The sequence below is a fragment of the Salvelinus sp. IW2-2015 genome, linkage group LG25, assembly GCF_002910315.2.
Source record: "Salvelinus sp. IW2-2015 linkage group LG25, ASM291031v2, whole genome shotgun sequence".
In the NCBI taxonomy this organism is placed as follows: Eukaryota; Metazoa; Chordata; class Actinopteri; order Salmoniformes; family Salmonidae; genus Salvelinus; species Salvelinus sp. IW2-2015.
Genome location: NC_036865.1, coordinates 17,664,047 through 17,736,135, shown reverse-complemented (window position 1 = coordinate 17,736,135; position 72,089 = coordinate 17,664,047). Strand labels below are relative to the sequence as shown.

General features: G+C 43.1%; 1 protein-coding gene across 7 annotated transcripts; it reads right to left on the bottom strand.

Moving 5' to 3' along the window:
• Positions 1-18,664: 18,664 nt before the first annotated feature.
• LOC111952052 (carbohydrate sulfotransferase 15) lies at positions 18,665-58,054 on the bottom strand. 7 transcript variants are annotated; one of them, XM_023970497.2, is made up of 10 exons: positions 57,816-58,054; positions 29,077-29,221; positions 27,160-28,146; positions 26,650-26,992; positions 25,622-25,765; positions 24,892-25,048; positions 24,361-24,517; positions 22,509-22,556; positions 20,771-20,914; positions 18,665-20,601 (listed from the first exon to the last, which is right to left on the bottom strand). In XM_023970497.2, the coding sequence occupies exons 3-10, from the start codon at positions 27,538-27,540 to the stop codon at positions 20,449-20,451; spliced, it is 1,527 nt and encodes a 508-aa protein (XP_023826265.1). In that variant the 5' UTR covers positions 27,541-28,146; positions 29,077-29,221; positions 57,816-58,054; the 3' UTR covers positions 18,665-20,448. The 7 variants fall into 7 exon arrangements, with proteins under 7 accessions (XP_023826265.1, XP_023826260.1, XP_023826262.1 ...); XM_023970492.2 differs by having other exon boundaries at positions 20,767-20,914; positions 57,816-58,052; XM_023970494.2 differs by having other exon boundaries at positions 20,767-20,914; positions 27,160-28,143; positions 57,816-58,052.
• Between the last annotated feature and the right edge of the window lie 14,035 nt (positions 58,055-72,089).

Sequence of the window (72,089 nt, the reverse complement as noted above, 5' to 3'; positions counted from 1 at the left end):
TCCTATCGCTTCCACTGGATGTCAACAGTCTTTAGAAATTGGTTGAGGGTTTTTCCTTTGTGTAATGAAGAAGTACGGCCATCTTGAACTAGGGTCACTGGAAGTGTCTTCTTTGTTAGAGGCGCATTACCAGAAGGCTAGCTACAGTTTGTTTTAATCCTGTATTGAAAACAGATCATCCCGTCTTCAATTTTATCGATTATTTACGTAAAAAAATACCTAAAGTTGTATTACAAAAGTAGTTTGAAATGTTTTGGCAAAGTTTACAGGTAACTTTTGAGATATTTTGTAGTCACGTTTCGCAATTTGGAACCGGTGTTTTTCTGGATCAAACGCGCCAAATAAATTGACATTTTGGATATATATCGACGGAATGAATCGAACAAAAAGACCATTTGTGATATTTATGGGACATATTGGAGTGCCAACAACAGAAGCTTGTCAAAGGTAAGGCATGAATTATATTGTTATTTCCACGTTTTGTGTCGTGCCTGCAGGGTTGAAATATGCCTCTCTCTTTGTTTACTCTGTTGCTATCCTCAGAAAAAGCCTATTTGAATTCTGACATGTTGGCTGGATTCACAACTAGTGTAGCTTTAATTTGGTATCTTTCATGTGTGATTTAATGAAAGTTTGATTTTTATAGTAATTTATTTGAATATGGCGCTCTGCATTTTCTCTGGCTTTTGGCCAAGTGAGACAGTAGCGTCCCGCCTAAACTCAGATTTCCGGATATAAATATGAACTTTACCGAACAAAACATACATGTATTGTGTAACATGAAGTCCTATGAGTGTCAACTGATGAAGATCATCAAAGGTTAGTGATTCATTTTATCTCTATTTCTGCTTTTTGTTACTCCTCTCTTTGGCTGGAAAAATGGCTGTGTTTTTCTGTGGCTATGTACTGACCTAACATAATCGTTTGGTGTGCTTTCGCCGTAAATCCTTTTTGAAATCAGACATGTTGGCTGGATTCACACCAAGTGTAGCTTTAATTTGGTGTCTTTCATGTGTGATTTCGTGAAAGTCTTCATTTTCCACTAACATTGTCAACTCTCTCGACATAAACTGAAGCCACGTCTCATGTGCCCGCTCATCCACTGGCACATGGAATGTTTCCTTTCCAAGCACTGTGAGTACCCCTATCAATTTTCTCTCATTACTTTATGTAGAATCAATCATATACACAAACACAATCACATTATTACACATCAATGATTTTACTCCTTGCTTGGACAAACTCATTCTTAGTTCTTTTGTCTAACTGTGTAGTGTGTTGTGTTATTTTTTTGTTGTCTTCCCAGTTAAATCCTGTCCTGCACTGAAGTCAATCATCTGAGCACCTCAACTCATGCCTCATACCCTCATTCAATCACTGCTGTGGTCCCTTCCCAAAATGGTGGAAGTAGCCCTCTCACTCCCATTCCCCATAATATTGTACTATAAATGTCTTTATTAAATGCTTTAGGTAAAAATAATTACTCTTTGATGATTTTTGAAACACACTTACAGTAGACATCTCCGTGTGTTCCACGCCTATACCGTGGGTCTCCCATCCTCCTACATTTTTGAAGTCACCAGCCTCCACTTGTGTGGACAGTCAGGAAAAAAAGGATTGATATAGAAAGAAAATTAAATTTTGGTTCTTAGGGTGGCTGTCTCAACACCGCCTCAGCCTTCTGGGGACGGGCCATGAAATGTAATTAATATGGCTGACTGCTATCTGAATCACTAAAGAAGATAGAAACATTGGGTTGTTCACAGCATGCATGACCTCAAAATGTTGATGTTAACAAAGAATTGTCTCAAATTAAATTAGAATTTGGTTGATGAATAACATAGTATGCCTCCTAACCTTATAAAAAGCCTTTTTGGCACACTGTAGTCATATTCTCTGTCTATAATTTGAAAATTGTCCATTTGTTGCTGATAATTATCATTGTCATAATGTTAGTAGCAGTACTGTTGTCATCATCATCATCATCGCCATAATCATCATCCCCGTCACCATCATCATCATTATACAGTATGTGTTAGGTGCATTTGTCATCCTAAACTTAACTAGATAGAAAGTCACTTTCATGCACTTTTTCATGTGCAATGAAGTTAAATCACTACTGTTGTTGTTGTATCCTCCTGATTCCTTCTTACAAGCAAAAATTAAAGCAGGAAGCACCGGTGACTCGGTCTATAAAAAAGTGGTCAGATGAAGCAGATGCTAAACTACAGGACTGTTTTGCTATCACAGACTGGAAAATTTTCCGAGATTCTTCCGATGGCATTGAGGAGTACACCACATCAGTCACTGGCTTTACCAATAAGTGCATCGAGGACGTCGTCCCCACAGTGACTGTACGTACATACCCCAACCAGAAGCCATGGATTACAGGCAATATTCGCACTGAGCTAAAGGGTAGAGCTGCCGCTTTCAAGGTGCGGAACTCTAACCCGGAAGCTTACAAGAAATCCTGCTATGCCCTGCGACGAACCATCAAACAGACAAAGCGTCAATACAGGGCTAAGATTGAATCATACAAAACCGCCACCGACGCTCGTCTTATGTGTCAGTGCTTGCAAACTATTACGTAATACATACTACAGCCGCGAGCTGCCCAGTGACACGAGCCTACCAGACAAGCTAAATCACTTCTATGCTCGCTTCGAGGCAAGCAACACTGAGGCATGCATGAGAGCATCAGCTGTTCCGGACGACTGTGTGATCACGCTCTCCGTAGCCGACGTGAGTAAGACCTTTAAACAGGTCAACAAACACAAGGTTGCGGGGCCAGACGGATTACCAGGACGTGTGCTCCGGGCATGTGCTGACCAACTGGAAGGTGTCTTCACTGACATTTTCAACGTGTCCCTGATTAAGTCTGTAATACCAACATGTTTCAAGCAGACCACCATAGTCCCTGGGCCAAAGAACACAAAGGAAACCTTCCTAAATGACTACAGACCCGTAGCACTCACGTCCGTAGCCATGAAGTGCTTTGAAAGGTTGGTAATGGCTCACATCAACACCATCATCCCAGAAACCCTAGACCCACTCCAATTTGCACTACAGGAAAAGGAGGACCAAGCACGCCCCCATTCTCATCGACGGGGCTGTAGTGGAGCAGGTTGAGAGCTTCAAGTTCCTTGGTGTCCACATCAACAACAAACTAGAATGGTCCAAACACACCAAGACAGTTGTGAAGAGGGCACGACAAAGCCTATTCCCCTTCAGGAAACTAAAAAGATTTGGCATGGGTCCTGAGATCCTAAAAAGGTTCTACAGCTGCAACATCGAGAGCATCCTGACTGGTTGCATCATTGCCTGGTACGGCAATTGCTTGGCCTCTGACCGCAAGGCACTACAGAGGGTAGTGCGTACGGCCCAGTACATCACTGGGGCAAAGCTGCTTGCCATCCAGGTCCTCTACACCAGGCGGTGTCAGAGGAAGGCCCTAAAAATTGTCAAAGACCCCAGCCACCCCAGTCATAGACTGTTCTCTCTACTACCGCATGGCAAGTGGACAAAAAGGACAAAAAGGCTTCTCAACAGTTTTTACCCCCAAGCCATAAGGTAATCAAATGGCTACCCCGACTATTTGCATTGCGTGCCCCCCCCCAGCCCCTCTTTTTACGCTGCTGCTACTCTCTGTTTATCATATATGCATAGTCACTTTAACTATACATTCATGTACATACTACCACAATTGGGCTGACCAACCAGTGCTCCCGCACATTGGCTAACCGGGCTATCTGCATTGTGTCCCGCCTCCCGCCTCCCACCACCCGCCAACCCCTCTTTTACGCTACTGCTACTCTCTGTTCATCATATATGCATAGTCACTTTAACCATATCTGCATGTACATACTACCTCAATCAGCCTGACTAACCGGTGTCTGTATGTAGCCTCGCTACTTTTATAGCTTCGCTGCTGTATATAGCCTATCTTTTTACTGTTGTTTTATTTTTCCACCTACCTATTGTTCACCTAATACCTTTTTTGCACTATTGGTTAGAGCCTGTAAGTAAGCATTTCCCTGTAAGATCTACAGCAGTTGTATTCAGCGCATGTAAAAAATAAACTTCGATTTGATTTGATTTGTTTGTTGAGGTGGAAACAACTGTAAAACAAAAGAAAGCCTGATGTGTGATTAGCTGGAGTAACTATGCTGGCTTTTCTCCCTCATTGTGTGGGTCACTATCCCCATGGCAACACCTCGAGCCTGCTCTGTGCTACACCACATTGCTGGTAGAGTACAGTGATAACAAGTGGAACATCCACATGATAACAGCTAAAGAAGACATGCTAAGCTGCTGCTTGGACATGGATGAGCTAAATGGATGCACTGATTTAACATGAAGCCCAGACCAGGGCCTTACACAGATCTTTTAGGTGACGTGCTCAATTTTCTTTTCTTTTTTTTGCATCATGTCCTAATCATCCAAATGTATCTCAAATGGATTGTGAAGCTCAACAAAGTCACTTATAGATGATTTGAACATGATGCACAAAACATTTTAATGTCAGTCCCATGAATGGTATGTGTGCCACAAATGGGGAAACAGTGCCAGGGAAACTAAACCAACGCATGGATTGCTGTCATACCTTGTCCATAGACTGATTACAGGGTAAGGAAACCAAAGTGTAATTTAGAAATGTGGATTAAATATCCCTTTAATTAAGAAGAAGTCCCGTTTAGACTTTTCTAGACTCATGGCTGTTGTCATGCCCTGGCCATAGAGAGGTTTTTATTCTCTATTTTGGTTAGGCCAGGGTGTGACTAGGGTGGGCATTCTAGTTTCTTTATTTCTATGTTTTCGATTTCTTTGTTTTTGGCCGAGTGTGGTTCCCAATCAGAGGCAGCCGTCTATCGTTGTCTCTGATTGGGAATCATACTTAGGCAGTCCATTTTCCCTCTTTCATTTGTGAGTTCTTATTTTTGCTTTGGTTGTTATTTTGCCCTGCAAAACGTCACGTTCTTATTTTGTTTTGTTGTTGTCGGTGTTCATTAAAGAAAGAAATAGAATGAACACGTAACACGCTGCGCTTTGGTCCACTTCTTCCCATGACGATCGTGACAGAAGAACCCACCACAAAAGGACCAAGCAGCGTGGCCAGGAGGAGAAGGGATCCTGGGCACCGGAGAGAAGGGAGTTTAGGACATCGTGGACATGGGAGGAGATCATGGCAGGCGACAAAAGCATGCCATGGAAACAGGCGGAGGCAGATAGAGAGGAGCGGAGAGATCAGGAGTTACGGCAGAGACGGGACCACGAGAGGCAACCCCCCCAAAAAAAATTGGGCACACGGGTTAGCGAGCGTAGTTGGTCACGGTTCCAGTGCCATGTTTTCCGGTTTTACGCACCGTGCCTTCAGTGCAAAGTCACAGCCCGGTGCGTGCAGTACATGCTCTCCGTACCTGCCGCGTAAAGAGGGGTATCCAGCCAGGAAGGGTGGTGCCGGCTCAGCGCTCCTGGTCTCCAGTGCGGGATATCCTGCGCCGGCTCTGCGCAAGGTGTCTCCAGTGCACCTGCACAGCCCAGTGCGTCCTGTGTCAGCGCCTCAAACGTGCTCCCCAGCCTGGTGAGTCCGGAGCCTCCAGCGACGGTCCCCAGTCCGGGGCCTCCAGCGACGGCCCCCTATCCGAGGCCTCCAGCGACGGTCCCCAGTCCGGGGCCTGGAGCGACGGCCCCCAGTCCGGGGCCTGCAGCGACGGCCCCCAGTCCGGAGCCTGCAGCGACGGTCCCCAGTCCGGAGCCTCCGGCGATGATCTGCGGCCCGGTTCCTCCAGTGAAGGTCCATGCACCAGGGCCGCCACCAAAGCGGAGGGATCTGCGGGCGGAGGGGGGTCTACGTCCCGCACCGGAGCCGCCGCCGTAAGGGGTGCATCCTGTTTCCGTTGATCATCCTTGAGATGTTTCTACAAGTTGATTGGAGTCCACCTGTGGTAAATTCAATTGATTGGACATGATTTGAAAGGCACACACCTGTCTATATAAGGTCCCAAAGTTGACAGTGCATGTCAGAGCAAAAACCAAGCCATTGAGCGTTCAAAAGAATTGTCCGTAGATGTCATGTTTTGTCTTTGATCTTCATGTCTTGTCCCTGTGCTTCCCTCTGCTGGTCTTATTAGGTTCTTTCCCTCTTTCTCTCTCTCTCTCTCCTCCTCTCTCTCCCTCTCCCGCTCTCTCTCTCTATCGTTCCGTTCCTGCTCCCAGCTGTTTCTCATTCTCCTAACGACCTCATTTACTCTTTCACACCTGTCCCCTATTTTGCCCTCTGATTAGAGTCCCTATTTCTCCCTCTGTTTTCCGCCTCTGTCCTTGTCGGATTCTTGTTTGATGTTTGCTGTCCTGTGTCCTTGTTCCGCCCTGTCGTGTTCTTTGCCTTCTTCAGATGCTGCGTGTGAGCAGGTGTCTATGTCAGCTACGGCCAGTGCCTTCCTGAAGCGACCTGCAGTCTGTGGTCGCGTCTCCAGTCGTTCCTCTCTATTGACGAGAGGATTTCAGTTTCCTGTTTTGGATTTACCATTGATAATATCCAGGAGAATCATTATTTGTTTAATACTGGAATAAAGACTCTGTTACTATTACGTCGCTTTTGGGTCCTCATTCACCAGCATAACAGAAGAATCCGACCAAGATGGACCCAGCGACTATGGATTCTCTCAACACTGCCGTCGAGTTCCAGGGAGCAATGCTCGGCAGACACGAGCAGGAATTGTTTGCTGCTCGTCATGCCGTTGAGACCCTGGCCGCTCAGGTCTCCGATCTCTCTGGACAGTTTCAGAGTCTTCGTCTCGTGCCACCAGCTACTTCCTGGTCTTCCGAGTCTCCGGAACCTAGGGTTAATAACCCACCATGTTACTCTGGGCAGCCCACTGAGTGTCGCTCTTTTCTCACCCAGTGTGATATTGTGTTCTCTCTCCAGCCCAACACGTACTCAAGTGAGAGAGCTCGGATCGCTTACGTTTTATCACTCCTACTGGTCGGGCTCGGGAGTGGGGCACAGCTATCTGGGAGGCAAGGGCTGAGTGTTCTAACGATTATCAGAACTTTAAAGAGGAGATGATACGGGTTTTTGATCGTTCAGTTTTTGGAAGGAGGCTTCCAGGGCCCTGGCTTCCCTATGTCAAGGTGATCGATCCATAACGGATTACTCTATAGAGTTTCGCACTCTTGCTGCATCCAGTGACTGGAACGAGCCGGCGTTGCTCGCTCGTTTTCTGGAGGGACTCCACGCTGAGGTTAAGGATGAGATTCTCTCCCGGGAGGTTCCTTCCAGCGTGGACTCTTTGATTGCACTCGCCATCCGCATAGAACGACGGGTAGATCTTCGTCACCAAGCTCGTGGAAGAGAGCTCGCGTTAACGGTGTTTCCCCTCTCCGCATCTCAACCATCTCCTCCCACCGGCTCAGAGACTGAGCCCATGCAGCTGGAGGTATTCGCATCTCGACTAAGGAGAGGGACGGAGAATCACCAACCGCCTTTGCCTCTATTGCGGTTCTGCTTGGACATTTTGTCATGTCATGTCCAGTAAAAGCCAGAGCTCATCAGTAAGGCGAGGGCTACTGGTGAGCGCTACTACTCAGGTCTCTCCATCAAGATCCTGTACTACCTTGTCGGTCCATCTACGCTGGACCGGTTCGGCTGCTTCCTGCAGTGCCTTGATAGACTCTGGGGCTGAGGGTTGTTTTATGGACGAAGCATGGGCTCGGAAACATGACATTCCTCTCAGACAGTTAGGGAAGCCCACGCCCATGTTCGCCTTAGATGGTAGTCTTCTCCCCAGTATCAGATGTGAGACACTACCTTTAACCCTCACAGTATCTGGTAACCACAGTGAGACCATTTCCTTTTTGATTTTTCGTTCACCTTTTACACCTGTTGTTTTGGGTCATCCCTGGCTAGTATGTCATAATCCTTCTATTAATTGGTCTAGTAATTCTATCCTATCCTGGAACGTTTCTTGTCATGTGAAGTGTTTAATGTCTGCTATTCTCCTGTGTCTTCTGTCCCCTCTACTCAGGAGGAACTGGTGATTTGACAGGAGTGCCGGAGGAATATCATGATCTGCGCACGGTCTTCAGTCGGTCCAGAGCCAGCTCCCTTCCTCCTCACCGGTCGTTGATTGTTGTATTGATCTCCTTCCGGGGACCACTCCCCCTCGGGGTAGACTATACTCTCTGTCGGCTCCCGAACGTAAGGCTCTGCAGGATTATCTGTTTTTTCTCTTCGACGCCGGTACCGTGGTGCCTTCTTCCTCTCCCGCCGGAGCGGGATTTTTCTTTGTTAAGAAGAAGGACGGTACTCTGCGCCCCTGCGTGGATTATCGAGGGCTGAATGACATAACGGTTAAGAATCGTTATCCGCTTCCCCTTATGTCGTCAGCCTTCGAGATTTTGCAGGGAGCCAGGTGCTTTACTAAGTTGGACCTTCGTAACGCTTACCATCTCGTACGCATCAGAGAGGGGACGAGTGGAAAACGGCGTTTAACACTCCGTTAGGGCATTTTGAATACCGGGTTCTGCCGTTCGGTCTCGCTAATGCTCCAGCTGTCTTTCAGGCATTAGTTAATGATGTACTGAGAGACATGCTGAACATTTTTGTTTTCGTTTACCTTGACGATATCCTGATTTTTTCACCGTCACTCGAGATTCATGTTCAGCACGTTCGACGTGTACTCCAGCGCCTTTTAGAGAATTGTCTCTACGTGAAGGCTGAGAAGTGCGCCTTTCATGTCTCCTCTGTCACATTTCTCGGTTCTGTTATTTCCGCTGAAGGCATTCAGATGGATCCCGCTAAGGTCCAGGCTGTCAGCGATTGGCCGTCCCTAAGTCACGTGTCGAGTTGCAGCGCTTTCTCGGTTTCGCTAATTTCTATCGGCGTTTCATTCGTAATTTCGGTCAAGTGGGCTGCCCTCTCACAGCTCTGACTTCTGTCAAGACTTGCTTTAAGTGGTCCGGTTCCGCCCAGGGAGCTTTTGATCTCCTCAAGAAGCGTTTTACATCCGCCCCTATCCTTGTTACTCCTGACGTCACTAAACAATTCATTGTCGAGGTTGACGCTTCAGAGGTGGGCGTGGGAGCCATTCTGTCTCAGCGCTTCCTTTCTGACGATAAGGTCCATCCTTGCGCTTACTTTTCTCATCGCCTGTCGCCATCGGAGCGCAACTATTATGTGGGTAACCGCGAACTGCTCGCCATCCGCTTAGCCATAGGCGAATGGCGACAGTGGTTGGAGGGGGCGACCGTCCCTTTTGTCGTTTGGACTGACCATAAGAACCTTGAGTACATCCGTTCTGCCAAACGACTTAATGCACGTCAGGCTCGTTGGGCGTTGTTTTTCGCTCGTTTCGAGTTCGTGATTTCCTATCGCCCGGGAAATAAGAACACCAAGCCTGATGCCTTATCCCGTCTCTTTAGTTCTTCTGTGGCTTCTACCGACCCCGAGGGGATTCTCCTGAAGGGCTGTTGTCGGTTGACTGTCTGGGGAATTGAGAGACAGGTAAAGCAAGCACTCTCTCACACTGCGTCGCCGCGCGCTTGTCCTAGTAACCTTCTGTTCGTTCCTGTCTCTACTCGTCTGGCTGTTCTTCAGTGGGCTCACTCTGCCAAGTTAGCTGGCCACCCGGCGTTCGGGGTACGCTTGCTTCTATTCGCCAGCGGTTTTGGTGGCCTACTCAGGAGCGGGACACGCGTCGTTTCGTGGCTGCTTGTTCGGACTGCGCGCAGACTAAGTCAGGTAAATCTTCCTCCTGCCGGTCGTCTCAGACCGCTTCCCATTCCTTCTCGACCATGGTCTCACATCGCCTTAGACTTTATTACCGGTCTGCCTTCGTCTGCGGGGAAGACTGTGATTCTTACGGTTATCGATAGGTTCTCTAAGGCGGCACATTTCATTCCCCTCGCTAAGCTTCCTTCCGCTAAGGAGACGCACAAATCATCATTGAGAATGTGTTCAGAATTCATGGCCTCCCGTTAGACGCCGTTTCTGACAGAGGTCCGCAATTCACGTCACAGTTTTGGAGGGAGTTCTGTCGTTTGATTGGTGCTTCCGTCAGTCTCTCTTCCGGGTTTCATCCCCAGTCTAACGGTCAAGCAGAAAGGGCCAATCAGTCGATTGGTCGCATATTACGCAGCCTTTCGTTTCGAAACCCTGCGTCTTGGGCAGAACAGCTCCCCTGGGCTGAGTACGCTCACAACTCGCTTCCTTCGTCTGCTACCGGTCTATCTCCGTTTCAGAGTAGTCTTGGGTACCAGCCTCCTCTGTTCTCGTCCCAGCTCGCCGAGTCCAGCGTTCCCTCCGCTCAGGCTTTTGTCCAACGTTGTGAGCGCACCTGGAGGAGGGTCAGGTCTGCACTTTGCCGTTACAGGGCGCAGACTGTGAGAGCCGCCAATAAACGTAGGATTAAGAGTCCTAGGTATTGTCGCGGTCAGAGAGTGTGGCTTTCCACTCGTAACCTTCCCCTTACGACAGCTTTTCGCAAGTTGACTCCGCGGTTCATTGGTCCGTTCCGTGTCTCTCAGGTCGTCAATCCTGTCGCTGTGCGACTGCTTCTTCCGCAACATCTTCGTCGCGTCCACCCTGTCTTCCATGTCTCTTGTGTCAAGCCTTTTCTTCGCGCCCCCGTTCTTTCCCCCCCCCCCCGTCCTTGTCGAGGGCGCTCCTATTTACAAGGTACGGAAGATCATGGACATGCGTCCTCGGGACGTGGTCACCAGTACTTAGTGGATTGGGAGGGTTACGGTCCTGAGGAGAGGAGTTGGGTTCCATCTCGGGACGTGCTGGACCGTTCGTTGATTGATGATTTCCTTCGTTGCCGCCAGGGTTCCTCCTCGAGTGCGCCAGGAGGCGCTCGGTGAGTGGGGGGGTACTGTCATGTTTTGTCTTTGATCTTCATGTCTTGTCCCTGTGCTTCCCTCTGCTGGTCTTATTAGGTTCTTTCCCTCTTTCTCTCTCTCTCTCTCCTCCTCCCTCTCTCCCTCTCCCGCTCTCTCTCTCTATCGTTCCGTTCCTGCTCCCAGCTGTTTCTCATTCTCCTAACGACCTCATTTACTCTTTCACACCTGTCCCCTATTTTGCCCTCTGATTAGAGTCCCTATTTCTCCCTCTGTTTTCCGCCTCTGTCCTTGTCGGATTCTTGTTTGATGTTTGCTGTCCTGTGTCCTTGTTCCGCCCTGTCGTGTTCTTTGCCTTCTTCAGATGCTGCGTGTGAGCAGGTGTCTATGTCAGCTACGGCCAGTGCCTTCCTGAAGCGACCTGCAGTCTGTGGTCGCGTCTCCAGTCTTCCTCTCTATTGACGAGAGGATTTCAGTTTCCTGTTTTGGATTTACCATTGATAATATCCAGGAGAATCATTATTTGTTTAATACTGGAATAAAGACTCTGTTACTATTACGTCGCTTTTGGGTCCTCATTCACCAGCATAACAGTAGAGCGCCGAGACAGGATTGTGTTGAGGCACAGATCTGGGGAAGGGTACCAGAACATTTCTGCAGCATTGAAGGTCCCCAGGAACACAGTGGCCTCCACCATTCTTAAATGGAAGAACTTTGGAACCACCAAGACTCTTCCTAGAGCTGGCCGCCCAGCCAAACTGAGCAATCGGGGGAGAATGTCCTTGGTCAGGGAGGTGACCAAGAACCCGATGGTCACTCTGACAGAGCTCTAGAGTTCCTCTGTGGAGATGAGAGAACCTTCCAGAAGGACAACCATCTCTGCAGCACTCCACCAATGAGGTTTTTATGATAGAGTGGGCAGACTGAAGCCAATCCTCAGTAAAAGGCACGACAGCCCGATTTGAGTTTGCCAAAAAGCACCTAAAGACTCTCAGACCATGAGAAACAGGATTTTCTGGTCTGATGAAACCAAGATTGATCTCTTTTGCCTGAATGCCAAGAGTCACATCTGGTGGAAACCTGTCACCATCGCTATGGTGAAGTATGGTGGTGGCAACACAATGCTGTGGGGATGTTTTCAGCGGCAGGGACTGGGAGGCTTGTTAGGGTTGATGCAAAGATTAACGGAGCAAAGTACAGAGAGATCCTTGATGGAAAACCTGCTCCAGAGCCCGCAGGACCTCAGACTGGGGCGAACGTTCACCTTCCAAAAGGACAACGAAACTTAAGTGGCCCAGCCAGAGCCCGGACTTGAACCCAATCGAATATCTCTGGAGAGACTTGAAAATAGCTGTGCAGCAACGCTCCCCATCCAACCTGACAGACCTTGAGAGGATCTGCAGAGAGCAATGGGAGAAATTCCCCAAACACAGGTGTGCCAAGCTTGTAGCGTCATACCCAAGAAGACTCAAGGCTGTAATCACTGCCAACGGTCTGAATACTTAGGTAAATGTGATATTTCTTTTTTTTAATATAAATTAGCAAACATTTCTAAAAAGCTGTTTTTGCTTTGTCACAATGAAGTAATGTGTGTAGATTAATGAGAACAAAAAAAAAAATTATTCAATTTTAGAATAAGGCTGTAACCTAATAAAATGTGGAAAAAGTCAAGGGGTCTGAATACTTTCCGAATGCACTGTATTTTCCTGATCACAGCAGATTATTTTTTAAAGGCATACTGTACTCTATACCATCTACTGCATCTTGCCATCTTTATGTCATTCATGTATAACTAGCCACTTTAAACAATGCCACTTTTATATGTTTACATACCCTACATTACTCATCTCATATGTATATACTGTACTCTATACCATCTACTGCATCTTGCTCATGCCATTCTGTACCATCACTCATTCATATATCTTTATGTACATATTATTTATCCCTCTACACTTGTGTGTATAAGGTAGTTGTTGTGGAATTGTTAGGTTAGATTACTCGTTGGTTATTACTGCATTGTCGGAACTAGAAGCACAAGCATTTCGCTACACTCGCATTAACATCTGCTAACCATGTGTATGTGACAAATAAAATTTGATTTGATTTGATTTTGTGTTGGTAATTTAAATGACTTCTGGGGAGGAATGGAACACGATTGAGGTTCAGCTCATTCTTTTGGAATGACCATGGAATGACCAGTTTATTGATGAGCAGTAATTGTGACTACCCACCCTTGATAGGAGACTGTCTTGTTTGATGACCTAATGACAACCTAATGTTTGACAACCTACTGGTTGGATCACTCTTGCATTACAGTATATTTTTTGTCACATACATTTTGCACTGATCATGTGATATGAAACATGTGCATTAAGAGATTGTTAAAGCAGGATAAAGCTGTCCTAGCCCATCACACATCGGGCATGTCGTCTAAGTCCTTGACAAAATGAGAGAATGTCAAAAGAGACCCTATCAGTTTCCTTCCGCCTGTCAAAATCCAGGGGAGGATTACTGTTGATAGCACAAGGAGGGGGCAATCAACCACGCTTCACTGCTGCTTCTTCACTCACCACGCACTCACTCGCCACTGTAGGAAGACAGTCTACATTACCAGTTCTACCCAATCACACTATACGACCATAACCACCCTACAACTCCCTAATCAGAAAGCAAAACATGTTGCTATTCATCCTCTGCACTAATCACTTTTCATCAAAAGAGAGAGTTGGTTGCAAAAAATAATCTCATCTAACACCTGTGGTTATAATTGCAATCAAGGTAAACAATGCTCTTGCCAAAGAGGCATTTTCAAGCACTGCTATTTTTGAAATATGTGACTGATCTTACAAAACAGAGCACTTAACCACTTTATGTTGAGAGTCAAGCTGATCCATTGCTCGAAAAATACTACCGCATGCAACAGGGACAGTTTTTCCATAACGGTATAACACTGTTCCAGGGTATTTCTCTGTGTTTGTCTCTGTTTGGATCTATGGCATACGCTTACCTATGTGATAATGTTTTTCCCATCTACGACCTAGCAACCAGTCCCTAGAGACAAAAAGAGTGATTCCAGGGGCCAGTGATTTAACTCTGGCTCAGTGAACACTCTCCCTTTACTGGAAGCCAGAGTTGTTTTCTGTCAAACAATTCTCTCTCGATTCTATTTTAATGTTAACAATATCTATTGCCGCTAGTGGCAAACAATTTACCAGAAGTCGTTTCTGGTGAACACAGGAGTTTGAAGACCAGTAACTGTTGACGACCAGTCAGGGGGAGAAGACAAATCAGTTGGAAATGGAAACCAAGCGATCTACCTACCAAAGTTGTCTGCTGAGTGTCTAACAAGTTATTAATTAAACTACCTAATAAACTTTCAAATTGTGTTAGCCTGGTTAGCAATGTCATGTTTTATGGGATAGAATGACACATTGTGTTGGTATATCAGTTTCAACCTGTCAGCTCCACTGGCTGGCTAGCTAGCTATCTAGGGCTAGCGCTTAGCTAACTATGATATTTTTGCACAATGAGTGTGATAGCTACTAGCTAGCTAGCAAACGAATGATTTTTAGATATTTTAAAACATCTATTTTTAGGTGAAGAAGTTGCTGTCTTTTAATACCAATACCCATGTCAATATGCTATTGTCACTGTTCAGTAGCATGTTAGCTAGCACAACAGCTAGCAACAATATGAGCTGACCTGATATTAAGGCAAAACTTCATTTTACAGATGGATATCCTTCTCCTACCCATGGTGTTGGAAGAAGCTGTATTGAGAAGAGGATGCATCAACACCCTGGAAATATGTTTGTGGTGCATTCACACATAACACTTTTTGTGAGTGATAAACTAGTGTATCAACTTCAAGCTTGATATGGTAAGCAAATGCATGATTTATTCTCATAAAAGTAGCCAATACATTAATTATTTCAATAAATGTTTCATTGCTTTAAGAGAGAAAGGGAAAATGGGGAGCCCCTCTCTCGCGCGCAGGAAACATTCAGAGGACACCTGACTACTTATGAAACATCTCGCTCATTTTTCAAAATAAAAGCCTGAAACTATGTCTAAAGCCTGTTCACAGCCTGAGGAAGCCATTGGAAAAGGAATCTGGTTGATACCCCTTTAAATGGAGGATAGACGGGCCAGGGAACACAGTTTTTATTTTATATATCACTTCCGGGTTACATTTTCTCAGGTGTTCGCCTGCAGAATAAGTATTGTTAAGTCGCTCTGGATAAGAGCGTCTGCTAAATGACTTAAATGTAAATGTAAATGTTATACTCACAGACAATATTTCGACAGTTTTGGAAACTTTGGAGTGTTTTCTATCCTAATCTGTAAATGATATGCATATTCTACGATCTGGGCCAGAGAAAATGTCCGTTTACGTTGGGCACGTTATTTAAAAAAAAAAAAAAAAGAATTCTGACCCCTAGCGCTAAGAAGTTAAACTAGCAGCTAGCTCATCTTGATCACGTGTTCCCATATGAATAATTATTATAGTATACTGTAGTATTATTATATTTACAGTGCATTCGGAAAGTATTCAGACCTCTTCCCTTTTTCCACATGTTATGTTATAGCCTTATTCTAAAATGGATTAAATGAAAATAACAATCCTCATTAATCTACACCCAATACCTCATAATGACAAAGTGAAATCAGGTTGTTTTTTTCAAATATATTAAAAATAAAAAACAAAAATACCTTACTTACCTTATTTATACCTTTGCTGGGGAAGGGTACTAAACATTTCTACAGCATTGATGGTCCCAGAACACAGTGTCCTCCATCATTCTTAAATGGAAGAAGTCTGGAACCACCAAGACTCTTCCTAGAGTTGGCCGCCCGACCACACTGACCAATCGGGGACAAGGGCCTTGGTCAGGGAGGTACCTAAAGGACTCTAAGACCATGAGAAACAAGATTCTCTGGTCTGGAGGAAACCTGGCACCATCCCTATGGTGAAGCATTGTGGTGGCAGCATCATGCTGTGGGGATGTTTTTCAGCGGCAGGGACTGGGAGACTTGTCAGGATCGAGGGAAAGATGAACTGAGCCAAGTACAGAGATTTCCTTGATGAAAACCTGCTCCAGAGCGCTCAGGATGGTCAGACTGGTGCAAAGGTTCACCTTCCAAAAGGACAACGATCCTAAGCACACAGCCAACCCAACGCAGGAGTGGCTTCGAGACAAGTCTCTGAATGTCCTTGAGTGGTCCAGCCAGAGCCCAGACTTGAACCCGATCAAACCTCTCTGGAGAGACCTGAAAATAGCTGTTCAGCGACGCTCCCCATCCAACCTGACAGAGCTTGAGAGGATCTGCAGAGAAGAATGGGAGAAACTGCCCAAAAACAGGTGTGCCAAGCTTGTAGCGTCATACCCAAGAAGACGAGACTGTAATCGATGCCAAAGGTGCTTCAACAACGTACTGTGTAAAGAGTCTGAATACTTATGTAAATGTGATATTTCCGTTTTTTATTAGTACATTCATAAAAAAATTACAAAAAACTGTTTTTGCTTTGTCATTATGGGGTATTGTGTGTTGATTAATGAGGGAGGAAAACGATTTAATCAATTTTAGAATAAGGCTGTAGCGTAACAAAATGTGGAAAAAGTCAAGGGGTCTGAATACTTTCCAAATGCACTGTATATACTACAGTATTCACTGTAGTGTTTTTGAGGACTGTAGTATAGTGTATTATTTACTGTGATATTTTCTAAATTATCTTTTGTTTATTACCTTTTTAATTAAATACATTTTATATCTCTTTTTGGGGCTTTCTCCTTGAGGAAACTTACTGGACAGAGACTAAACAAGCAAATTGTCCATAACCTGTAGGTCGATAGGTAGGACGGTGGTCTGACCAGTTAGGTTCAGCGCTTCTGCTCTTTTCTATAACCTGTAGAGAACACAATAGCTGGTATATACTTGGCATGTAGGTTTTTCAGTCATAGGTGGCACAAATTGGGATATGGAGGAGGGGAATGGGCATGGCATATGCAAATGTAACATTAGCATATCAATACAGTGTGTAGTATAGTATTCTACAGATTACTATGAAATTATATAGTAAGCACTTCACGGCCAAAGGATACTACAGCGTGTAGTATAGTATACTACAGTTAACTACAGTTTACTACAGAATACTATAGAATTATATAGTAAGTACAATAGTATTCTATAGTAAACTGTAGTATTTGTTATGTGGGTTGTTCCTTCTTTGTTTCTTTCTAGAAGGAACCAAGCAAAAAGACAGATTGCCAAGCCTGCCCATTAGCTACTGAGTCTACCTTTTAAGATGGCAAAATATAAAATGTTCTCAGTATCTTAATGTTGCTTTTGTTTTGTGTTTTCTGATTGTTTAAGTGCATGTATTCAACAAGCTCTGGACGAAGGACTTCCACAGGTCCGCAATCTCCAATGTTCACTCAGAAAGTCAAAAGCTCTGAACTGGGTTTGAAAGCTCATTGCTCAGTTATCACTTAGCTCACATAATTTCTGTAGTTGCCCCTTTAAACATCCTAAGGTCAACATCCCCATAGTGTTCACATTTCTCACATGTAAATGTTATAGCTACTATACATAAAAATATGAAACAATTTATTGGAGAAATATTCAGTCTTTGCTCTTTTCTTCATTAGCATGCTGATGATTTCAAAGTTAATATTGTAGCACTTGGCATAATATTTTCAATGTGAGATAAGATGTATTGGATTTATTTGCATCTGTTAATACATTGAATACATGTTGTTTAGTATTTTGTATATTAAGTAGGTTTTCTCTGTGAGAAGGAAGTTCATTTAAAGTTATATTTTATTTGGTTTATGTAGATAAGGCATTTTATTTTGGTTAATATACAAAGTAACCAATATACTTTCTCATTCTCATCAACTCATTTTCATAATGAGTTTGCAGCAAACAGTAGAATGTTCACCACAAGTTTCCCAGAATTGTTTGCCAGAAGTTCACAAGTCACCACAACAGTTTGCCACAAAACTAATTTGCATGTGAAAATATGAGCTTGCTGCTTTTTTACCGGTTCATTAGGGTAGTTAATACTGCTCGTGTGAACAGTTCCTCTGGATTTGTCTCAAATAATACAATGTAGCCCATTTAGTGCAATTTGTAGTCACCAAGCTAACAGTAGTGCACTATAAGGTATATACGCTGAGTGTACAAAACACAAGGAACACCTTCCTAATATTTAGCTGTAACCCTTTTTCCATCAGAGCATTCTCAATTTGTCAGGGCATGGACTCCACAAGGTGTCAAAAGCCTTCCACAGGAAAGCTGGCCCATGTTGACTCCAATGCTTTCCACAGTTGTGTCAGCTGGATGTCCTTTGGGTGGTGGACAATTCTTGGTGCACACGTGAAACTGTTGTTTGAAAAACCCAGCAACGTTGCAGTTCTTGATACACTCAAACCGGTTCGCTTGGCACCTACTACCATACACCATTCAAAGGCACTTAAATCTTTTGTCTTGCCCATTCACTCTCTGAGTTGCACACCTACACAATCCATGTCTCAATTGTCTCAAGGCTTAAAAATCCTTCTTTAACTTGTCTCCTCCCCTTCATCTACACTGATTGAAGTAGATTTAACAGGTGACATCAGTAAGGGATCATAGCTTTCCCCTAGATCCACCTGGTCAGTTTATGTCATGGAAAGAGCAGGTGTTCCTAATGCTTTGTATACTCAGTGTAGGGTGTGATTTGAGTCAAGGACTCTATTATGACAGTAAAACACTTGAAAAACACGTCAACCTGTGCTGAGACACATAAAAAAATAACTAGAGATTCAAGTCGGTGGCTGTTAAGTTATCAAATCAAATACATTTTATTTGTCACATGCGCTCGAATACAACAGGTGTAGACTTCACCGTGAAATGCTTACTTACAAGCCCTTTCCCAACAATGCAGAGTTAAAAAGTAAGTAAAATTTGCAAAATAAAAAGGAAATAGTAACACAATACAATAACAATGCTGTATATAATAAGTACCAGTACCGAATGTGCAGGGGTACAAGATATTTGAGGTGAGGTAATATGTATACGCAGTTTGGGCTAAAAGTGACTCGGCAATCAGGATAGATAATAAACAGAGTAGCAGCAGCGTATGTGAAGAGTGTGAAAGTGTTTCTATGTGTTAGTTTGTGTGTGTGTGTGCGTGTGGCGTCAATATGCATGTGTGAGCGTGTGTGTGAGCGTGTGTGTTGGAGGGAGTGTCAGTGTAGTATGTGTGAGTCCAGTGACTGTGCATAGAGCCAGTGCAAGAGAGTCAGTGCAAAAAAAAGGGGGTCAACGCAAATAGTCCTGCTAGGCATTTGACTAACTGTTCAGGAGTCTTATGGCTTGGGGGTAGAAGCTGTTCAGGAGCCTTTAGCTCCCAGACTTGGTGCTCCAAGATGAGAGGTTGTTGTTCTGGCACCACACTGCCAGGTCTCTGACCTCCTCCCTATAGGCTCTCTCATCATCGTTGATGATCAGTCCTACCACCGTCGTGTCATCAGCAAACTTAACGCTGGTGTTGGAGTCGTGTGCGGCCACACAGTCGTGGGTGAACAGGGAGTACAGGAGGGGACTAAGCATGCACCTCTAAGGGTCCCCCATGTTGAGGGTCAGCGTGGCGGATGTGTTGACGCCTACCCTCACCACCTCGGGGCAGCCCGTCAGGCAAGTTAGGCTTGATGCTTGAGTTTACGTAAAATGTGTCCATGTGCAGAGCGTGTACAAACAAGAAAACTACTGGAAAATATAAGTTAGAAACAAATATGCCAGTCTTTGGTGAGAAGATAGACTTGCATTGGCGGGAAATGAGATTCCATAGTGTGTCTCTGTGGTTCTGTTGCCCTCTGGTGTGAGGATGTGTCGATTGTGTGTCTAGGCCAGTGTAGAACAGCATCGAAATATTTCACATTAAAAAAAGCAGGTTATGACCACGTGGTCACTTCCTTGCCGTTTACTTAATAGAATGTAGTTAAAAAGAACAGTGTATGGCATTGAAGACAGGGTGTTTCATGTTTGTTTTTAAAGAAAATTGAAGGCAACATCATGATAAAATCCATTGTGCTGTTTGCTCCCATATTGTTTTTTACATAATGGTTTCACAATGATTGAGAGTGAAATACCCAGTGGCAAACAGTATTTTAAAATGATCAATCATTAGCATGTGAAGGCTCTCTTTTTACTCTCAATATTTGTCGTGTCAAAGCTTTCCCACTAGAGGGAGTAGTCCACCAGGCTCTACCCCAGTCATTTTCCAGGAGTCTCTCCTACAAAAAGCAAACTATTCTCCAACATACAGTATAAGGGCACCGCCGTCAATGCATCATCACGAAAGGCAAACAAAAGGAAAAACTTCAAGCACTAGACAGATGCATTGTTCAGGTCTTCAGAGCACCTCAGACATTTTACTGACTAAATGTTCTCCCATTGTGACTTAATTCATGTCCATGGCTTATCCCACTTGATAGTTCATCTCATAGGACTCAAATGACCATGGGGGATTTAGTACAGTACTTATTCCTCAGGTCTGTATCCATCTGAGATGAAGCCATTCCTTATGTCTCTGTCCAGTGGAAGGCCTTGTTGTTCAGGATTATGGCCAGTTTGTGGTTGAATGGCTGGTGGAACTCCCTGAGGAGGTCCCTGGTGCTGGGCAGCATGGGGCCCAGGCTCCTGTCTGCTGCTCTCCGTGTGTTGGACATGGGTCTCTTGGTGAGAGCTGCCTCCGTCTGCTCAGATAAAGGCCCTGAGGGACATGCAGTACAGACAGGCACATACAGGATCAGGAAATGTTGAAATTCACACAGAGGAAGAAGCAGACATCCATCACCAACATTGTGTCCTAGCTCTGGACACACCTAGGATGTTGATGTAGAATCAGTGGAATTACTGTTTTTATCCCGGTACGTACCCACATTTAGGAAGTCAAAGACTTTATGTATGGTGAGTCTCAGATTGGCAGCGTAATCTTCTAACTGCAGAACTAGGATCTGATCTCTTTGGAAGACAGTCAACCAGTCCAGCAGGAAGACAATATACAGTCCTAGGTTCAGTCTGACCTGGAGAGGATCACAACAAACACTGCAGGTAAGACTTCTATATGATTTCCATAACTCTTCTACCAAGGCTTCATTGTGAAGGTGGAGAACAAGCTACATGCTATGACTCCTGTTAACAGTACACAAGCTAACCTGCAGTGAGTGCTAGAGACCACAGCATGACTCCTGTTAACAGTACACAAGCTAACCTGCAGGGAGTGCTGGAGACCACAGCATGACTCCTGTTAACAGTACACAAGCTAACCTGCAGGGAGTGCTGGAGACCAACCGACAAAAGTAATTATGTCTCTGCAGATGCAGCAAAGAGAGAAGAGGCACCTTCTGAGCTGATGAACTTTACACATTTTTTAAATGATCATAAGCTCAACCGCATGGATTCAGAAGTCAAATGTAAAATGGGGAGCTACTGTAGGTTAACATCCATGTTGGTTGACAATGACATCCACGTTGCTGAACGTCAAATACATTTTACTTAGAAAATATGTGCCTCAATAGGTACACACGGAACTCTGAGCACCATGTTGGCACCAATACAATAACATTACTACCACAAATCAGGCTGAGATGTATGTAGAACAGTGTGAACAGTGTGAACAGTAGTGTACATCTCTGGCAGTAGGTATCTAGATTTGTGCTTTTCCTATGTAAACGAGCTGTGCCCCAGGCTATGACAGCTGCACCCAAGTAAGGAAATGTTTACAGCATTAAAACTTGTGGACCCCAGGAAGAGTAGCTGCTGAAAGTGTAACAGCTATGAGGATCCAAATAAACTAAACAAAGCATACATACTGTGCCTGTATAAAACTGAGCCAATATCAATTTCAAGGTAGTAAAATAGTTAAAACAGTAATAAGAATTTCTGTAAATAAATGCCAATATTTCCAGAGACAACTACTTCCTAAATGACTTTCAGTACGTGCATCTCCGTCGAATCTGTTCTGAAAGGAAACTTCACGGTTCTTGATTAGTTAATCAGTTATCAAGTCAGTAGATCTACTGAGGCATATGTCACAGCACATTTTCACCACCTTCCAGGAAGTGGCCGTGATTTGAATAACAAATCCTATTAGACATGGAAAATAAAGGCCTGAGTTATGGATCACAATTTGGCATGGAATCAATTTAGTTAAGTATTACAATTTGGCATAGACAAAGCCATCTCTGTTTAACTTTGTATGCACTTTGTTTACATAATCAGATCTCTTAATAAATGCAGTCAAACTAAGTGTTTCTTCTTGCTTTTGCTCAATTTTCTTATGTTTCCATCTAGACAATACACTATCCACCAAGAACAGTGATACAACAGGATATGCATTCCAATGCATTTACCCTGAATACCTACGGTAGTGCTGAGCGGGGGGTGGGGTGGGGGGGGGGTTCTGTTATTAAACAACCGATTGACCAACGTCGGTTCAATCATTTTTTTGTGAGCTCAACGCTCTGTTTCTCTAGAGAGAAATCAAATCACTCAAGAGAGAAATTAAGTCAAGAACTATGTGGGACGCTGGATTATAGGCACATTTTAGTTGTAGTTTTCATTAGGCAAATATTCAACCTAGTTCAGAAAAGAAACATGGTAATTAACTACAATTACCATTATCCATTGTGCCTGTTCTTCTCGACTCTGACAGAGACGGATAGCCTACACACAGACCGCATGAGAGAGGAATGTACACAACACAATGATGAGAGGGATGGAGGAAGTTTGTGAGGTAGCTCTACTGCATTGATAGTTGTAGTAGTTGGTAATAAGCAGTCTTGAAAGTATTGGGACAGTGACCATTTTTGTTGTTTTGGCTCTGTACTCCAGTACTGATATAATACAATGACTATGAGGTTAAGTACAGACTGTCAGTTTCAATTTGAGGGTATTTTCATCCATATCAGGTGAACAGTTTAGAAATTACAACACTTGTACAACACTTTGTACATAGTCCCCTCATTTTAGGGGACCAAACGTATTGTGCCAAATTCACTTATATGTGTATTAAATTAGTTAAGTTAGATATTTGGTCCCATATTCATAGCACACAATGACAACATCAAGCTTGTGACTCTACACATTTGTTGACTGCATTTTGTCACACCCTGATCTGTTACACCTGTCTTTGTGCTTGTCTCCGCCTACCTTCCTGTTTTCTAGTTTTCCCGGGTTTTGACCATTCTGCCTGCCCTGAGCCTGCCTGCCATTCTGTACCTTGTCACACCGCCCTGGATTATTGACCTCTGCCTGCCCTGACCCTGAGACTGCCTGCCGTTCTGTACCTTTTGACTCTGATCTGGATTACTGACCTCTGCCTGACCTTGACCTGTCGTTTTGCCCGCCCATGTTCTAGTAATAAACTTTTGTTACTTCGACACTGTCTGCATCTGGGTCTTCCCTAAAACGTGATACATTTGCTGTTTGTTTTGGTCGTGTTTCAGATTATTTTGTGCCCAATAGAAATGAATGGTAAATAATGTACTGTGTCATTTTTGAGTCCCTTTTATTGTAAATAAGAATACGTTTCTAAACACTTCTACATTAATGTGGATGCTGCAGTACCAGGATTACGTATAAATCATGAATAATGAGTGAGAAAGTTACAGACACACAAATATCATACCCCAAGACATGCTAATATCTCACCATTACAATAACAGGGGAGGATGTTAGCATGTCTTGGGGGTATGATATTTGTGCATCTGTAACTCTCTCATTCATCATTATTCACAATTCATTCAGGATTATTCATAATCAAGGTTGCATCCACATAAATGTAAAAGGGTTTAGAAACATATTCTGTTCTTGATGTAGTCATTGCGTGCTATGAATATGGGACCAAATACTTAACTTTTTACTACTTTAATACACATGTAAGTGAATTTGTACCAATACTTTTGGTCCCCTAAAATGGGGGACCAAATATGTACAAAAAGTGCTGTAGTTTCTAAATGGAAAATACCCTCAAATTAAAGCTGCACTTTAACTTCATAGTCTTTGTATAATTCCCTCCAAATTGCTGGAGTACAGAGCCAAAACAACAAAACAATTGTCACTGGCCCAATACTTTGAGCTCACTGTACTTGAACTGGTAAAATGATTTTGTCAGACAGCTCTCCAATGTGGACCTGACAGAAACAATGGAATGTTTTCAATGTTTTGGAAATTCAATGTTCACTATTTTTGGCTTTGTGATATTCATTAAAAAGCTCTAAAATCATTTTAATGTCATTATTTCATAATGCATTTACTGTTAAAAAAAAAGATCTATACCAAAATCAAAAATAGTGATTATTTTTTAATAATCGAACCGAAATCGAACCGACCTCAAAAAGCACTCATCACTAATCGTTCAGCACGAACATACAGTTGAGAGTGTTGTACATTTTCAATGCCAGCAGTAAGAGTAAAGTATGTCTGCTAAATGGCATATTTATTATTTATTCATAAGAGTCCCACTCACCGTCATGGCATTGGAGAGGCTAGTGTTGTAGACACAGGAACGCACAGAGTTTTCTGCTAAACAAGCCTCAAACAGCTGTAGGGATTCTGAGACCCTCAGGTCAAAGTCCTCCACAGACTTGTTAGCCATGTTGAAGTACAGGTAGTCTGAATATAACCTAAACCAGAGGGAGACACACACACACCAACCAGAAAACATACTTTCTTCAGCTACATTGACCAAATGCACAGACATGCCTATAGTGAAAACTATGTGACAGCATGTCAAAACATTACTGAGTCCTACAGGTATAGGACTTCATTTGATCACCCTGTTGTGTGAGAATGGTGTACTCAAGGTTTAAAAAGGCTTCTAAAATTTGTAATTTCCACTTAAAAACATCAGACATTATTTGCGCTAACAAAACATTTATCAACCCCCTACAAAAATGTCCATTCATTATAATTCACATAATCATTTACATTTCCTGCTGCTGCATGATTATTTTCCTGCTGTGAGAAACTGGTCAAATTAAAATTCCCACATATTTACCTCTCTACTGGGTCTCTGAGCATGACAATGATTTTAGCATTGGGCTGAACTGCGTGGATGAAGTCCTGGGCCAGGAAAGGAGGCTCCCCATCTGCCCGGTAGTTATAGAGATAGCTCCAGGCTTGGTTGTCCCACATTGTGGATGCGCTTGCTTCACCTGTCAATCAAACATATTTGTGATACCCATTATGTGATTACACTTGACACTGCATATAACACAACAGTGGTAGCCTCTCATAATTCCTAAATAACACTGGACCGTATGGTGGCTTTAGCAACAACATTCTACTTCAAAACCTTGTCCTTAAATGTCAATTTTGAGTGTTGGCATTATCATGCTGGTTAGTGCAGAGCCAATTAAGAGGGAATGGAGTGAATAATGGAGTGAGAGAACTGATAATGGAGGAAGGAGAAACAAACAGTCTTCTGGTGTTAATCAGTGTCGAAGGTCCTAGACTGTCTGTGAATACTGAATGAGGTTTGTAATCACACAACATCTCTTTCTCACACACACACACACACCACACACACACACACACACACACCACACACCACACACACACAACACACACACAACACACACACACACACACACACACACACACACACACACACACACACACTTTGTTGAAAGCAGTACATCCCAAGAGTTTATAAAGATTTTAAAAAGTTACCTAATTTCATTATAATTCAATATGTATCAGGTAGATATAGATGACCTGTAGGTTACCTGTAATAATGTGTCGCTGGCTGTGGTCTCCAGAGGTATTCCCCAGTATTCCCTCCTGGATGTGGTAGGCAGCCAGTTCAAACAGGTCCAGGTAATCCTCCACAGGGAAGCGTTCTAGGAGGCCATCTTTAAGATGGATGATACCTGCAAGGGAGCGCAACACCATGGTCAATGATGTCATCATTCAATCAAATGTCACTACCGTCTACTTCCATCTATGATCTATCATAGACCTTCTCAAAAGCAAATGAAAAAGTGTTGTACCAAACCTTCTGTGTCATTCAAAAGGTGATCAAAGTCAGAGGAAGTTCTGTCCATATTTTCACACTTGTCAGAGCTCAAAGAAGATCAAGACTTCTTACTAGATGTCCCCAGGAGACCTGATGTAGATGCCCTTCTCATTCAATTGTCAGCACAAAGATCAACATCCCAAACCATTTCCCCATGCTGCTTTGAACGCCCACAAACCCACTTGGCGATGGAGCCTGAAATCAATGCGCTCTGCATGATTAACAGTATAGCTCTCCTTAGAGTGTGATCTGACACCTACGCTGCCTCTCAGACTCTGAAACATCTCATTCAATTAGATGAATTACAACAGACACTAGTTTGGATGGCTGGACCTGGTCTCATCCATCACCCACACACTACAGTAGAGGTTCAGAGCAACACTTACTCACTCTGTACAAATCTTTGGAAAATAACTGTAAGGAAAATTATAAGCAGATGATTATCATAAGAGACAATGCTTTGGGTTTTCATTCAGTTATATTGTTACTAGTGTGCAAAGTATAGAATGTAGGTACAATAATTAGGAAAAGAAGCACACAGTATTACCTCAAAATAGATATAATATGAATATAAATGTAAAGAAGTTATTCCACACATCACTGATGGTTCCCCGTAGAAATGTATTTTGACAGGGTGAAAAGGCTGTTGAAGCCAATGTAAAAGTTTTCCATCCAAATCAATGGAAGCCAAGTTCTCTGGGCAGCTCTACCAAAGTAAATACAGGGACTAGTGCTTACCAAACCTTTTCCTTGTCCACCAGTGGGGCTCTTTCATGGTGGTGAACTTGACCTCCGGGTGTAGCAGCAATCGGTGAAACAGGTCTGTTGTACCACATTTGGGCTGGCCAATGATGTAGAAATATGGCAGACAGCGCAGGCGGTATTGCTTGTTGTCGTCACTGTGGTACAAGTGTTCCTGGAAATGTTTCCTTAGGTAGTCACAGACAGTCCGGAAACTCTTAGAGCGAACTGCATACAAGTTTTTACTGTAAGGATCCACTTTGGTTTTCCCAGAGAGCTCCTCATACCAGCATGGACTCTTGATATTGGGTAGGAACTGACGAGGAATAACGGAAAACAACTGGGAAGAACAAAACAGAAAAATCGTCAAAATACCTTTCAAACACTTCTAGACAATTGTAATGATGGTATTATCTTATTTGCTATTATAAATGCTTGAAAGGATTTTTGTCCTGAGACAAAACGGCACACATGAAACAACAGGCCAGATACTTTGCTCATACTCACATGAGAGTCCGTCTTGATAACGTCCTTCAGAAGAGGCAGCTTCCTTGGGCTGAACTCGAGCTTAGATGTAATGCACTTCACCAGGAGCTTAATGTTGGCGTAGTCCTTGGTAGAAGACAGGTTATGGGAGAGGGTGCTGCTTGGGTTGACTACAGTCCTGAGGTGGAACGGTGACAGGGTCAGCATCAGACCCTTTTTATCCCAGGTTAAGATGTAAGAAGCCATGATGAGGAAGGTCAACGTCAATCCTAGCAGGAAGCTGATAACCTTGACCTTTCTGACACTCCTCAGGGGCCCCAATGACCATAGAGGAACCCGCCTCAACTCTAGGACACTGGGCAGGCCTCTGCGGCTGTTATCCCCATCGTCCAAACAGGGCATTGTGCGTCTCTTCCTGTAGTTCTCAACTTACATAGGGCAGGGTGGGCCATATGTGTAGTCCATTTGAGGAATGGCACCATGTTTGTAGTCTGTGAGAGACATGCTGTAGACCGGATGGAACAGGGCTGTGTGGAGGGGGATAGGGATGTCAGAGGGGAGGGACTTCGAGGCACATCTGCCGTCAAGGCACATCTATTGTGGGATGGAGGTGTGTGGAGGAGCAGTGGAGGGTTCATCCATCATGACTGCTCCAAATGTTGCTGTAGGCACACCAGGTACTGTTACACCACATATGGTGCTTAAAACAGAGGAAACTTTTGGACACGACAATTCTCAATTAATCTGTGATTCGTTTTTCCCCTTCAATGATGTAGTGTTTTGAGGGGCCCTGGACTTTGTTATAGACAGCTCACAGCTGTTTCCTGACCAGGTGCTAAGTATTATTCCAGGATGAGGGTTCAGTTAGGGGCGATCGAACATGAGACATCTCAGATGAATTCTTCTTCCTCCACTAGCAAGGGTGACTTCAGCCCAATTACTCATGACAACCTCACAGGCAGCTCATAGCAGAGAGAGTGTGAGTTCTTGTCGGATAACGCTCCCCTGCTTTAGGGAGAAGGATAATACAGTGGGTACAAAAGCTTAAAATGTGAGAGCATAATGGTAAGTCTGCACCTTCATCCTCTGCATTTAGGGCTTATCAAAGTCCTTAGAAGACAGTTTCATCACTATAGGCTAAAATAAACATCAACATTTTAGAACACGCCAGATCTCTATCCTACAAGGAAATACAAGGTTATCCATAAAAATGTTATGTTTTGGAGATTAAAGGTTTTCTCGTGACACCAAAAGTGTACTGTATTGATACAGGTGGATGAGCAGTGCTGCAAAGTCTTTCCCTCAAGTTAGAGAGAGAAAGTGAGTATTATTTCTGGACCTGTGTGTTGAAGAATTCCAGACACAGGACCGACCAAATGTTTCAAAAACTCTTCCATCACACTTCCTGGAGCCATAATTCATTCTGCTTTCTTTTCTTCCAGAGTTTATACACGTTAACAATTACTCTGGACGTTGAAATTTACCCCCTGCCCAGATACAGTGAATTACACTTGGTACATTCAATGAATTCACAGTGTTATTTCTCATTGCATAAATGTTGTTCTATTCACTCTTGGGCCTTATTAAACAGAGACCACTAAACACGTCAGTGATTTTAAATAATCACATATTATGTTTCTATCACTAGCTGTCAAAAACTGTGGGTTACACTTTACTTGAGCAATGTGTCATACAACCTTTAGCGTACAGCAATTAAAAACACATTTAGTTAAAAGACACATTCAATGTATAATATGATACAGTATATGCCATTTAGAATATGCTTTTATCCAAAGCGACTTACAGCCATGCACGCATAAATTGTTTACATATGAGTGGTCACAGGAATCAAACCCACTATCCTGGCACTGCAAGCGCCATGCTCTACCAACTGAGCTATGCATCATTATGTAGTATAAAGGTTTGTATCCTACTTACAAGGTCTCAGCTGAATGTGTTCTTCTCCTGGTCTTGATCTTGGTGTTGCTGATGGAGAGGGTCTCCTGTCCTCTCTCTGTAAAACCCATGGAAAGTTATTGTCTGCCAGAGCCAGCATCAAATATCCGAATTGTAGGCTTGATTTCTGTAGAGAGAGAAGGGGATGGGGGGTGGGGATGTGCAGGACAGAGAGATGAGGATAGACAATATGAAGGAAAGAGTAAAGACAAGGTACGAAGGAGAGAGGGCAAGGCAACCATTAAAGCCCATATAGAAGCATCTGTGACGGAACTTGCGTGGGAAACTGACAGGGCTGAGAAGGAGGACGGGGCTGAGTAGGTTGTGAGGGGAGGTGGGAGTGTGGGAGCCAGAACTGAAAAAATATATATTTTAGATTTTTCTTTTTATATTGCAGGCTTTAAAGACATTTTAAATACATTCCAACATATATTACGGAATGTAGTTCAAATCTATAAAAAAAAAATGTTAAAATGTATAACAAAATATATGTTAAATGCATCGGAAAATGTATTTAAAGTATTTCAAAAAATATATACAGTATCAGTCAAACATTTGGACACACCTACTCATTCAAGAGGTTCTTTATTTTTACTATTTTCTACATTGTAGAATAATAGTGAAGACATCAAAACTATGAAATAACACATATGGAATCATGTAGTAACCACAAAAGTGCTAAACAAATCAAAATATATTTTATATTTGACATTCTTCAAATAGCCACCCTTTGCCTTGATGACAGTTTTGCACACTCTTGGAGCATTGTACGATGTATAGTTTTTGTTTAAATCAATAAAAACAAAAATACAACAATATATTTTTTTATTATAAAACATTCATGCATGTATTTGTATTGCCATATTATCAGTAGCCTATTGCAATTCTACATATTGAGTGTTGCTAATGACCTTTATATTAGAAGTGTTGATCACATGCTACCGTAGTGACTGTAGAGTTTTTTAAACTTTCCAGTTTGCTCTCTGCTCTAGCGCATGCACAGTAGCTATGCCATTAGATAAGATATGTATCCAGGAACTAGAGAAAGCTATGCCTTAATCCCCTTAGGCCTTACATGTCTCTTTCTTTCACATGGTTATTTCTTATGGCATGTAAATATCCCTGTGTTTCATACTATATTATTTTATTTTTTTCACCTTTATTTTACCAGGTAGGCTAGTTGAGAACAAGTTCTCATTTACAACTGCGACCTGGCCAAGACAAAGCAAAGCAGTGTGACACAGACAACAACACAGAGTTACACATGGAATAAACAATAAACAAGCCAATAACACAATAAACAAGTCAATGACACAGTAGGAAAAAAAGAAAGTCTATATACAGTGTGTGCAAAAGGCATGAGGAAGTAAGCAATAAATAGGCCATAGGAGCGAATAATTACAATTTAGCAGATTAACACTGGAGTGATAAATGAGCAGATGATGATGTGCAAGTAGAGATACTGGTGTGCAAAAGAGCAGAAAAGTAAATAAAAACAGTATGGGGATGAGGTAGGTAAATTGGGTGGGCTATTTACAGATGGACTATGTACAGCTGCAGCGATCGGTTAGCTGCTCAGATTGCTGATGTTTAAAGTTGGTGAGGGAAATAAAAGTCTCCAACTTCAGCGATTTTTGCAATTCGTTCCAGTCACTGGCAGCAGAGAACTGGAAGGAAAGGCGGCCAATAGAAAGCCGATTCTAGATTTGATTTTGGATTGGAGATGTTTAATATGAGTCTGGAAGGAGAGTTTAAAGTCTAACCAGACACCTAGGTATTTGTAGAGTTCCACATATTCTAGGTCGGAACCGTCCAGGGTGGTGATGCTAGTCGGGCGGGCGGGTGCGGGCAGCGAACGGTTGAAAAGCATGCATTTGGTTTTACAAGCGTTTAAGAGCAGTTGGAGGCCACAGGAGGCATTGAAGCTCGTTTGAAGCTCGTTTGGAGGTTAGTTAGCACAGTGTCCAAGGAAGGGCCAGATGTATACAGAATGGTGTCGTCTGCATAGAGGTGGATCAGGGAATCGCCCGCAACAAGAGCGACATCATTGATATATACAGAGAAAAGCGTCGGACCGAGAATTGAACCCTGTGGTACCCCCATAGAGACTGCCAGAGGTCCGGACAACATGCCCTCCGATTTGACACACAGAACTCTATCTGAGAAGTAGTTGGTGAACCAGGCGATGCAGTCATTAGAAAAATCAAGGCTATTGAGTGTGCCGATAAGAATACGGTGATTGACAGAGTCGAAAGCCTTGGCCAGGTCGATGAAGACGGCTGCACAGTACTGTCTTTTATCGATGGCGGTTATGATATCGTTTAGTACCTTAATCGTGGCTGAGGTGCACCCGTGACCGGCTCGGAAACCGGATTGCACAGCGGAGAAGGTACGGTGGGGTTCGAAATGGTCAGTGATCTGTTTATTAACTTGGCTTTCGAAGACTTTAGATAGGCAGGGCAGGATGGATATAGGTCTGTAACAGTTTGGGTCTCGAGTGTCTCCCCCTTTGAAGAGGGGGTTGACCGCGGCAGCTTTCCAATCTTTAGGGATCACGGACGATACGAAAGAGAGGTTGCAACATTGGCGGCGGATAGTTTTAGAAAGAGAGGGTCCAGATTGTCTAGCCCAGCTGATTTGTACGGGTCCAGGTTTTGCAGCTCTGTCAAAACATCTGCTATCTGGATTTGGGTGAAGGAGAAGCTGGGGAGGCTTGGGGCGAGGTAGCTGCGGGGGGGGGGGGGGGGGGGGGGGGGGGGGGGGGGGGGGGGGGGGGGGCGGAGCTGTTGGCTGGGGTTGGAGTAGCCAGGAGGAAGGCATGGCCAGCCGTAGAGAGATGCTTATTGAAATGTTCGATTATCATGGATTTATCGGTGGTGACCGTGTTACCTAGCCTCAGTGCAGTGGGCAGCTGGGAGGAGGCCAGACATGACCAGGCATCCTCGACTGACGGGATGAGGTCAATATCCTTCCAGGATACCCGGGCCAGGGTCGATTAGAAGGCCTGCTCGCAGAAGTGTTTTAGGGAGCGTTTGACAGTGATGAGGGGTGGTCGTTTGACCGCGGAGCCATAGCGGATACAGGCAATGAGGCAGTGATCGCTGAGATCCTGATTGAAAACAGCGGAGGTGTATTTGGAGGGCAAGTTGATCAGGATAATGTCTATGAGGGCGTCCATGTTTACGGATTTAGGGTTGTACCTGGTGGGTTCCTTGATGAATTGTGTGGATTGAGGGCATCTAGCTTAGATTGTCGGACTGCCGGGGTGTTAAGCATATCCCAGTTTAGGTCACCTAACAGAACGAACTCTGAAGCTAGATGGGGGGCGATCAATTCACAAACGGTGTCCAGGGCACAGCTGGGAGCGGGGGGGGTCGATAGCAGGCGGCAACAGTGAGAGACTTATTTCTGGAGAGATACATTTTTAAATTAAGAAAGTTCGAACTGTTTGGGTATAGACCTGGAAAGTATGACAGAACTTTGCAGGCTATCTCTGCAGTAGATTGCAACTCCTCCCCCTTTGGCCGTTCTATCTTGATGGAAAATGTTGTAGTTGGGCATGGAAATCTCAGAATTTTTGGTGGCCATCCTAAGCCAGGATTCAGATATGGCAAGGACATCAGGGTTGGCGGAGTATGCTAATGCAGTGTGCAAAACCAACTTAGGTAGCAGGCTTCTGATGTTAACATGCATGAAACCAAGGCTTTTTGAGAACACATAAGTCAACAAATGAGGGTGCCTGGGGACACGCAGGGCCTGAGTTTACCTCCACATCACCCGAGGAACAGAGGAGGAGTAGGATGAGGGTACGGCTAAAGGCTATCAAAACTGGTCGCCTAGAGCGTTGGGGACAAAGAATAAAAGGAGCAGATTTCTGGCCGTGGTAGAATAGATTCAGGGCATAATGTGCAGACAGGGGTATGGTGGGGTGCGGGTACAGCATAGGTAAGCCCAGGCACTGAGTGATGATAAGAGAGGTTGTATCTCTGCACATGCTGGTCACAATGGGTGAGGTCACCGCATGTGTGGGAGGTGGGACAAAGGAGGTATCAGAGGTATGATTTGTGGAACTAGGAGCTCCATTGTAAACTAAAACAATGATAACTAACCTAAACAACAGTATACAAGGCATATTGACATTTGAGAGAGACATACAGCGAGGCATAAAGTAATCACAGGTGTTGATTTGGAGAGCTAGCTAAGACAACAACGGGTAAGACAACAACAGCTAATCAGCTAAAACAACAACAACAGGTAAAATGGCGATGAATAGGCAGAGAGGGTCAGTTAACTACACACAGAGCCTGAGTTCGCGGCTGGGGTCGACAGATAAACAAAATATAAACAGAATGGAGTACCGTGATTAATGGACAGTCCAACAGGCATCAGCTATGTAGCCAAGTGATCATAGGGTCCAGGGGGCAGCAATAGATGGAACAGGGAAGCCGCGGAGTAGTCGCTACTACGCTAGCACGCGGGCGACACGGCGTTTTAAGTTAGCAGGCCGGGGATAATAGAAGCGTCTGCTCTGATGTCCGACGGAGGTCGCTTGAAGGCACAGTGGATGGAGTATTCGTCGGCAGACCAGTCGTGGTGGTGCGGCGGGGCGCCGTGTCGACAAAGGACCCAAGCCAGATGGCGAAAGAGGTATTGTAGTTGTAGTAATTTAGTCTGCGCCTGTCTCACGGCTAACTGGTGCTAGCATCGGGGCAGGGGCGTTAGCCACTATAGCCACTCGGTAGCAGCGGTGATCCGGTGATCCGGGCCTCAGGGATAGCTTCGGTACTGGGTAACTCGGTGGGTGCTAGCTAGCTGTGAAGATCTAGAGTAATGATCCAGGGTATACGGCAGGAACCCGGCGTTGTAGTGGAGAGACAGTCCGATACTGGTAGGCTGGCGAGTATTATCCAGCCTAAAAATATATATTTTTAAAAGGGCTGGTATCTGTGCAGAAGGTAAAGGCCGCTAGCAGTGGCTAACAATGACTAAATAGCTTGTAGCTAATTAGCTGGTTAGCTTCTGATGGCTAGGTGGTTCTGGCTATAAGGTCAAAAAAAAAATTATAATAGCGGTTCCGTATCACATTGGGTGAGGCAGGTTACCGGAAGGTATAATTTAATTAAAATGGAAAAGAGATTGAAAATAAAATTGAAATATATTTTTAAAAAGACGAAAAATACAAAAGTACACGAGAGGACGAACAAAACACGTCTGCACTGCTACGCCATCTTGGAACAGGACATTACAGCAATCATTTGTAGGTATAATATCATGCCTTATGTTTGTATATTACTCTGCATTGCTCTGCATGGCTCCTAATGATTGTTTACTCTGCCTTTGTTAGAACCACAATCACATAAAACACATTAAAATGGAAACAGCTATGTGTGTGTGTGTGTGTGTGTGTGTGTGTGTGTGTGTGTGTGTGTGTGTGTGTGTGTGTGTGTGTGTGTGTGTGTGTGTGTGTGTGTGTGTGTGTGTGTGTGTGTGTGTGTGTGATGGGCTTCACTGTCATGTTCTAACCGAACAGCACTACAGTGGATAGAACCAAAACCAATCAGTATTAAGTGTATAGTGTGTTAGTGCATATCCAGCCAACCACTCAGACGAGCTTCAGCTAGACGTTTTTACATGGTCCTTCGCATCGCCGGATTCTGACCTGCTATATTTGAGATGTTGAGGTGCCCCAAAGAGGAGTCTGTGCATCTTGCCAAGAGACGCCTGTCAGCACCCACTTCAGCCCACAGCGCCACACAAAGCCGTCACTGAAGAAGATGGCACAAGTTCTGGTTAGCAACCAAGTTGCCTGTGTTTATTTTTAGGAAATGTTGTGCGTGCATCCGCAATGTAAGTTTGGGGGTTTATATTGTTGTGGATCATTGATGATGTTCACTGCATCCTACTGATACTGTACCTGGCTAGTGCAATTTATCTTGTTACATCTGTAACTTATTTGTTATTTTGCCAGCTGGTAGCATTGTTTGCCTGTTTAATGCATAAGTCTAAGTTCAGAATGGCCAGTTAAAGATGCACTATGCAGAAATTGCTCCGCCATTTCCTGGTTACTAAAATTCTAATAGTTCGCCTAATTTCAGTTTATGAGACAAAGTAAGCAAGTATAGTGTAGAGAATCATTATACCATCTAAACCGATGTGAAATATTGTTTCCATAACCAAAAATATTGTATTTTTAGCTGTTTGAAGCTGGTGTACAAAACCAAAAGTAAGACGCATAAACAAAACTTTAGAACAGGAAGCATACACATATGGCACATAAAACAGTCCTACCGCGTCTTAGACTTGCTTTCAAAGAGAATGACAGCTCTATAACACACATTTCTAAAAAGTTACATATTGCCGCTTTAATGGGCCTATTGCATCATTATATTTATTATTATGAGTATCAAATTAAATCAATGCACCGAATACAACAGGTGTAGACCTTAACGTGAAACGCTTACTTACAAGACCTTAACCAACAATGCAGTTAAGAAAATATTGACTAAATAAACAAAACAAAAAAATTTAAGTTACACAATAAAATAACAATAATGAGGCTATATACAGGGGGTACAGGTTAGTCGAGGTAATTTGTACATGTAGGTAGGGGTAAAGTGACTATGCATAGATAATAAACAGCGAGTAGCAGCAGTGTAAAAACAAAGGAGTATGAGGTGCATGTTACTATTACTGGAAGAGAGTGTTATATGCCAGCTAAAGTTAGTAAGTTAGTAGAAGATTCTAGACCCCTGGAGCGCTTCCGCATGCGCATTTGATTTATCTGATAAGCTCTCTAGCTGGCGAGAGGTTCTAGGAGTTTCAGAGACCGTCCTCCATGCTCCAGCATGCACAGTAAGATTCATGACTCAGGCACCAGACTCAGATAAGATTTCCACCAGTCAGCAGAGAGGGCCATAAATCTAGCCTGTCTAAGTAATTAGTTCTCTCTCTGAGATATGTTTATAAATATACTGCTGTAAATGTGTATGCTGTTATGTGAATATCCCTGTATAGATGCTACGCCAATCTCTCCTGAGTAGATATTCCCATTGCATAGCTTACAATATTGTTTGTTATTGCCTTTCAGAACCACAAGTCGATTTCTAAATCACTGAAGAGTGTGCTTATGTGTTAATACTACATGTGGTGGTAATGAAGATAAATAAAACAGGATATGGACACATCTGCCTTGTAGTGAGTCAGAACCTTAACAATCAGCATTAAGTACTTGCGGGTGAGGGTATTCACAGGTAGTCGAAGCTCTGGCTGAGGGGGGTGCAGACCTTGGTGTGGTAGACTGTGCACTCTGCAGTTGTCTTCATCTGCTGGGGAGCTAAGGCCACTCCGGGGAGCAGAAGCTAACCCGATGCTCCCTTGCCTCTGCCCGGGGGAACTAGAGGGATGTCTTTCGGGAAAGCGGCTAGACCACCACGGGGGGGGGGGCGGTGCGGCGCGATATAGGCTCCAGCCGGAGGGGCCTGGAGTAGTGTCTCTCAGGGGAGGGCCAACTAGGGGAGAATCGGCTGCGGTGGCGCTCCAGCGACAGCGGCTCTAGAGCAGGATTTCTTCAACTCGGTCCTGGGGCCCCCCCTTGGTGCACGTTTTGGGTTTTGCCCTAGCACTACACAGCTGATTCAAATAACCAACTCATCATCAAGCTTTGATTATTTGAATCAAATGTTGTCGTGCTCGGGCAAAAACAAAACGTGCCCCCAAGAGTGGGGGCCAGGACCGAGTTTGGGAGACCCTGGCCTACAGAAGTGACGGTCATGAGAGTAGAGGCGGTATTGATGTGTCCATATCAAGAGTTTTATTCTGTAGTTCACCACCACACAGTTGCACATACACACAAGATCACTTCTGATACAGCCAACTGCTTAGATGGCTCCAGCTACCCGTTTTTAGACTACCAGAAGAAGGTAATCATTAGCATCATCGCTAACAGCTACACAAAGTGTAGACATACGCTCGCCCCGCACATACAGTGCCTTCGGAAAGTATTCAGACCCCTTGACATTTTCCACATTTTGTTACATTACAGCCTTATTCCAGAATTGATTCAATTGTGCCCCCCCCCTCGTCAACACACAATACCCCATAATGACAAAGCAAAAACAATTTTGTAGAATTTTTTGATCATTGTTTTCAATAAATAATTGAAATATCACATTTACATAAGTATTCAGACCTTTCACTCGGTACTTTGTTGAAGCACCTTTGGCAGCGATTACAGCACTGAGTCTTCTTGGGTAAGACGCTACAAGCGGGGCGGCAGGTAGCCTAGTGGTTAGAGCGTTGTACTAGTAACCGAAAGGTTGCAAGATTGAATCCCCAAGCTGAAAGGTAAAACTCTGTCGTTCTGCCCCTGAACAAGGCAGTTAACCCACTGTTCCTAGGCCGTCATTGAAAATAAGAATTTGTTCTTAACTGACTTGCCACGGAAAATAAAGGTTAAAAAAAAGCGTGGCACATCTGTATTTGAGGAGTTTCTCCCATTCTTCTCTGCAGATCCTCTCAAGTTCTGTCAGGTTGGATGGGGAGCGTCGCTGCACAGCTATTTTCAGGTCTCTCCAGAGATGTTCGATCGGGTTCAAGTCCGGGCTCTGGCTGGGCCACTCAAGGACATACATAGACTTGTCCTGAAGCCACTCCTGTGTTGTCTTGGCTGTGTACTTAGTGTCATTGTCCTTTTGGAAGGTGAACCTTCTCCCCAGTCTGAGGTCCTGAGCGCTCTGGAGCAGGTTTTCATCAAGGATCTCTCTGTACTTTACTCCGTTCATCTTTTCCTCGATCCTGACTAGTCTCCCAGTCCCTGCCGCTGAAAAACATCCCCACAGCATGATGCTGCCACCACCATGCTTCAGCGTAGGGATGATGCCAGGTTTCCTCCAGATGTGATGCTTGGCATTCAGGCAAAATAGTTCAATCTTGGTTTCATCAGACCAGAGAATCTTGTTTCTCATGGTCTGAGAGTCTTTAGGTGCCTTTTGGCAAACTTCAAGTGGGCTGTCATGAGCCTATTACTGAGGAGTGGCTTCAGTCTGGTCACTCTACCATAAAGGCCTCATTGGTGGAGTACTGCAGAGACAGTTGTCCTTCTGGAAGGTTCTCCCATCTCCACAAAGGAACTCTAGTGCTCTGTCGGAGTGACCATAGGGTACTTGGTCATCTCCCTGACCAAGGCCATTCTCCCCTGGTTGCTCAGTTTGGCCGGGCAGCCAGCTCTAGGAAGTGTCTTGGTGGTTCCAAAGTTCTTCCATTTAAGAATGATGAAGGCCACTGTGTTCTTGGGGACCTTTGATGCTGCAGAAATGTTTTGGTACCCTTCCCCAGATCTGTGCCTCAACACAATCCTATCTCAGAACTCTACGGACTTTCCTTCAAACTCATGACTTGGTTTTTGCTCTGACATGCACTGTCAACTGTGGGACCTTATATAAACAGGTGTGTGCCTTTCCAAATCATGTCCAATCAATTGAATTTACCACAGGTGGACTTCAATCAAGTTTTAGAAACATCTCAAGGATGCTCAATGGAAACAGGATGCACCTGAGCTCAATTTCAAGTCTCATAGCAAAGGATTTGAATACTTATGTAAATAAGGTATTTCTGTTTTTTATTTTTAATACATTTGCTAAAATTTCTTAAAAACTTGTTTTCGCTTTGTCATTATGGGGTATTGTGTGTTGACGGGGGGGAAACAATTTAATCAATTCTAGAATAAGGCTGTAATGTAATAAAATGTGGAAAATGTCAAGGGGTCTGAATACTTTCCGAAGGCACTGTATGTGCGGGGCGAGCGTATGTCTACACTTTGTGATGATTTTGTTTTCATCCATTTTATAATAAGGCTGTAAAGTAACAAAATGTGGAAAAAGGGAAGGGGTCTGAATAATTTCCGAAGGCACTGTGACAGGGGCATGCCTGTGCAATTTCAGAAGGTTGCATGAACATACAAATCACTGATGCATTTTGTTCATGTCTTATGATTAACTTGGGCAAAATACTGAATGTTCGTCCTCCCGAGTGGCGCAGTGGTCTAAGGAACTGCATCGCAGTGCTAGCTGTGCCCCTAGAGATTCTGGGTTTGAGTCCAGGCTTTGTCGCAGCCGGCCGCCACCGGGAGGCCCATGAGGTGGCGCACAATTGGCCCAGCGTCGTCCGAGTTAGGGAGAGTTTGGCTGGCAGGGATATCCTTGTCTCATCGTGCACTAGCCACTCCTGTGGAGGGCCGGGCGCAGTGCACGCTGACTTCCGGGTTGGATGGGCCTTGTGTCAAGAAGCAGTGCGACTTGGTTGGGTTATGTTTCGGAGGACACATGGCTCTCGACCTTCGCCTCTCCTGAGTCCGTACGGGAGTTGCAGCGATGAGACAAGACTGTAACTACTACCAATTGGATACCACGAAACTGGGGAGAAAAAAGTGGTGAAATTTTTTTTATATACTGAATGTTCTATTACTTTCAACACATTTAGTTGATTTCCTACTCAGTTCAATAAATCTTTTACATATATTTAACTAGGCAAGTCAGCTAAGAACAAATTCTTATTTACAGCTCCTAGCCTGGCCAAACCCTAACCCGGACGATGCTGGGCCAATTGTGCGCCACCCTATGGGACTCCCAATCACGGCCGGTTGTGATACGGCCTAGAATCGAACCACAGTCTGTAGTGACGCCTCTAGCACTGAGATGCAGTGCCTTAGACCACATATTGTTGAATTCAGTTTTAATGTCTGGATTCTATGATCCCGTCCGTGTTCTCCACAACGCAGATTTTATAGGGCCCTACAAAACGCTTTATAGGGCCCTATAATACATAGAGAGGAATTTAAGAAGCCGAATTAGGAGCCATTTTGGCCACCCTGTAGACTAGATGACATTGCCATTCATTTAATAATATTATCAGGCATTACATACATTTGAGGAAATATGCAAATGTATTTAAAATACATTTTATATATATTTTTATACCGTATGGAAGGGAATGATTGATACAGTAACACACACCCACAGTAATTTCTACCATAATCTAGAATCCTTGTGGATATCCGAGCAGATGTTTGCAGCCACCATGAGTGCTCAATGTTACAAAGGTTGATGTGAGTCATATTTCCATTTGGATTACTCACAATGTCTACATGCTCTTGAGCTGAGTTAGAAATACAATTACCCCCCAAAAATGCTATGTGTTTGAGGTCCTCTCCACAAGGTGGTTGCCTGGCTACCCATCCACATCGCTCCGGCCAATCTGTCTCACTGTCTCTTTCTCTGTTTTCTGAATGAAATTGGAGTATTAGGGCCTGCAGGAGCAAATATCAAGATTTATACGTGGCTTTCATTCCCTGCCAAGGAGATAAATTGTAATCTATTGACCTGAGCTGAGTGAGGCCAGCCAGATAAACATTAGGAGCGTGTGTAACTTCAGCATTATGCTTATGAACGCAAACACACTCCGACTGTTCTGATTGGTCCCAGAAACCGATGGGTTGGGCCAGAGCCGGCCTAAACAATGACGTTATCAACTTTGGTTACATTTGTTAGAGACGTTCCAATCACTGATACATTTTTCTGTACAACGCCCCTCACACAAACAACTTCTAGGATGGCAGATTAATAAATGAGTATTGGGACAGTGACAAGTATTTTGTTGTTTTGGCTCTGTACTCCAGCACTTTGGATTTGAAATTATACAATGACTATGAGGTTAAAGTGATGAGTGGGAAAGTAACAGACGCACAAATATCATACCCCCAAGACATGCTAACCTCTCATCATTACAATAGCAGTGGAGGTTAGCATTTTTTGGGGGTGGTATGATATTTGTGCATCTGTAACTTTTTCACTCATCATTATTCACGATTCATTCAGGACTATCCGTAATCATGGTAGCATCCACATTAATGTGTAAGTGTTTAATAACATATTATATTCTTATTTTCAATAAGAGTGATGACACAGTACATTATTTACCATTTATTTCTATCGAGCACAAAATAATCTGAAACACAACCAAAACAAACAGCAAACGCATCAACAAATTTGTAGTCACAAGCTTGAAGTAATCATTGTGTGCTATGAATATGGGACCAAATACTACACTTTTGACTACTTTAATAACCATATAAAGGAATTTGTCACAATACGTTTGGTCCCCTAAAATGGGGGGACTATGTAAAAAAAAAAGTGTTGTAATTTGACCCCTTTAAAAATGAGTGGATTTGGCTATTTTAGCACGTTGCTGACAGGTTTATAAAATCGAGCACACAGCCATGCAATCTCCATCGACAAACATTTGTAGTAGAATGGCCTTACTGAAGAGCTCAGTGACTTTCAATGTGGCACCGTCATAGGATGCCACCTTTCCAAGAAGTCAGTTCGTCAAATTTCTGCCCTGCAGCTTCCCCGGTACCGGGGCAGTGGAAACATCTAGGAGCAACAACGTCTCAGCAGCTACGTGGTAGGCCCCACAAGCTCACAGAACGGGACCGCAGAGTGCTAAAGCGTGTTGCGCATAAAAATAGTTTGTCCTTGGTTGCAACACTCACTACCGCGTTCCAAACTGCCTCTAGAAGCAATGTCAGCACAAGAACTGTTTGCCGGGAGCTTCAAAATTTGGGTTTCCCTGGCCGAGCAGCCGCACACCAGCCTAAGATCACCATGTGCAAAGCCAAGCGTCGGCTGGAGTGGTGTAAAGCTCACAGCCATTGGACTCTGGAGCAGTGGAAACACGTTCTCTGGAGTGATGAATCACGCTTCACCATCTGGTAGTCCGACGGACGAATCTAGGTTTGGCGGATGCCAGGAGAACGCTACCTGCCCAATTGCATAATGACAACTGTAAAGTTTGGTGAAGGAGGAATAATGGTCTGGTGCTGTTTTTTAATGGTTCGGGCTAGTCCCCTTAGTTCCAGTGAAGGGAAATATAGAAGTCTTTTTAAACCTCAAATACACTACAAGTTTTACATTTCCTGCAACAGTAGGGCCGGGATGATACCAGTTTCATAATATTTTTTTCCATGGCAAAAATGAAAACAACATAATGATGTTAGTTTCCAACATTAGAAGTTAAATCCGCTTTGTGTTTTGTTTTACTTGCCATCCAAATAATGAGTATTGCGATACTGGTATCGTCCGGGCCCTATGCAACAAGGTGATCAAATTAAGATCCTACATCTGTACTGGTACTGGTGGAGGAGGGAGGGGAGATATAAATCTGAAAGCAGGGTTCTGCCCTCTCTTCTGTGTCTTATTTTTGTTGTTGGGGGGGGCAGTCTGCTCTACCGCTGAGGAATGAGCTAACGTAAAACACACCCGACCCCCCACACTCAGGAGGGCACGGAAACACCTGAATACACAAATTAAAACTTTAAAAATAGCAGGTCTCCTTGTAATGATATGCAGTTACAAGACAGATGCCTACAGACTCAGGGACATGGAAACCCTGCAGCCCCAAATCTCATGTTTAACTTCCTCTGTAAACACAGAAGGGATGTCTTCAGGAGCCCATTACAGCAGGTCTCTCCCTTTCCCACACACCTGTCCACCAAGGTACACACACAAACCCCCAACAGTGACCGTACGCACATATTGTCACGAACCGGCTCGAAGTTCGTAACAAAAAGGGAGACAAATGGAGATAAGGAATAACAAAATATATTTATTAACTAAAGTAAACTAAACACAATTAACAATGGTGTGTGTAGTCAGTAATCAGTAGTGTAAGTGAGTGGTTGCGTGCAAAAATGTGATAATGAGGGGTGTTGAAAGGTGCCAACGCAAACAAACAAAACAGCCACAAACAAAATCTATAAGTGTGTCTGCATGGAGAGAGTCTCCTCAATGAATGAGGAAGAGGTGTATTTATCCTGGGACACACCCAAGCCCAGGTGTGTCCCATTTTGCTGACGACACTCGCAGCTCCGCCCACCGGCATCCTAATAAAGAAAACAAGAGCAAAGAGAAAGAATACGGCAGACAGAGTGGGAGGGTCGTCACAATATCCCAACCATAAGCCAAGGAGTACAGGCAACATCCGCAGTGAGTTAAAAGTTGAGCTGCCACTTTCAAGGAGCGGGACACTAATCCGGACTCTTATAAGACATCTCGCTATGACCTCCTACGAGCCATCAAACAGGCAAAGCGTCAATACAGGATTAAGATTGAATCCTAATACCCCGGCTCTGATGCTGGTCGGATGTAGCAGGGCTTGCAAACTATCATGGATTACAAAGAGACACCCAGCCGCGAGCTGCCCAGTGACACAAGCCAAATGCCTTCTATGTTCACTTCGAGGAACGCAACACTGAACCATGCATGAGAGCACCAGCAGTTCCAGACAACTGTGTGATCTCGCTCTCCGTAGCAGATGTGATTAAAACCTTTTGTCAATAGGGGGAGCTGTTAGCATAATTTTTTTTTTTACATTTCCAAATTAAACTGCCTCGTACTCAATTCTTGCTCGTTACAATATGCATATTTATTATTACTATGGATAGAAAACAATCTCTAGTTTCTAAAACCGTTTGAATTATGTCTGTGGGTGAACCAGAACTCTTTCTACAGCGAAACTCATGACAGGACATGCGAAGCTCTGAAAAATAGTCTCTGATCTCGGATCAGTTTAAAACTCTGTGTGTCCCTATGGCTTGACATGAACTGCACCCACCTTCCCCTGGATGTCAGTAACCAATGAGAAGTGGAATGGTGTGTCTCTACGTGTTTGTCAGAGTTTTTAAAAGGGAATGAGTGAGAATGTCCCTTCTTTTCGACGCTTGCCAGGACGCAAGGGAGGACATCAGAATCGCATGCTCAAAAGCTCTCGTTATTGATCAAAGATATATCCGTCTGTGATTAATTCGATATAGTGGTAGAAACATCATAACGAAGTTATTTGAAACCGATTTATATCAGTTTATGCGAGTATATTCTATTTTTCTGAATTTCCTTAGTATTGCGTTTGAGGATTTGGGCATGTGTGTGCCGTGTAGCTATCGTTAGCTGCTAGTTTCGAAGTTGAGGAGGTCGTTTTACAACAAAGCAACGATTATTTTGGACAAAGGACACATTGCCCAAGATACTGATGGAAGCTCGTCCAAAAGTAAGAGTTATTATGATTTATTCCGTATTTATGTGGAAAAATGTAAACGCAGTTGTCAGCCATTTTTTGCGGCACTAGTCTGGCTGTAACTCACAATGTATGTCTAGTAACGTACATTTAAAAATCTAAATCAGCGGTTGCATTAATAACCAATGCATCTTTCATTAGCTGTCCAACCTGTATTTTTTTAGTCAATCTAATCGATAAATAATCGTAAAACATAGGTGCCTTTCCAAGAGGCGCCGGCCCGAATGCATTGCCATGTTTTGACAGATTACATTGCATAACCACGATTTGTGCTGCTAATATGCACATTTTCGAACAAACTCTATAGCATTGTGTAATATGATGTTACAGGACTGTCATCTGAAGAATTCTGAGAAGGTTAGTGAAAAATTAATATATTTTGGTGGCGATAACGTTATCGCCCCTTTTGCCTTGATTTAATGCTGGTGTGATGTTAGCTCATGTGGTATGCTAATATAACGATATATGTGTTTTCGCTGTAAAACACTTAGAAAATCTGAAATATTGTCTGGATTCACAAGATCTGTGTCTTTCGATTGCTGAGGCTGTGTATTTTTCAGAAATGTTTTAGGATGAGTATTTGGGTAATTGACGTCGGTCTCTGTAATTATTCCGGCTGCTTCCAACGCTATTTCAGATTGCAGCTGCAATGTAAACTGTGATTTATACCTGAAAAATGCAAATTTTTCTAAAAAACAATATCCTATACCATAAATATGTTATCAGACTGTCATCTTATGAAGTTGTTCTTGGTTAGTGGCTATATATATCTTTATTTAGTCGAATTAGTGATAGCTACTGATGCAGGAAAAAAATGGTGAGAAAAAAAGTTGTGTCTTTTGCTATCGTGGTTAGCTAATAGATGTACATATTGTGTCTTCCCTGTAAAACACTTAGAAACTGAAATATTGTCTGGATTCACAAGATCTTTTGTCTTTCAATTGCTGTAGGCTGTGTATTTTTCAGAAATGTTTTAGGATGAGTATTTTGGTAATTGACGTCGGTCTCTGAAATTATTCCGGCTGCTTCCAACGCTATTTCAGATTGCAGCTGCAATGTACAACTGTGATTTATACCTGAAAAATTCAAATTTTTCTAAAAAACATATCCTATACCATAAATATGTTATCAGACTGTCATCTTATGAAGTTTGTTTCTTGGTTAGTGGCTATATATATCTTTATTTAGTCGAATTAGTGATAGCTACTGATGGAGTAAAAAACTGGTGGAGTAAAAAAAGTGGTGTCTTTTGCTAACGTGGTTAGCTAATAGATTTACATATTGTGTCTTCCCGTAAAACATTTTAAAAATCAGAAATGATGGCTGGATTCACAAGATCTGTATCTTTCATCTGGTGTCTTGGACTTGTGATTTAATGATATTTAGATGCTTGTATTTACTTGTGACGCTATGCTAGGCTATGCTAGTCAGCTTTTTACTGTGGGGGGTGCTCCCGGATCCGGGATGAGTACCAAGTAAAAGTTAAGAACTTTAAACAGGTTAACATTCACAAGGCCCTGCGACCAGACGGATTACCAGGACACATACTCAGAGCATGCACTGACCAGCTGGCGGGTGGCTTTACTGACATTTTCAACCTCTCCCTGACCTTTTCTGTAATACCTACATGTTTCAAGCAGAGCACACATAGTCCCTGTGCCAAGAACGCCAAGATAACCTGTCTAAATGAATATTGCTCCACAGCAATTCACATCTATAGCCATGAAATGCTTTGAAAGGCTGGTCATGGATCACATCAACCCCATCATCCCAGACACCCGGACCCACTCCAATTCGCATACCGCCACAACAGATCCACAGATGACACAACCTCTATTGCACTCCACACTGCTCTCTCCGACCTGGACAAGAGAACACCTATGTAGAAAGTTGTTCATTGACTACAGCTCAGCATTCAACACCATAGTGCCTCCCAAGCTCATCACTAAGCTAAGGACCCTGGGACTAAACACCTCCTTCTGCAATTGGATCCTGGACGTCCTGAAGAGCCGGCCCCAGTTGGTGAGTAGGTTATGCAGTCACCTGTATTTCAAAGCCTCCATATCCATCCATCCATCCATCCATCACCACACACACACACACACACACACACACACACACACACACACACACACACCACACACACACACACACACACACACACACCACACACACACACACACACACACACACACACACACACACACACACACACGGCAATCAGCCCCCTCTTCACCCCTCTCTGTGCTGTGGGAGAATGTGACAGGCAGCAGCCCAGTAGGATTCCTAGGTAGGCTTTCAAAGACACAAAGTACTATCATAGGGGATGTCTCCTTCCTTTAAAGTACTCGCTTTCATCCATGTTATGGAATGGGAGTGTAAAGTATTTTTTTTTTAACTGAATATATTCAGACGTCAACATTTCCTCAATCAAAGTTTGTACCGACAGATGTAGCCAATTGAATAGCATATCATTATAGAAAATGCATCCTCCAATTGCAACGTCTGCATATGCCCACACATATTGTCTGAAGAAAAGGTTGTATTTTAATACCCTCAAACACCAAGCATACAGGAGGCTACCTAATTTCAAAATAGGCCATCATCACGGTCAATGGTGAATGATAATTCTTCAAGTTTTACCGATGAAACATCCAAACTGCATCTCCATAGCAATGACTTGATTGATCTCAATCAGTTTCATGGGAATATTAATTTAGAGTGAATTAGAGCAGATGGTATTAACAAACTATAGCCTTTCTTGTATTGTTTCAATCAAAGCGTACAGTGCATTTGTAAAGTATTCAGACCCCTTTACTTTTTCCATATTTTGTTACAGCCTTATAAAATGGATGAAATAATTTCCCCCCCTCATCAATCTACACACAATACCCCATAATGACAAGGCAAAAATAGGTTTAGAAATTTTTGCAAATGTTTTTTTTTAGTATTCAGTATTCAGACCCTTTGCTATGAGACTCGAAATTGAGCGCAGGTGCATACTGTTTCCATTGATCATCATTGAGATGTTTCAGCCACTCCTCAGTAAAAGGCAGATGACAGCCCACTTGGAGTTTGCCAAAAGGCACCTAAAGACTCTCAGACCATGAGAAACAAGATTCTCTTGTCTGATTAAATCAAAATTGAACTCTTTGGCCTGAATGCCAAGCATCATGCTGTGGGAATGTTTCTCAGCGGAGGGACTGGGAGACAAGTCAGGATCGAGGGAAAGACGAACTGAGCAAAGTATAGAGACATCCTTGATGAAAACCTGCTCCAGAGCACTCTGGACCTCAGAATGGGACGTTGTCCAAAAGGACAATATTTACCCCCAAAAATAAAGTAAAAAAATAAAAGACCAACAATAAAATAACAATAACTATGCTACATACAGGGGATACCAGTACCGAGTCAATGTGTGGGAGTACAGGTTAGTTGAGATAATTGAGGTAATATGTACATGTAGGTAGGGGTACGCACAGATAATAAATGGCAAGTAGCAGCAATGTAAAAAAGGGGTTGGGGGGGGTTTAATGCAAATAGTCCGGGTAGCCATTTGATTAGCTGTTCAGCAGTATTATGGCTTGGGGGTAGAAGCTGTTAAGAAGCCTTTTTGGACCTAGACTTGGCGCTCCGGTACCACTTGCCGTGCGGTAGCAGAGAGGACAGTCTTTGACTAGGGTAGCTTTGGTCATTTTTAGGGCCTTCCTCTGACACCGCCTGGTATAGAGGTCCTGGAAGGCAGGAAGCTTGGCCCCAGTGATGTACTGGGCCACACGCACTGCCCTCTGGTGCGCCTTGCGGTCCGATATGGAACAATTGCCATTACAGATGGTGATGCAACCATTCAGGATGCTCTCGATGGTGCAGCTGTATAACTTTTTGAGGATATGAGGACCCATGCCAAATCTTTTCAGTCTCCTGTGGGAGAATAGGCGTTGTCGTGCCCTCTTCATGACTATCTTGGTGTGTTTGGACCATGATAGTTTGTTGGTGATTTGGACACCAAGGAACTTGGAAGCACTCAACCTTCTCTGTGCTGGGCCCTCCTTTTCCTGTAGTCCACAATCATGTCCTTTGTTTTGATCACGTTGAGGGAAAGGTTTTTGTCCTGGCACCACACTGCCATGTCTCTGATCTCCTTCCTATAGGCTGCCTCCTCGTTGTTGGTGATCTGGCCTACCACCTGCTTTGATCGAACGTTACAAAATGAGCACCATTGTGAGAAATGATAATCTTCTATTTGTAATAATAAAAATAAGTGATGAGTATGACTATTCGGCGTAGGAAACAGATCTTGATGATATGTCATTTTAATTCAAGCGATAGGAGTGCCCTTCGTGGTGCTGAAAGGACAGCCCCAGAATAGCACAATGATGTTAATTCTTTAGAGTCTAAGACGGGGGGGGGGGTGCTAAGCTTACCTATGGAATTGATTTAAGATGGCCATACTATTGATCATTTAGCTATTTGATTTAGAATTTTGGGTGTAAGAAAAAAATAAATAAACAAAGATATTGATTTGGGCCTTTACTACTAAAGCCTATAGAAATGCATTGGATAACACATTCAGAAATGGCAAAAACGACAGTCAATAGCTAAATCATAAGAAACAAGGTTTTGAAGTATCTGTCCTAAATCTAAGAGATATATATATTAACAGAGTTTTTTTTATATGTTTTTTTTTACACATATTTAACCCCTTTCGTTGGGTTGCCACAAAACTACCTCTAACGTCCATTTGTTGAACCAACTTGTAATGCTGAAGGATAGCTGAAGGATAGCTCTGCCATTCAGCCAGTTCACGAACAAACCACAACAATGTGCAGTAACCTATAGCCTAATAGCCATGGTATAGCTATTTGTAGGCTATAGTCTAATGTAAATACAAATACATATACATACACATACAGAAACATACAGAAAAAACAAGCACCCTTGAAAAACTTGAAAAAGCCATCCATGCACATGAGCAAAATCATGAAGGATAACACACAATACAATCTGGGACTTATTTCCATTGTGGTCCTCTTGAAACAAGATGGCTAGACAAGATCGAACACGGTTGAACACAGTATGACAGCACCAGATCCTACTACTTCTGATCTGGCAGACTCACTAAACACAAATGCTTTGTTTGTAAATTATGAGTGTTGGAGTGTGACCCTGGCTACATGTAAAAAAAAAAGTATAATAATTGTGCCATCTGGTTTGCTTAATATAATATAATGTTAAATTGTTCGTACTTTTACTGTTGATACTTATATCGTACATTTTAGCAACTACATTTACTTTTGATACTAAAGTATTTTTAAAACCAAATACTTTTACTGAAGTAGTCATTTTCTATTAAGGTATCTTTACTTTTACTCAAGTATGACAATTGGATACTTTTTCCACTACTGGGGGTCATTCATATTGGCACAGAAGACATCAAACAGTTTACCTTATTTTTAAAGCTGCCCAGAGAGGATGTCGTTTTTAAGGGCAGAGGCAACTCATTCTACTCGGAGGCTCCAGTATACAAGAAAGTACATTTCCCAGCATTACTCCTGAACCTCTATAAGCATACATTAGCAACACCTGATATGGTGCTGTGATTGTGTGTGTCCCTAACATGGTGAAAGTAGTCAGTTAAATATCTGGGCGCAGAACCATAAATACTCCTGTAAACCATACCTAGTCTAATCTGGGACACCCTAGCATCAACAGGCAGCCAGTTGAGTTCCTGAAAGCAGCTCCTGCCTATGTGAGTACGTGGACTCACCTTCAATACTACCCTGATCAGCTTATTCTGGGATATCTGGAGCTTGCCCTTCATAAGCTTAGATAAGTCCCCAAACCAGGAAGTACTAGCGTAGTCAAAATGGCATTGAATAAGGGCAGTGGCTAGTATTTTCATGGAGTTCTTATCAAGCAGCTTGGACTTTCTAGCCAAAAACTCAGTCCTGGCATTAACCTTCCCTCGCACTTTAGTAGCCATGCTCACACCTCCCAAGCTTCCATCAAGGATGCATCCCAGGTAGCTAACAAAGGTTTTAGTAGTCAGCACCTCACCCCTTAACTCCATTATGATTTCAGAGATCCTACTGTACTCAATTCAGGTCTGGATCCAAAAAGAATTGCCTCAGTTTTACCTAAGTGCAGAGATGGTGCATTATCTCCAAGCCATTTGCTAATGTTAGTAAGCTCTGTGCTAAATATGCTCTCCAACATAGTTTTACTTTCGTGCGACACAGGAAGGGTCGAGTCATCCGCATAAAGGAAAAGACGGCAAGAACAAGCATCTTTCATATCGTTAATATACAGTAAAAACAGTAGAGGCCCAAGCACGCTCCCCTGCGGAATGTCACAACTCATTGGTTTTGCCTGAGACAGTGAACCATTATCCTCTACTACTTGCTCCCTTCCTGATAAATAGGACTTTACCCAGCCTAGAGGGATACTGCTTAACCCCAGTGCCTCCAGTTTGGAGATTAGGAGACAGTGGTTAACTGTATTAAAGGCCTTCTGTAGGTCAAGCAGTACCATTCCACAGAGATTTCCCTCATCAATCTCTTTCCTGATGAAGTCAGTCAAGTAAAGTAGACATGAATCAGTGGAGTATGTTTTTCTAAAACCCGACTAAAAATCATACATTAGACTTTGTTTGTTGACATGTACATGAGCAAGTGTATTAATACAACTCTCTCCAGGATCTTTGATGTTATACTGAGGATAGATACAGGCTTATAATTCCCAGGTTCAGACCTTATCCCCTTCTTATACAGAGGTATAACTTTAGTGTGTTTAATGTCCCTGGGAAAGGTGCCTTGTTCAAAAGAGAGGTTAACGATATGCGTAATACAAGGGGCAATTTGCTCAGCAGAATCTATAAGAAACCTTGTGTAACAGTATAACTTTAGTCCGTCCCCTCGCCCCGGGCGCGAACCAGGGACCCTCTGCACACATCAACAACAGTCACCAACGAAGCATCGTTACCCATCGCTCCACAAAAGCCACGGCCCTTGCAGAGCAAGGGGAACCACTACTTCAAGGTCTCAGAGCAAGTGACGTCACCGATTGAAAGGCTATTAGTGCGCACCACCGCTAACTAGCTAGCCATTTCACATCCGTTACACTTGCAGGAATGTTATCCAGGCCTGTGGCTTTAGAACATTTAAGCTCTGCTAGCATACTTGCTATTTTGGCTGTTGCTACCTTTGCAAAAGAAAAAGAGTTTGGCTGAACCCCTAACTCGGCATAATACTTCTTGACTTGGTCATTCCCATACAAACCACAACTGGCAGGCAGCTTGCTAGCCAGCTTACTGGAAACAGAAGTAATAAAAGAGTTGAATTCATTGGCAACCTCTGCTTTTTCATATACCATCTCCCCCCTGATGTTCAGCCTAATACTGTTTAGTTTGTTTTTGGTAGTACTACTACAGCCTAGTTAAATTATTTCGGGTCTTTTCTTTTCAATGATTTTATCAGCAAAGTAACCCCTTTTAGCTTCATCCATCCTGCTCTATGCTTCATTTCTGTGACGTTTATATAGGACAAAATCCAGCTGCTCTTGAGAGTTCTTAAATTTGGCCTTATCCCTTGCTTGGATAGATTCTAGAATCTCATGATTAAACCAAGGGCTAGATCTCTGCTTTATCCTGACCCGTCTAATGGGAGCCATCACATTCACCTCACCAAGGAATCCACATTTAAAGACTTCACAGGCACTGTCTACCCCTACACTATCCAGCACAGGTGACCAGTCAATTTTAGCCACTTAAACATTTCAACACAGTATTTTTTGAGTCCTCTGATTCTAACAGTTGTGACACTTAAATGTATCTTTAAAAACTCTCCTTGTGCAAAATGTAATAAAATGATCACTGATTCCATATACTATTACTCCACTCTGCTATATTTTGGATTGATCAGACAACAATATTAAGTCAATCATACTTTACACTGTTTCACATACCCTGGTGGGATCTTTTATCAATTGGGTCAGAGAAAGTGATCTACAGAAGTGCAAAAATACATTGTGGGTTGTGCTATCCTTTTTGCAAACATCATTATTGAAACCCCCTAACAAAATTATTTCCTTCACCAGGGAATCATTACAATTTTACAACAATTTCAAGACCTTCATTGAATGCAATCTGATTGCGCGGCCTGTAACACACCCAACAAAATCGGCTTGGTTTTGGAAAGGCAAATATCCAACCAGACAATCTCCAGCTTAATATCATTGCACTGTTTGCAAGGATAACTTTATTGTGAGTAGGCATTTCATTGTATTGTGAAGCTTACACACTCTATTATAAATAAACGTTGATTTGATTAGTTTTGCGGACATGAGGCGGTCATGGTCACGCAACCAGGTAACCCTGCCTGCGAAATTCAAAACCAGTGTCTGCCCTCAGCCCAATTGGGAATTTCCTATTGGTCTAAGACATTGGTTGCTCCTGTGGGAGACCTAGGTTCATATCCCATGGTTACAATATACAGTACTGTACAAAAGAAAACAGAGAGGTGAACTATCAATTCATATAATTTATTTGCATAGATTAAACATTCTATCAAATCAATTGAACAAGCAGTGAACATAAATAATTGCAGGAAATTTGTTTTAAAACAGCCATAAAATCAAGCTTTTGGTGTGGTGTATTGATGTATCTCAATAAACTATAACCTACATGCATTATTACCTCCAACTTGGACCAATTCACATTTCCAATTGGCCACCCTGACATACCAAGCTAGAACGGGCCCTGCATCTCAACCTATAGCCAATGAAGGCTAAATATCACAAGCAGGGCTACAGCAACTTCCAGAGAGTCAGGCTCCTTGGGCTATGCGGTGGCCACTCTGGTTGGGGTGTCCTTGGCAGAACGGTGTAACCAAGTGGTCACATATCATTCTGGGTTCCATTGCGCAAGACGGGTCCGTGGAGGTTTATGAACGTCAAGGCAGACACACAGTGAATTTAGATTTTTTTGTAATGTTCTGATTGGCCAAGGTGATCAAGACTCCGACGAGCCTCCGCATTGCACACGTGTAGTCTATAGTTCTTCATCATTCTCGCCACCATCAGAGAGAAGACAGGGAAAAAACCACCATTTACCTCTAGGCTACGATACATATTTATTTGGTTTGTGATTCTATAATTTTTCATGGAATTTTTGTGGTAATTAAATATAATTTATTTAGAATTTATCCGAATACATTTTCCAGAAATAGTTTAACCAGTACATTGTATTCTTAAATTGAAAAAAAGTGAGGGAGTGCCACTCCTCCGCACTCTGGCAGCACTACACCCCTGGTATTTACAGCCTTCACAAAGATCTGCTTTGGGCAGGATTAACTACAGAAAAGGAGAAGGAAATAAAATACTACAGAGAGTGTGTTCTCTTTATAAATCATGCCATTATTTCAGATAAAATATGACATTAAAAAGTATTCTCTTCCCTCTCTCTCCTCATACTCCGTCTCCTTTACCCATTCTACATTTCTCCTTCCTCTCACATTGACTGACTATAGACAACTCTTGCCTGACTTTGTTGTGCAGTCCATCTCTCTCTTAATACTCTGTCGTTCCAGAGACTTGGCAAAGCAGTTGAAGAGGAGAGTAAGAAAGTGAACTAATCCTATCTACATGTTTACCACTTCCAGAGGAATGTCTTGTTCAGAACACTCTGTGAGGGGCTACCGGGATTGGGAAAGAGATGGCACAAAAACACAACCATTGCAAAAGAGTGCGATAAGAGAGGAATCCCCTTCTGTTAGGGGAGATTTGTGATTTATATTGTGCAAAACAATAAGTAAAAACTAGGCTTTGTGGTAAAAAGAACTGGAACGCATTGGAATAACAGCACACTGTTCATCACCCTCCATTGAGAATAAGTGCATCCAGGTAGAGAACATACTCTGGGCCAGGCCTAAGGCTAAGTACAATTAGATGTTGGCAGGGACATAGCCTTAGGCCTGGCCCAGAGTAAGTCCGGTTACATGTTGGCAGGGAAACCAAAATGTGTTCTTAGAAGAACACAGAGATCTGGAAGTCTGATTAATTTACCTCATTGGGTCAGATTAGTTTTTTTTAAATTTTTGTTACAGAGAAAGAGAGTGATTCACTACTGAAATATATCAACATCAGGCTATTTTCTCTCATTTCTGAAAATGTAATGAACATGTAACCACAAAAATCTTTCCCTCAATATTTTAACTTTGACATTCATTGGAGGGTTGTGTCTGTAAGTTAATGAACTCGCAACCCCATTGACACGGGTTGAATATCTATGCAACTAAAGACTCTTACCGGCAGCAACTATTACATTAGCACAAGGGCTCCCAAACTGGCGTAATCACCCCGATTCTATGAACCAAGCGCAATTTTTTATTTCAGAGTTTCTCTCGCAACCCCATTTTCAAATCAGGTGACCCCACATGGGGTCGCGAACGCTAGTTTGGGAAAATGGGGACTTCAAAGGAGTCTATAAGACCTATATTGTATGTCCATGTCCTATCACTTGAGAGATAAGGATAATTAGCCTAGTGTTGTAAGAGTCATTCCCAAAATACACTGTTTTCACTGGTGAGGTCTTGACAAGTTCAGGACAGCAGGTCATTGCAGTCCAGTGCTGGGCCATCTGGCACCAAGCTGTGGTTTTGAGCTAAGATCTGTATGTTTCTATTGAAGTGTGGGACCATTGCACGGTGCTTTAATGTCATTAAAACTTCATAACAACCAAGGTTATGTTGAAAGGTTCCTCCTACTGTTTAACAGGTGCATTTTCAGTGAGGGGGAAAGAGGACAGGGGGCAATGGACCAATGGGGACAGGAGGTATACAGAAGATGTGGAACTATGACTGAATGGGGGAAAAGCATAACATGGCAACAGACAAACCACTGTAAAATAGATTACAAGTATCTAGAGCCATAAATGTAGATATACGTCTCTGTATCTATCTATTCAAAGGAATGTATTTGATGGGTGGGAATATCATGGAATCCTGTGGTTAGATGTACCTTGAATGGCCTGGAACAGCAGATAGCAAATGCACTAAATCTTTGTTATGGCCCACAGAAGATAAATGATGTCAGCACAGCCTATTAAATGTGAGTAGCCCTTGGGGAATAGACTCTCTCTGCCTGATCACTAACTGGGCATCGATCAACTCAATCAATAGCTGCCATGGAGGAAGGGGTGGGACTTGCGTTAGCATTACCCATAAAACAACAGATAACGATCTTCATGACTCAAAAACAAGTCAAGGCGTCAGGCTAATATGCCTACTCCTCCACTGAGCCCATCAATCCGAGGATGTAGCTACAGTATATGGATAGAAAAGAGCAGAAGCTCTCCAAGGAGGTCTACTGTACTAGAGCACTCTAAGAAGCTGCCACTGTTTAGAGGCAAAGCGTCACACTGAAGATATAAAGTAACAGTGATGTTGAAGCTTCCATCGGGAAGTCTATCGATCATTTCACCTGTCATCTCCTTCTCCCTGGACTAGGGTCAGCAGTGTGGTTGGCTGCTCTTGCTGTGAAACTGCTTAGACACACAGACTGTCATCACCACTGTTGTGGTTCTGAGCATGGATCCTGGGTTGTGCATGCACGCACGCACACACAAAAGCTATTCCTAAAATGACTAAGTATTTTTTCCCCCAATTTGGGCTTGGCGGCAGGGTAGGGTAAGCTTCCCCATAGCAATCTCTTTTCATGCTTTCAACATGACCAAAGTGTACAACATAGTGCCAAGAGAAACACAGCCTTGGTGTCTCAAAAGCTCCCAACTTTTGCTCAGCCTATGGGTGACCACGAAACCTCTAGTCCAGTGAGTCAACCTCCAGGGTAGGGCACAAACATGGAAAAACAGGAACTGGGGAGACTGAGTTAAGAAGAGGTCCTCCAACCTCAACCACCCACTTCTCCCTAACCCCGACCCACCGCTTGCTCAAAGGCACTTTAAGCGTAAGTCAACATGAGTCCACAGAGACAGGTTTATCCAAAGGTCATCTGTCTACCTACCATGGCCTCACGTCAGAGCACTGAGCAATAGCCTACCACAGCTCTCAGACAGGAGGGGGAGAGGAAGTGGAGAAAACGTCAGAAGGAAACAGTGGGCACTCTGACATCTGGCAGATTACAGATTATACCACTGATTCAGACATCAAACACCTCTGGATACCGGTGGATGATTCATGCAATATGGTATTGCCATCCTACCTGACAGGTGTGTGTGTGTGTGTGTGTGTGTGTGTGTGTGTGTGTGTGTGTGTGTGTGTGTGTAGTGTGTGTGTGTGTGTGTGTGTGTGTGTTCAGATATAAAGTAATGAAACAATTAAATTGTGAGAGAGAAGAAACTACATTTCTGATGTGCCGAGAAATTAATTTGTTAATTCCACCTCATGGAATAGCCTTTTGTGGTTTAGTCTCTGGTGGACTAGAAGAGGATTCGACCCCCAGGAATGACACTGAGACATATTCTACAGCTGTTCACTGAGGAAAAATAAGACTGCCTCAGAAGAGCTTTCTGACACAGCTCCTATCTGAGCAAGCACCTCTATAATATATTTCGTTTTGATTTACATTTGGTTGAGTTGTCAACTACTACGTGGTCCCGTGTGGCTCAGTTGGTAGAGCATGGCGCTTGCAACGCCAGGGTTGTGGGTTCATTCCCCACGGGGGGACCAGGATGAATATGTATGAACTTTCCAAATTGTAAGTCGCTCTGGATAAGAGCGTCAGCTAAATGACTTAAATGTAAATGTTAAATGTAGTGTGAATTCAATGTGAAATCAACAAAACATTTCACCATGTCATTGGATTTAGGTTCAAAGTTGAGTGGAAAAAAAGACAAAATTCCCTTACATTGATTACTTTTTGCAAATCCAACCAGTTTTCCACCGCGATCAAATTTAGTTTTTGGTTTGAAATGAAGTGCGAACAATGTTGATTACACCAGTTTATGCTCAGTGGCAGGTGGAAATGCAATTTGGCATTCAATTTGGCCCCAATAGTGTGTTAGATATAATGTGTTAGTGGATGTAATCTTCAATTAATGGGTACACATTTAGTTCACCCTAAGGGCACAGTTTGTCTTTATATGTCTTCTAATTCAATCTATTGTAGGAGTACATAGCCACAAAGCATTAAACTAACTGGCTGCTCCTTGTGTGTTGAAACTCTAGTTTGATTCCAAGATGAGAACATTAAAATGTTGACAACTCACAAAGATGGTCACTGTCGCTAAAATATTGGCATGGGCATTGAAATTTACTCAGGATAGGCTAATTTACAAAACTTAATTTTCTGCAAAATGTTGAAGTTGGTTATCAGAAACAAGTACATTGCCGGTTCCATTATTTATTTTGTTCATAAAAGTCATCACAAGTTGGAGTGAAGGCTATATATAGTACAATCCCTGAATAGGGTAAATATTTCTAGGTGGAATAGCAGTACTCTACGAGAGAATGCTCTCATTATTAAGCCACAGTAGGACCACCAACTTTGTTTGGTTTGCATATCGGGCAAAAGAAAACGGTCAAATGTTGCCTACACATGCTGGTAATAACGAGTGGCCAAATTATATTGCTGTTACTCACGTTCAAGATCCGATGAATCAATCAACGCGACTTCTTTGCGCGCTCTTCATGAACATTCCATATCCATTCTAGTAATAAAAAATTAACTCAGTTTTGTCTCAATAAGGTAAGGTATACGAGTTTACACAAGCACATTATTATGAATTCACAACTGCGTTCTTTTGAATGGCACTCTATCAAACACTGGTCGTATAGCGCGGACGTTTAGTGACTATCAAGCACTGAGCTAAATGGGATACTTCGGATGTCCACACTCTGACGTCACTACATTGAAATTCAAATTCAAAAGGGTTAAATTAAGGTAACAGTTGAGGTTAGGGTTTAGGGCATGGACATCCCAAGGATCACATAAAGCAATAACCTATGTAGCATCTCGTCTCTCCAGATTATTTTTACCGAGCTGCAAGACAAGGGAAGAGAGGAATTGGGTACTGGACAGCCGCAATAATCACAGCAATACAACGAACATTCCTGCTGTAGGCGACACCAGTGTCTGCATTTCTAGCCCCTTCTACTATCCTTAATTGAAAAGCTGCAGACTGATTAAATCTAGTTATGATGCAAAACTAGGGTCATAAATTAAGGTTGGCAGAAATATTTAGGAACATTTTCAAAAAGACTGACAATACCATCAAAAACACGGAGTCCAAAATACAAAAGGATTCGGCCTAAACAGGCATTCCTGTCAATATACAGTATTTTAGCCTACTTGGCATAGGTGTAGGTAGGGTCTACCAGGCTCTGACCAGCCTCGCCATAAGCAATTCCAACACAGGTAAAAGTTACTAAATATCTTCGAGACGTAAGTATTCATGCTGCATTCATAACCAAGTGGGAAGGTGGTAATTACCCTTCTTTTAAAAATCAAAGAGCAAATTGTAACCAAATAAGCTTTTTTTTAGAGCAATGCCATAAAATAACCACTGTATGGCCTCTGAAGAACCATAGATGGGATGGTTCTTTAAAAAATAATACCAAAATCAAAACCAGAAATGTTTCAGCCCTCCAAGACAGGAATTGAATAGCCCTTATGTAGGGTTTTAAGCCTTATTTCCATATTTCCCAGAGTGCCTTTCGACTGAATTCTAGAGTTACCAGTATAACCCATGACTGTGTTTGCTAGTGACAGAGATGTGCTTGTTGGGTTCATTAATTTTAAGTCCTGTAACCTTCATCAAGTGAGACCTTAGGTGAATATCTTGTGATAATAATGGTACTATTTAAAACAATACAATTTCTTAAGATATTCAGATAAGTGCTTAGTTTAACCCTAGTACAGTGACCTGAAACTCATGTTTTACAGACCACATCAGGCCTGTAAATCACATTATGCCTTTTGGAAATCAACTAGAGTGGGGAAATTCAACATTTGACATTTTTATTCAACTGCAACTTGTTTCAGAATGACGGCCAGGGTTGGGAAGAAGTTGGGAAGAAGTTAAACGTCTGAACTGGAACAGGTACAATACGGGTAAACGGGTACAATAAGTCCAAGTAACAGATTGGAATAGTTTAGAAAATATTATGTTATTTATATTTGAGATTATTTAATCAATCAATGTACATGCAAAAACATACTGTAGATATTGAAAGAAACTATTTAAAAAATCTACCTGCAACTGTAACAGTATAACTTTAGACCGTCCCCTCGCCCCGACCCGGGTGCGAACCAGGGACCCTCTGCACACATCAACAACAGTCACCCACGAAGCGTCGTTACCCATCGCTCCACAAAAGCCACGGCCCTTGCAGAGCAAGGGGAAACCCTACTTCAAGTCTCAGAGCAAGTGACGTAACCGATTGAAACGCTATTAGCGCGTACCCGCTAACTAGCTAGCCATTTCACATCCGTTACACTATAAAGCATGCTGGGAAATATGATAATAATGGGCATGGTTTTGGTTCAACTGTGGTTATGAACACCAACACTGTGGTTCTTTTAAACCACTGAGTGTTAGTTTAATGTTAGTTTAGTGTTAATTTAACTCTTGAATCAACACTACAAATGTTACACTGAAATATCAACACTAGTTAACACTGACCAATTTGCTGTGTGCTAGTAAAGGGATACATCTGCAGGCTTCCAGCATTTCAATAACCTTTTATAATTCTGAAGAACCACAGATGCCACGTCCAGAACCCCAAACTTAACTCAAAGGTGCTTTATCGGACAAGAGTTCTCCAAGGAACCTTAAGATCTGAGGAATTTGACCAAGGTGGCTTAGCAGTTCAGACGTCTTTTTCTGTTCCGTATTGTTCGTGTCCTGTATATATATATATTTACACCTTTCTTCGCATATCTTTTATCTATTTTATTATCCAAGAACTCAACTACAAAAGCTTTCCTGCAAAAGCTTTCCTGCAACCCGCTTCACCAATTACAAAAAGTATTATTTACCTCAATCTGAAAATCCATCGTGGAAGCTAGCCAGGGGCTAATTCAGAAGCTAGCCTGAAAGCTAACCAGAAGCTACTCCGATAGCTAGCCAGAAGCTAATCTGTAGCTGCCCCGAAATTAGCCGGTTTGCTGGCTAGCGTTGGTGTTTCAGCTGCCACGTTTAGTGGTCATCAGCTATTCCTTTAGCTCGATAATCTACCGGCACTTTTGTGCAACGCGACTCGGACCGGAGCATTCCGGACTCTTTTTCTCTCAGTTTCCCCGGATTCCAGCCGCAGGCTCTGGACACTTGCACCTTGATTTCGCAGCTAGCTAGCTGCAAACCGTGTGACTATTGGCTTACGTCGACCCCGGAGCAAACTCTAATCATTCTGGAGCTAGCCAGCTGAGGAGTTCCATCACCATCCGGACCCGTTTCTTTTTGTGCTGCTGCAGATACGGAACCCCACCGGGCCTTCACGACTGACTGCCGCGACTAACTGCCGACGTTATCTGCGCCAAGGGATTTATCCAACTGGCACCTCCGTCCCGACGTTACCTGAACGCGTCATCTGAGGCCCGCTAATCGTTAGCTGTCTTATCGGCTGCTATTTGAACAAAGTATATTGGACAACTATATTATTATTATTTATTTATTTTATTTTTTTCTTGGTCACTATATCTATTTTGCCAAATTTGGATTGATCCCCTCTACCACACGGACACCCACTACACGGAACCCCACTAACCTACCGACGGAAACGCACGAGGTATCTACAAACAGTGCCATCTATGCTGCTACCGATAGCCATATACCCGGCCAGCTGTCTGGATCGCCACGACCCCAACCAACCTCTACTCACTGGACCCTTATTGATCACTCGATTAGCATGCCTCTCCTTAATGTAAATATGCCTTGTCCATTGCTGTTCTGTGTTAGTGTTTATTGGCTTATTCACTGTAGAGATTCTAGCCCTGCTCTCTATACCATATCCAACCTCTCAGTTCCACCACCCACATATGCGATGACATCACCTGGTTTCAATGATGTTTCTAGAACATTATCTCTCTCATCATCACTCAATACCCTAGGTTTACCTCCACTGATTCACATCCTACCATACCTTTGTCTGGACATTATTCCTTTAAACTATTTTATCGCCCCCAGAAACCTCCTTTTACTCTCTGCTCTAGTAGCTCTAGGCGACCAATTCTCATAGCTTAGCCGTACCCTTATCCTACTCCTCCTCTGTTCCTCTGGTGATGTAGAGGTGAATCCAGGCCCTGCAGTACCTGGCTCACTCCTTCCCCAGGCGCTCTCTTTTGATGACTTCTGTAACCGTAATAGCCTTGGCTTCATGCATGTTAACATTAGAAGCCTCCTCCCTAAGTTTGTTTTGTTCACTGCTTTAGCACACTCTGCCAACCCGGATGTTTTAGCCGTGTCTGAATCCTGGCTTAGAAAGACCACCAAAAATTCAGACATTTTCATCCCCAATTACAGATTTTCAGACAAGATAGAACGGCCAAAGGGGCGGTGTTGCAATCTACTGCAAAGACTGCCTGCAGAGTTCTGTTATACATTCCAGGTCTGTTCCCAAACAATTTGAACTTCTACCTTAAAAATCCACCTCTCTAAAAACAGTCTCTCACCGTTGCCGCCTGCTATAGACCACCCTCTGCCCCCAGCTGTGCTCTGGACACTATATGTGAACTGATTGCCCCCATCTATCTTCAGAGCTCGTGCTGCTAGGCGACCTAAATTTGAACATGCTCAACACCCCAGCCACCCTACAATCTAAGCTTGATGCCCTCAATCTCACACAAATATCAATGAACCTACCAGGTACCACCCCAATTCCGTAAACACGGGTACCCTCATAGATATCATCCTAACCAACTGCCCTCCAAATACACCTCTGCTGTTTTTCAACCAAGATCTCAGCGATCATGCCTCATTGCCTGGATCCGTAATGGGTCAGCGGTCAACGACCTCCACTCATCACTGTCAAACGCTCCCTGAAACACTTCAGCGAGCAGGCCTTTCTAATCGACCTGGCCGGGGATCTGAAGGATATTGATCTCATCCCGTCAGTAGAGGATGCCGGTCTTTTTTTTAAATGCTTCCTCACCATCTGTGATAAGCATGCCCCATTCAAGAAATAGAACCAGGAACAGATATAGCCCTTGGTTCTCTCCCGACCACCCTTAACCAACAGAAAAACATCCTATGGCGTTCTGCATTAGCATCGACAGCCCCGTGATATGCAACTTTTCAGGGAAGCCAGAAACCAAATATCACAGGCAGTTAGAACAGCCAGGCTAGCTTTTTCAAGCAGAATTTGCTTCCTGCAACACAAATTCAAAAAAGTTCTGGGACACCGTAAAGTCCATGGAGAATAAGAACACCCCTCCCAGCTTCCAACCGCTCTGAAGATAGGAAACACTGTCACCACCGACAAATCCACTATAATTGAGAATTTCAATAAGCATTTTTCTACGGCTGGCCATGCTTTTCCACCTGGCTTACCCTACCCCGGACAACAGCCAGCTCCTCCTCTGCTACTCGCCCAAGCCTTCCCCATTTCTCTTTCTTCCCAAATACAGTCAGCTGATGTTCTAAATGAGCTGCAAAATCTGGACCCTTACAAACAGCCGGCTAGATAATCTGGACCCCTTTCTAAAACTATCTGCTGAAATTGTTGCCACCCCTATACTAGCCTCTCAAACTTCCTTTCGTGCGGCTGAGATCCCCAAAGATTGGAAAGCAGCTGCGGTTATCCCCCTCTTCAAAGGGGGGACACCCTTGACCCCAACTGCTACAGACCTATATCTATCTACCCTGCCTTTCTAAGGCTTCGAAAGCCAAGTCAACAAACAGATTACCGACCATTTCGAATCCCACCACACCTTCTCCGCAATGCAATCTGGTTTCAGAGCTGGTCATGGGTGCACCTCAGCCACGCTCAAGGTCATAAACGATATCGTAACCGCCATCGATAGGAAACAATAACTGTGCAGCCGTATTCATTGACCTGGCCAAGGCCTTTGACTCTGTCAATCACCACATCCTCATTGGCAGACTCGACAGCCTGGTTCTCTTAATGATTGCCTCGCCTGGTTCACCAACTACTTCTCTGATCGAGTTCAGTGTGTCAAATCGGAGGGTCTGTTGTCCGGGCCTCTGGCAGTTCTATGGGGGGCCACAGGGTTCAATTCTTGGACCGACTCTCTTCTCTGTTTACATCAATGATGTCGCTCTTGCTGCTGGTGATTCTCTGATCCACCTCTACGCAGACGACACTATTCTGTATACTTCTGGCCCTTCTTTTGACACTGTGTTAACAACCCTCCAGGCGAGCTTCAATGCCATACAACTCTCCTTCCGTGGCCTCCAACTGCTCTTAAATACAAGTAAAACCAAATGCATGCTCTTCAACCGATCGCTGCCTGCTCCTGCCCGCCTGTCCAACATCACTACTTTGGACGGCTCTGACTTAGAATATGTGGACACCTACAAATACCTAGGTGTCTGGTTAGACTGAAACTCTCCTTCCAGACTCACATCAAACATCTCCAATCCAAAGTCAAATCTAGAATTGGCTTCCTATTCCGCAACAAAGCATCCTTTACTCATGCTGCCAAACATACCCTTGTAAAACTGACCATCCTACCAATCCTCGACTTCGGTGATGTCATTTACAAAATAGCCTCCAAAACCCTACTCAATAAATTGGATGCAGTCTATCACAGTGCCATCCGTTTTGTCACCAAAAGCCCCATATACTCCACCACTGCGACCTGTACACTCTCGTTGGCTGGCCCTCGCTTCATACTCGTCGCCAACCCACTGGTTCCAGGTCATCTACAAGACCCTGCTAGGTAAAGTCCCCCTTATCTTCAGCTCGCTGGTCACCATAGCAGCACCTACCTGTAGCACGCGCTCCAGCAGTATATCTCTCTAGTCACCCCCAAAACCAATTCTTCCTTTGGACGCCTCTCCTTCCAGTTCTCTGCTGCCAATGACTGGAACGAACTACAAAAATCTCTGAAACTGGAAACACCTATCTCCCTCACTAGCTTTAAGCACCAGCTGTCAGAGCAGCTCATAGATTACTGCACCTGTACATAACCCATCTACAATTTAGCCCAAACAACTACCTCTTTACCTACTGTATTTATTTATTTATTTATTTTGCTCCTTTGCACCCCATTATTTCTGTCTCTAATTTGCACTTTCTTCCACTGCAAACCAACCATTCCATTGTTTTTTTTTTATTATTTAAAAATGTTATTTATATATTTTATAATTTTATAATTTTTTTTTTTAATATTTTTTTATTATTAATTTTTTTTTTACTTGCTGTGTTGTACTCACTTCGCCTCCATGGCCTTTTATATTTTTTATTTATTTATACATATATTTGTTTGCCTTCACCTCCCTTATCTCACCTCACTTGCTCACATTGTATATAGACTTATTTTTTTTTTTCACTGTATTATTGACTATATGTTTGTTTTACTCCATGTGTAACTATGTGTTGTTGTATGTGTCGAACTGCTTTGCTTTATCTTGGCCAGGTCGCAATTGTAAATGAGAACGTGTTCTCAATTTGCCTACCTGGTGTAAATAAAGGTTCAATAAAACAATAAAAGGGAAGAACCATTTAAGAACCTTCCATTTGCAGTTGTGAAGTCCTAAATATGAGTTAAGTGCATTCGCGTAATGAACTGGGAAACACCATCAAATATTGAGGTCATGGCCTCCCGGGTGGCGCAGTGGTCTAGAGCACTGCATCGCAGTGCTAGCTGCGCCACCAGAGTCTCTGGGTTCCGCCCAGGCTCTGTCGCACGGCCGCGACCGGGAGGTCCGTGGGGCGACGCAACAATTGGCTTAGCGTCGTCCGGGTTAGGGAGGGTTTGGCCGGTAGGGATATCCTTGTCTCATCGTGCTCCAGCGACTCCTGTGCGGCGCCGGAGCGCACGTGCGCGCTAACCGAGGGGGGCGGGTGCACGGTGTTTCCTCCAACACATTGGTGCGGCTGGCTTCCGGGTTGGAGGCGCGCTGTGTTAAGAAGCAGTGCGGCTTGGTTGGGTTGTGCTTCGGAGGACGCATGGCTTTCGACCTTCGTCTCTCCCGAGCCCGTACGGGAGTTGTAGCGATGAGACAAGATAGTAATTACTAGCGATTGGATACCACGAAAATTGGGGAGAAAAGGGGATAAAAAAATAAAATAAAAATATTCAGGTCATTCGAAGACGTATGATTGTTTTGCTTTTTTTCCCCACAAAAAGCTGCTTTCACTTTCTAAACCAAATGGAAGATGAACAGAATACCTTTTGTATCATCAATTTGTATATTGTTCTTACCATTACCAACAGTTGCTGTAGAGGCCGCCATTGTTGTTGTCTTTTTAACTGACAAATTACGTCAGAGGTAGAAGTAGGAAACTGGGGGCACAGGGATTATAGACGAGTTTCCCACTAGTAACTAACAGTTGGAGGGGCGTTCAAGTGGACATTTTCCAGTCGTATACTGGTATATGAGATGTCACAAACACAACATTATTGGAACCTCCCCCATAGCCACACCTTGGATTATACCATGACCCAAGTGGAAACTGTTTAATTCCACATTAAACAGTCTCCACTTGGGTCATGGTATAATCCTATGTAGCCTAGTGGTTAGAGCGTTGGACTAGTAACCGAAGGTTGCAAGATAGAATCCCCGAGCTGACAAGGTTCAAATCTATCGTTCTGCCTCTGAACCCACTGCTCCTAGGCTGTCGTTGAAAATATGAATTTGTTCTTAACTGACTTGCCTAGTTAAATAAAATAAATAAAAACCATTCACGTGCTAGTCAGAACTAGGAAACTGAGACATTTCTGACTTGCTAACTGGTTGAACACGGCGCGTGAATAACTACAACCAAATTGTAAATTTCAGAGTTTCCTAGTTCCAACTAGCACGTGAACGCGGCATAATTACCTTCAGCAAAAATACATAATCAGGTAAAATACTATTTTCTTAAATAAAGTGAACTTCTACTTTGACAGAAATTATAGGAAGGAGGATGGGTGGGCATATACCATAATCATCTAGCAATCCAAAATTTGCGTGTTCAAGTCTTGTTGTCGACAACTGTAGCTTTTTAGCTACGCCTTCCCCTAACCTTTATTCTAATCTTAACCCAATTCACCTAACCATTTACGTAAATTCTCCTTGTTGTTAGTTCTCTTCTTCTCCTTTGTTGCTGACACAACAAGCAACCTTGTCTCAGAAAAAGACGTATATTACTATACGCCGGTAATACTAATGATAAGTTACGTCATCCAATTCGTATGTTATTGTATGACCGTATTATAACTTACCCCCTCTAATTCATATGATATTGTGTGACCACTATTCCATTCATAATGTAACCTAACATAAAGTAATGTTCCAACCTAAATGGAGGGGAACAGATTTACGTACCAAATCTTCCAAACTGCTCTGAGACTAGGTTGTGGAGGGAGAAGGTGGAAACTGAATAAGCAACTGACCTTGATATATCTGAGAAACTGAGATTGTAAAGGCCAAGGCAGCTTTTTACTACAATTTGGCTGTCAAATTCTTTATTTCTTTATAGTCTAAGACACTAGTCTTAACTCCTTTTTTTGGGTAGGCACAAAACTACCTTCATACTTCCATTCATAATTTTTTTAATTGACTACCTTCAGACAGGTACAGTGACACTTATAGGGTCGTAGAGCGAAACGGAGAACACCATTGTGTTTGTGAGAGTCTCCCCTTAATAGTAGGTCAAACCGTTTGGATGCTATAGATGTTTTCGTGAGAAGACCGATTTTTGGGATGTCTTATGGTCTGACAAACATCGCTCTAGCTCTGCCACCTTTCACCGCAGATGAGGTGGATTGATACGCATCAAATGCAAAAAAGCTGATATCTCTAGCTTAAACGGACAGATTTTGATGGGGATTGTTTTGTTACGTAACTTAGATTGTGTAGATGCAAAGCCTCACACTGAAGATATAAAGTAACAGTGATGTTGAAACTTCCATCAGGAAGTCTATCATTTCACCTATCATCTCATTCTCCATGGACTAGCGTCAGCAGTGTGGTTGGCTGGTCTTACTGTGAAACTGCTTAGACACACAGACTGTCATCACTACTGCTGTGGTTCTGAGTGTGGATCCTGGCGTGCGCATGCACACACGCAATTTGGCCTTGGCGGCAGGTTAAGCTTCACCATAGCAATCTTTCTTTTCATGCTTTCGACATGACCAAAGTGTACAACATAGTTTCAAGAGAAACACAGCCTTGGTGTCTCAAAAACCTCTAGTCCACTGAGAGCCTCCAGGGTAGGGCAATACAGAGATAAAGAAAATAGAGAAATAATAGAAAAATAAAACACATCTTAATAAAAGTAATATTAGATACATAATGAGTAACGAAAACTTGGCTATATACACAGGGTTCCAGTACCGAGTCGATGCGCAGAGGTACGAGGTAATTGAGGTAGATATGTAAATATAACTAGTCCCACTGGGCACACACTGGTTGAAGCAACGTTTTTTCCCAGGTAATTTCAATGAAATTACGTTGAACCAACGTGGAGTAGATGTTGAATTGACGTCTGTGCCCAGTGGGGTAAGGCCTAAGGCTTTTTGCTGATATACTGTATTATTTGTAGCAGACACTCTCCTAGGAAATTAAACAGTAATTCACCATAGCCATCCACATAGAACAAAAGGATCCTCATCACAGCAATCGATTTTCATTACATGCCAAATTGCATAGAACATTAAAGTGGCTACCAGACTAGAGATTGTAATGAAATCTCTTCAGATGAGACTGTAGTCTTGCAGTGGTGATGGAAGACATGCTTATACATCTGTATCAAGCACATAACATATTTTAGAGGACCCAGTGAAGCTTGTTTGTTTGACTACAGTCATGTTCCTATAACGGTAACCTGTTATGATCTCCACAGACTGAAATATGACAAACAACCTTTCAACCGTCAGCTGACGTGTACTTCACATCACATTGCAGCTAATTGAAACACACTGTGTGGTGTTCAGGGAACAAAGGAGAAGATTCACTACCCACACGTTTCCTCTACTACTTTGAATCGACATGGTCACATAAGACATGGCGATATCACGGCGAGACTAGTGAATTATGAACTGTATCATACAGAGGCTATTAGGATTTAGACCTACCTTTTAAAGTGATGTGATTAGCATTATATTCCATCATCAGACGTCAAAAGACTGGTGTGCAAAGAAGCAAATACAGTCAGTTGTGTTATACAGCAACTGTATAAGACAACTAGACTGAATATAATTCAATGTAAAGAATGCATCGACTTGTAATGAAGGCAGGTTCCATTTTGACAGGCAGAGTTGACTGAGCAGGGGGTGAAATGTACACCCAGACCATGTTAAGGTCCATGTATGACATGCAAAATGTACCACTCACATTGTTGGAGATGACATGTCTAGAAGACTAGATTAGGGGAATAGAGACATTGGAGGAGGGAGTTGCAATGACCTTTGACCGTAAGAGGATCATCATCATCATCTGTGTTTTGGAATCCATAAGAACTTATTTAACGTGGTCTCTTTTGTCTTCAAAGGCCATATGAAGCAGGGATGCTATTTAGATTTGGAGAGAAATAGCTAGAATGATTGAAAATATTCCCAGAATTCCCTGGTTTTTAATGGAATCAGAGACCACTTCCCATTGTTCTTGATAATGCCAAACACTCTGTCAAGGACAATCCTCTTGACATAATATTACATTCTGTGACAACCAAGGTTATGTAGAAGTGTAACGATTGTCGTCGGGAGAAGGAGAGGAGGACCAAAGTGCAGTGTGGTACGTATCCATAATACTTTTAATAAAGATGAACACGCGAACAAAAACGACCAACGAACAGTTCTGAAAGGTGCAACAAACACTAAACAGAAAATAACCACCCACAACTCAAAGTGGGAACACAGGCTACCTAAGTATGGTTCTCAATCAGAGACAACGATTGACAGCTGCCTCTGATTGGGAACCATACCAGGCCAAACACAATAGAAATAGAAAACATAGACATACAAACATAGAATGCCCACCCACATCACACCCTGACCAAACAAAAAATAGAAACATACAAAGCAATCTATGGTCAGGGCGTGACAAGAAGTGGACGATTATAGGGTAAATGATACTATACTGAGTGTTGTTGTTAGAGACTGCTAACATTTACTGTGATGAGTCATTGAACTGCTCTATTAATAAGGTATATGCAGGGTTGGAGTTATAGACTGATGTGGTGAATACATTATTTTCAGAGAAGTTTTCCGAGTGAATCCACACAGAACAAAAAGAGACCATGTTTTGTTTAGTTTTTTATCCATATAATGGTCCTTTGGAGGAAGGATTGTTGAAATATATTTGACATTTATATCTAAAAGCATCATTTAGAAATTATTCATCAAATCTTTCCAAATTCATATATTAATGTAAGAAAAGTGTTATTGATATTACAGAAGCGGTAAAGCGTCATATCATACCAAGTTTTGCTTTGTAGAATCTACAGATGAAACATTATGGAGTCTTAAAGGAGGCCTGGGTAAGGCCACTATGTCATAAATATACCAACTTTGATGAATGATTTCTCAATTATGCTTTTAGATAGACATGTCAAATATATGTCAACAATCCTTCCTACTAAGGACCGTTCTATGTATAAAATGTTGTGAATTACTCTTCTGTAGTGTATCTTCTACTTTAAGAAGAAAATGTATTCTTCTGTGGAGATCGAGCTCTCCCCCAATCCATTACATCTGTTTCTTGGTCTGAAAAATAAATGAAATGTTGATTGCTGCACGATGTTCATCTTTCCAAACTCCCAGCAGTTGCGGCATTAAAAGGTGAGATAGTTCATTTCTGACAAGTGAAAAAGCCAGCCGGAGAAGGTCCATGGCTCTGCGCACACAGAGATAAACACTAATTTGAATAAATCATTTCCCACCAGCGCAAATCCATATTCATGAGAGGCTGAGTCTAATTGCTGATAATTCCCGGCTTGAGCGATACAGATTTATACACATTTCACTGTAGGAGGCTGGGTCCGCATGCCGATTGGATCACATCATCTGTCAACTCTCTTAGGCTCTCAGGTGAATCCTGTTAACTGGATAATCAGTTCTGATCGATATTTAATTGGTTTGTTATTGAAACTCTTTTTTAGACAGGGGTTGATGCACTCATGCACATATCATTAAATGACTTAACACAAACACATCTGGATCGGCTCAGGATAGGAAACTCCATTTTCATGTGGACACACATTACTCCTTCTCATGAAGAGCCCAAATTACACTTCAGATGACTCATGCCATCAAACAAGGACAATAGCGGACTGGCCACCGGGAGCACCAGGAGGACTCACGGTGGGCTGGTCCACCTCTGGGCCGGTGGGCCGCCTGCCTTATACATTTTATACTACTAATAAAAAAGTTGGCAGAGTGACACGGGCCAACCCCCCCCTTACCCCCAGGCCCGTTAGTCTATTCCAAACGAACATCTATGCAACCCTTAACCCCGCCCCCTTTGTCTCGCTCACACTCACAAACACATTGACACAAACAGCTCAAAAACTAGCTACAATAGAAAATGGAAAAGCAGAGTAAAAAAACGTAAGGGTGGGGCTGAAAAGTTAAGAGACAAAAGAGTCAAAAGTCTTCACTCAAATGCAAATAAAGGTAAAAAACTAACCGACTTATTTGGTAGTAGTAGTACTAAACTCAGCAAAAAAAGAAACGGCCCTATTTCAGGACCTTGTCATTTAAAGATAATTCGTAACAATTCAAACAACTTCACAGATCTTCATTGTAAATGGTTTAACACTGTTTCCCATGCTTGTTCAATGAACCAAAAACAATTAATGAACATGCACCTGTGGAACGGTCGTTAAGACACTGACAGCTTACAGACGGCAGGCAATTAAGGTCACAGTTATGAAAACTTAGGACACTAAAGAGGCCTTTCTACTGACTCTGAAAAACACCAAAAGAAAGATGCCAAGCGTCCCTGCTCATCTGCGTGAACGTGCCTTAGGCATGCTGCAAGGAGACATGAGGACTGCAGATGTGGCAGGGGCAATAAAGACAAGATGGACAGCTGATCGTCCACGCAGTGGCAGGCCACGTGTAACAACACCTCACAGGATCGGTACATCCGGACATCACACCTGCGGGACAGGTACAGGATGGCAACAACAACTGCCAGAGTTACACAATCCCTCCTGCTCAGCCTATTGCGGACAGTCTGAGAGAGGCTGGACTGAGGGCTTGTAGGCCTGTTGTAAGGCAGGTCCTCACCAGACATCACCGGCAACAACGTCGCCTATGGGCACAAACCCACCGTCGCTGGACCAGACAGGACTGGCAAAAAGTACTCTTCACTGACGAGTCGCCGGTTTGTCTCACCTGGGGTGATGGTCAGATTCGCGTTTATCGTCGAATGAATGAGCATAACACCAAGGCCTGTACTCTGGAGCAGGATCGATTTGGAGGTGGAGGGTCCGTCATGGTCTGGGGCGATGTGTCACAGCATCATTGGACTGAGCTTGTTGTCATTACAGGCAATCTCAACGCTGTGCGTTACAGGGAAGACATCCTCCTCCCTTATGTGGTACCCTTCCTGCAGGCTCATCCTGACATGACCCTCCAGCATGACAATGCCACCAGCCATACTGCTCATTCTGTGCGTGATTTCCTGCAAGACAGGAATGTCAGTGTTCTGCCATGGCCAGCGAAGAGCCTGGATCTCAATCCCATTGAGCACATCTGGGACCTGTTGGATCGGAGGGTGAGGGCTAGGGCCATTCCCCCCA

Coding starts and splice junctions, on each gene's coding strand:
- LOC111952052 (XM_023970492.2), bottom strand. CDS start 27,540: ATGCCCTGTTTGGACGATGGGGATAACAGCCGCAGAGGCCTGCCCAGT. Junction 25,049..25,621: donor CCAGCGACACATTATTACAG/GTAACCTACAGG, acceptor TTTGATTGACAG/GTGAAGCAAGCGCATCCACA. Junction 24,518..24,891: donor CTCAGAGACCCAGTAGAGAG/GTAAATATGTGG, acceptor CCTCTGGTTTAG/GTTATATTCAGACTACCTGT.